This window comes from Eucalyptus grandis, chromosome 6 (genome assembly GCF_016545825.1).
Source record: "Eucalyptus grandis isolate ANBG69807.140 chromosome 6, ASM1654582v1, whole genome shotgun sequence".
Lineage (NCBI taxonomy): Eukaryota > Viridiplantae > Streptophyta > Magnoliopsida > Myrtales > Myrtaceae > Eucalyptus > Eucalyptus grandis.
In genome coordinates, this window is record NC_052617.1 from 44,680,039 (window position 1) to 44,751,008 (window position 70,970).

Sequence of the window (70,970 nt, forward strand, 5' to 3'; positions counted from 1 at the left end):
CCAAGACAGTAAGATTAAGCTATCAAACCTTCTTGTGTGAGCTCAATCCAAGATGGCCGTTGACGACGCTGGACCTAAGGAGCCAGCAGTGGACCCGTCCCGCTCTGCATCGGGTCTAACTTGTATACTCTTGCCTGCATATGTTGGGTCTAACAAGGATATTTGTGCAGAGGATGTTGTGAGTGCATATGAAGAACCGAAGTGCGAGTCAAAGAGCCTAAAATTTAAAGGAATGTGCATAAGCAGCCGCCACTGTGGCCTAGTCTACAAGGACGAGGGCTTCGAAGGCGGCAAGTGCAAAGGCCTCCGGCGCAGCTGCTTTTGCTTCAAGTCTTGTGGAGAGGAACCACCACCTGGAGAGGGACCACCATATAAAGAGCCACCGCCACCACATGGAGAGCAACTGAAGAAAATAAGAGGATTCAAGAAAACATCGATTCAAAAATAAATTTCCCAGGAGAAAAATGTTCTTCACTGAAAGTCATAATATATGCTATTATTCTACAATACATAATGCTATTTATGTTAAGAAGACAACTAGATTTCCTATTCTATATTCCGAAAATCTAATCTGATAAATTGACCGAAATCAAATCATATCTACCACTCTAATCTAATATTTTGATAGCATAATCAAATCATACTCTAATCTAATCTTCCGATGGCAAAATAAAATCATAATCAAATCATATTCTAATCTAATCTTCTGATGGTTTACCAATAATATTATCGATCTTATCAGCCTCTCTCAAACTGGGATTAGGTGGAAAACCTAGTCCCAGTTTGTATCGTAGCCTGCAATGATCAAAGCGCAGTAAAGCTTTTGTAAATATGTCAGCAAGTTGATGAGTAGCAGGAACATAGCAAACTTCAAGTAACTTGAGAGTGACTCTCTCTCGAATGAAATGAAAAATCAATCTCTACGTGCTTTGTCCTTGCATGAAGAACTGGATTCGCTATCAATGAAATGGCTTAGCGATTATCACTATAAAGCAAAGTCAGCCCCTTGAGCGGAATACCCAAATCTCTCAATACAAAAGAGACCCATGCAAGATCTAATGTGGCAAAAGCCAAGGCCTTATATTCAGCCTCCGTTGATAATCTTGACACTGTCACTTGCCTTTTTGCGGACCATGAAATGATATTTGATCCCAAGAAAGTGCAAAACCCGGTTGTTAACCTCCAAGTCTCAAAACAGCCAGCCCAATCAGAGTCCACATACCCGTATAAATTTAGTGCGCTTTTAGAGTGAAGATAAAGCCCTAGTTTCTGAGTTCCTTTTACATACCACAACATCCATTTTAACAGTTTGAAATCACCATTCGTAGGAGAATTCATTTTTTGACAGATTTGATTTACTGAATAAGAGATGTCCGTTTTTGTAATTGTGAGATATTGTAATCCACCCGCAAGACTTCAAAAAAAGTGAGGATCATAAAAAGGCTCCATGTCTTGTACTGTTAGATGAATTTTGATAGGCAATAGGGTCTCAATCGGCTTACTATCTTGCAATTCTACTTTCTGTAACAAATTACCAACATATTTAGATTGTGTTAAAAATAGATCCAGGCCAGTAAACTTGGCTTCAATACCGAGAAATAGTGAAGTCGTCCGAGATCTTTCATAGAAAAATTTATGCTTAAAGCTTCTTTTAATTCCCGAAGTAAAGATGATGAACTACCGATCAAAATATTATCATCAACGTATAATAATAATACCAAGGTGTGCTGACCCGTGTGAAGAACAAATAACAACGGATCGGTAGAGCTGCAATGAAATCCCCGTTCCAACAAAAAGTTGCTGAATTATTCAAACCAAGCTCGTGGAGCTTGTTTTAAGCCATATAATGCCTTCTTAAGTAAACAAATCGAGTTAGGCATTGTAGAACTCACAAAAGCCCGGTGGTTGATCCATAAACACTATCTCATTTAATGACCCATGAAGAAATGCGTTCTTCATATCTAGTTGATGGATAAACCATCATTTAACAATTGCCACGGAGAGAACAATTCTCATGGTTGCCTATTTAACCACAAGACTAAAAGTTTCGACGAAATCAACACCTTCCTCTTGATGGTACCCCTTCGCCACTATTCGTGCTTTTAGTTTATCAAGGTTTCCTTCCGCATCCAATTTGGCTTTGAACTCCCACTTACATCCAACGATATTCATATTTGAAGATCTTGGTACTAGCTCCCACGTTTGATTTAATTCGAGAGCCTCCAATTCATCTATCATAGCTTTCCTCCAACCCGGATGACTTAGTACTCCTTTAACTGTTTTTGGTCTTTTGGAATCTCACAGGATATGGAGAGAACATACTTCGGATTAGGCTTCCTTATTCCCAATTTCAACCCTGTTTGCATTGGGTGAGTAGATTGCTGTTGAGTAGATGGAACTAGTAAATCACTTGAGACAGAGATTGTTGCTTCTTCATGTGTTTCACAGTCTAAGCATGGTTCTTGTGAACCCAACTGTGGTTGCTGCACGTTTGTCTTATTAGGTGGCTCATAATTTTGTTGTCCATAGCTGTTATCATCAAATAGAAATCCCATGCTTGGGTGTTGTGATGTTTGCCCTTCACTCACTGATGTTCCAGATTGTCTAGTAAAGAATTTAATCCCCTGTAACCAAGTCTGATACAACTGTGAATGCCCAGGAAATTTGGTCCCCAATTTATCAAAAAATGGGAATCTCGCCTCATCAAATATCACGTGACAACTGACATATACCCTTCTTGTTGGCAGATAAAGACATCAATAACCTTTATGTCTCTTATTATACCCAAGAAAAACATAGGGTAATGAGCGTGGATCAAACTTTGTTGCACCATACAATCTAAGGTGTAAATAGCACTCGCACCCAAAGACTCGAAGAAACCCATAGTCAGGCTTTTTACCAAAGAGCTTACCAAACGGACTACTCATTCCCAGCACTAGTGATGGCAGCAGATTGATGAGAAATGTGGCAGTCAAAATCGCATTGACTCAATAAATCAACGGTACTCGTGCATGATAGAGCATAGAAAGACCCAACTCAACGATGTGCCGATGTTTCCTTTCGGCATTTCCATTCTATTCCGGCATATACAGGCAGGAGACCAGCATTTTAATTCCTTTCTCATTCAAAAGATTAATAAACTGGTTGCTATTAAATTCACTTCCACCATCACATTAGAAAGATTTAATTCGACTTTCAAATTGGTTCTCAACAAGATTTTGGAACATGATAAAGATGGAAAAGAACTTAGACTTTCTCTTCATTGGATACACCCATGAGAATCGTGAAAAAATGTCTATGAAGACTACATAGAATTTAAATTGCTGAAAAGATTCTACTGGGGCAGACCCCCGCACATCACAATAGATTTTTTCAAGTGGTTTACTAGCTAGAGACTCCGAGATATTGAAAGGCACCTTGCTACTTTTTCCAACCTGACAATTTTCACATATTCTCTTTGTCACCTTTGTAGATTTGATCTGATTGTTATTCTCCAGAAACTTTATTATCTAAAAGTTTGAGTGCCCAAGCCGAAGGTGTCAAACTTCACTACTGGCGATCTACTATCTTTGAGAGTATCACACCTATGTTTGTGCGTGATTTACCTTGTAAAGGCCCTCGCATTTCTTTCCTTGATTGATTACTGAATCCGTCAGATAGTCCTTAATAGATACACCAAGTTCATCAAAGATTAGTGAGCAGGGATAATCGTCAGTTAACTTAGACACCGAAATCAAGTTTTTCTTAATCTCCGAGACCACTAAAACCTCATTTAAAGGAAATGAATGTATTTTAGTAGATAAAGATGTTGAGCCAATATGGGTAATGGGCAAACAAACTCCATTCCCTACCATTACCTTATCTAAACCATAGTAAGGAGAGAAAGAATTAAGATTACCAGTCGATGATGTGATATAGGATGTTGCCCTAGAATCCGAGAACCAATCTCCTCCTTGATCATCCTCCAAGTGAAGAGCAACTAAGGCATTTGGTATCAACTCACTTTGATAAGTATTATTAAAGTGATACCAGCAACGTAAAGCATCATGTCCCGGCCTCTTGCATATCTGACATTGAAGCTTCGTATTATTCACATAAAACTGTTTGTCCGAAGCAGAATTACCACCCACAGGCAAATATTCCTTTAAATCAGCAACCTTGGTCGGAGTGTTTGTATAGGGTCAAAAGCCTTGATTCTAAGAAGGTGAATTTGGTCTATAATTTCCACCAGATTGATAACCACCAAATGAATCACCAAAAGTTACTGAGGGTCTATAGTTATGAGATCTGGGATAATTTCCAAACCTCATTCCACGAAAACCATAGCCTCTTCCTCTATTGTTAAACCTGGCATTCCTTCCTTCAAAACCTCTATTAAAATTTCTTTGGCCAGCAAAAGCAAATGTTGAATTAAATGAACCTGAATTAGCCTCACTACTCAGTTTTGAACGATCAATCTTTTCACTAGCAAATGCCAAATTAGGGTTTATTTTATTCGACAAATAATTTTGATGTCACACTTCATATCTCTCAAGCTGAGCAATAGCATCTTTGTAGCTCGGTTCGGGTTTGAGATAATACATAGTTGTCTTAAACATCTCATAGTCATTTCCGAGACCCTCTAAAACACCGAAGACCTTCGTGATTTCATCGACCGGTTTGCCGATCGCGTTTAACTGGCCACAGATCAATTTGAGCTCACGTAAATACTCAGTTAAGGCCCTATTACGCTTTTGACAAGATTGAAGCTTACCCCTTAATTCGAATTCTTTGGCCACAGATCTCTGAGTAAAATGATTACATAATGTATTCCATACCTCAAAAGCCGATTCAAGATCGATTATGAGTCCCAACACATCCTCAGACACGGATCCAATGATCCATGATTAAGGACATCTTCAGAATTTTCCCTTTCCGTTGGTCCGTGGAGGATGAATTTGACCATTGAAACCGATACTCTAGATTAAGGACATCTCAGAATTTTCCCCTTCCGCGCGTAAGATTCTTAATGGTGGAGGTTGAATTTGACCATTGATGAAACCCAATAGATCCTGGCTTCTAATGAAGCGAAGAAATTGCGTCTTGCCATGGAAGGAAATTTCCTTCAAAAAGTTTGATAGTCACAAAATTTGAGAGATTTACGTGTATCAGGTATGGGTATCTCAATTTTGGATTTTCCACATGATTGTGTAGATGAAGAATGGATGAACTCAAGGAAAATGATGAAGGCAAATATGATAAAACTGGCTCGTTCTGATACCATGAAGAAAATAAGAGGATTCAAGAAAACAATAATTCAAAGATAAATTTCCCAGGAGAAGAATGTTCTTCACTGAAAGCCATAATATATGTTATTATTTTACAATACATAATGCTATTTATATTAAGAAGACAACTAGATTTCCTATTCTATATTCCGAAAATCTAATCTGACAAATTGACCGAATCAAATCATACTCTACTCTAATCTTCCGATGGCAGAATCAAATCATAATAAAATTATATTCTAATCTAATCTTCCATGTTTTACCAATAATATTATCAATCTTATTAGTGACCACCACCATATGGAAAGCAACCACCACCACCACCATATGGAGAGCTACCACCTGGTGGGACAGCCCGGGTTCATTAGGAATCGATAACTGCAGTAGCTAGTAATCATGTAATAAGTCTGTAAAATCATATGCCGAACATGTTCGGATAGAAAATGTGCTATCACAAACGATATCTCAATATATTGACATGTTGGACGATGGTATCGGTAGAATCCATGACTTGTAAGAGTTTTTGTTTGGATCCCCTTCAAAGAATGAAGATAATGCCGATGTAATCAGGGACATTAATTATTTAGTGCATAGATAGCAAGCACCTGAAATAACTTATGGTAAGTCTAATTGCTAAAGAAAATAAAAGGTCAATTACTAGTAAGAGCCGACACTCAAGGCCGAGATGATTTCGTTGTTTTTAGTTCTACTTAAAAACACGAGTTTCATCGTTCCATAATTCGAGAGTGGAGATGTATCTGCAATATTTCGAAAGCACCTAAAACCTCTTGAGAATCAAAAAGGGCAAGAATGCCTACCCACTTTCTGATATTGTACGACGATGCTTGTGATTCTGTCTCCTTTTGAAACGACTCCTAAGACATAGGAGTAGTAATATTTTATGCACCGCAAATCTTTTAATCCGGCAAGAAAGATGACAATGTATTTAGGCCGAAATGCATTCAAATTATGAAAAAAGACGAATAACGATAAATATGACACGCCCTGCGAAAACATCATCAATTAAGGAAAGTTTACACCGAAGATAGTCCAAAGTTCACGCTTGATTTTCTTTTCCTTTGTTAGCATATTGCTAGAGATGCAAGAACCAGATTGAGCTCATGAGCAGCGCTCTTAAAGTCTAAAACTTTTGTTTACTAGTTGGGGCACTAATTTTTACCCCCTGGATTAGTTGAAGATAACAAAATGCAATTTGCTGCATTATCGAAAGAGTTCGTAAATTCTCCATTTTAAATGAATAAGAATGGGTGTTCCAAGAAAGATGACGATATTATTTGCTAGTTATTACCAGAGAATTGCTCAATCGAACCCACGTTTATGGAGCATATACCAATCACAATAGTCAAACGATGTGAAGTCCATTACTTTAATTGTGACATCCAGAATTTTCTACTTTAGTTGATAATACTTAGGATGTAAAGATCCATAAATAATTTACATGGATGATAATTTTAACAAATTATTTAACTAGATAAAATTGGACTTAATTGCATAATTAGTTTAAAAGTGGGCTGTTTTGGTAATTTTATGAAGTCCATGACATGTCCATAGCATAAATATTCATATGTTTTAGATAACAAATGAATGGCCTTCGATATTTAATTCTTTTTTTTTTTTGTTATGACCTAGGAAACCCCGAAAGCCGACAGCCGACGGGAAGAACCTAGGGCAATATGGGGAAACCACCACCCCATGTCACCGGATAAGTCACCAAGTAACTCCACCAGCCTCCTTGTGTTGCAAGGGCTTTGAACCTCTCACCTCTCTCGCAAAAGATCACTGAAGCCTACCTAGCGGAGCCACCACGGTCGGTGGTTTTGATATTTAATTCTTTGTTACGGTTTCCACAAGAAATGCCCAAAGATTGGTGTGTTATTTTTTGCACAATAATTACATGGTAATTGTTATGTAGTGATGTTGCTTGTGATGAGATGAATAAGAGTTTGTGGCTTTGTAAATGATGATAAATGGATATTTGGTTTCCATTGTCCATGCGAGAAATGCCAAGAGACTGTGATGATAAATTGTATATTGGAATTGTTATCTTATAACAATTTGCATGTTGGAGAGGCCATGTGAGGGATATCTTTGCCACGACCTATTCGCCAGAGAGTGATTCCCTTGTATGAGCGTGTGTATAAGGCTCTAGGAAAAAATAGATGTTCTACCATCTACGATAAGTCTTTACAAGATTGAGACATCGTGAAGTCCTGTGATTATACACGAGATAATATGGCATGTATGGTCTAATATGACTTGAGTAACCTGTTATGAGAATAAGTATGAAATTATTGTCATCATGCAATTGTATCATGGTATATTTATCCTCACTAATCTAGAGCACATTCATGATGGATGGGTTAAGACATTTATGATTCTACCCCCATAGATTGGTAATGACAATATCTCGTTAGTTGAGATGAGTCCTACTTAGAGACAAGAGGGCTAGGTACTCGCTTTGTATATTGGGAAGCTACTTGTGCATCGTGAAATAATACACCGTCTACTTGCACTTCAGTGAATAATTCTATGCCACATTGACCTGTAATTTTCATTTGCAAATCACGATAGAAAAGCGGGTGCATTTTACCATATTCATTTTGTATATAAAAATATTATGCACTCGTCTTGAGTTCATGTTGTTTTGTGTAATATCGAATCAAGTGGCAATATGATCTCCTACTTTAAGCCTCACTGAATTTAGTCTTCAGCCAAAATATATTTTAGACTGGTCCAATTCAGAATTCAGGGACATTCAAATGAGCAACTTCTTCAAGAGGATTAGATTAGAGTGCACAACAAAAGTAGGAGAATGTCTTCTATATTGGGAAGTTTTGATTCTGTATAGTAAAAGAAAAAGAATTGTGCACATCATTGTGAGGTCAAATTATTTGTTGCTTTTGATGTTCAAATGGTGTGGAAATTTCAGGTCACGGCATTAATTGTGGAGATCCACCTAGTGGATCGGGAGGATCAGATTTTCACGAAAATACGCCTCGAAATAGGGTTTATCGTACAAATGGATTAAGCATGCGGTTTCACTAGGCATCGAGGAAAGAGGTGTCACTACACTTGGAAAATTGACTAATCACGACGGTTACTCTTGTAATTAATTTCTGCTAAACAAACTTCTCGCTATCTCACTCCTTTAGAAGGTGGCAATCGGACCTCATTCGCTAATCCAGCCAGAGATTGTCATCATCAGGAGCATCGGTCGGTGTCGATTCTGGAAGGAGAAGTAGACATGGAGAAGAGATGCATGGCGCTGGTCCTGCTGTTGCTCCTCCTCCTTGCTCCTCGCAAGACCCTACCCACCATCCTCACTCTCCTGGTATTCATCTTGTGTTAATTTTTTTCCTTTTACTAAATAATCTCTACACCAGGAGAAACATAGGATGTAACATACAACTTGCGACTCTCCAATGTTCGATTTGTGCATGTGCCACTACAAATGAGTAAGCCCGTGGTTCATGTTACATGTATCTAAATGCATCTAAACCGTTAGGAGCACAACCCACATTGGATCTGGTAGTCCATCCAGGTACATTTTTTAATAGACTTAACACGCTAGCCAACTACAAAGAAAGAAATGTCAGCGAGTTATAACATACAACTCGTAACTATGTAATGATCAATTTGGACTTGTGTCATATAAAAAGGTAAGATCGCGATGTAAACTAGATTGAGTATGCTTTTTGTGACTCAAAGGATCCGACGGGCTACTCATTATATTGATGACCAAGTTAATCACTTTCCATCTATCAAGTCAACTTAAAACCCTTTTTTTTTTTCTTTTTAAATGGGTGAATTTAGATCAATAACTTCCTTCTTTTGATCGGTTATCCAAAAAGACCTAACGGATTGGCGAGTGGTAAAATGACCGAGTCTTATACCTCAAGATGTATAGGGCCTCAAGTTTCCTACTTAGGTCACAAGGCCGATTCAAAACGCCACACGATAATTAAAAAAGAAAAGAGATGGAGAAAATCAGTTCATCAAAGACATGTCAATTCTACAAAATAAAATGTAATAATCTTTTTTAATCTATAAGCGGGGATGAGTAGGGTTTTTCTATTTAACCCAACAAAAATTATATCTATAAACGTTATTTTAATCTTTTTGAAAAAGAACTTGTCTTCCTTAAATTCTAGGGCTGCTGTCGCCCCTTGATCGGGTTTTAACTCGAATACTCTTCTTTGCATATACATGTTGGTGCAGAAGAGGTGGTGTGGCGAGTTGAAGGAAGGATGTGCGAGTCGCAGAGCCACAAATTCCATGGACTGTGCATGAGCGACCGCACCTGTGTGGTGGTCTGCAAGGAAGAGGACTTCGACGACGGTAAGTGCAGAGGCTTCCGGCACCGCTGCTTCTGCCGCAAGCCTTGCTGATGCATCCCCCGGAAGGCAGCCTGGCCGGACTGATTAGGAGCCAATAACAGTAATAGCTAATTGTCGTGTAATAAGTCTACATAAAATCATAAGTCGAGAACATTCGGTCAGAATTTGTGCTCTCACGATATTATCTCAAACATTATGGAAATGTTGTTGCGACTCTTAGTATTATCTCACACCGGTTTGACTTTTTGGCTTGGATCCTCTTCTTTGAATGAAGGGGATCCAAGCTAAACATATGTTTAGGACTTTTTGACTGATGCAACTAGGATATTAATTTATAGATTTAGCACATAAATAACAAGCATCTCAAGTAGTATATGGTCAGTTTAAAAGCTATAGAAAATAAAAGAGTAAATTATCCAAAAAGGTCATAAATATATTGTTTTGCCAATTAAATCATAAACATTTTCATTTTTTGCCAAATGAGTCCATCCAACCAATTTTATCCTAAAATTGTCGATGCATATCCCAACCATCCTACCTGACACGATCAACACTAACTTGATTTTTTTATCTTTTTCTTTGTCTTCTCTTTTCTTTGTTTCTTTTATGTTACTGTGGTCGGGGACGGTCACCAAGCCGTCACCAAATCTAGGCAAGGGCGCGACCAATGAATACTTCATGGTCGCTGTCCAAATCATCATCACGACTGTGGGCAAGGCTGGCTTACTTGCAGCCACAATGGTCCCATCGAAGGCCAACAAGGGCCTGGCGACCCTTGTTCGTGAACAGTGAGGATCACTAAGTCCTCGTTAGCCACAAGTTGTTTTGGCTTTTTCTGAATTTTTGGCTTTTTCATGAATTTTTGGCTTTTTTGTTCGATTTTTGGCATTTTTGGAAAATATGGAATTTTTTTGAATTTTTTTTTCGGAAAATAAAATATTTTTGAAAATGAATTATTTTTTATTTTTTCTCATTTTTCGAGTTGTTAAAAAAAAAAAGAATAGGGAAGCAAAGGAAAAAATTCAAAAATTCAAAAAATTTATTAAATTTTTTTCACATTAATGCTAATTGCACCACTAGAAATGCTAGCATCTGTTTTAGCAATTTCAAGTTAAAATTGACTAAATTGACTAAATTGATAAAAATATAAATATATATATAATAAAATTGACAAAATTGTAATATATTTAAGAATTTTCGGATAACTTTCCCAAAATTAATGGGAGGTCACTGACTTATCCCAAAAAAAGAAAAGTGTTAAAAAGGGAGAAGCCTGTGTTGGCGAACGTTTTGAGTCAATATAGCCTTCGTTGTCAAGTATAAATGAAAATTTCTTATAAATGGTCAATCGCTCCTCCGAGTCCACATCCAATACTGGGCCACCGCATCGACAGGTGAAATTTATTCCAGCCACGAGGTACTGAAACCAGGACAAAATAATGCTCCAAAATAGGACAAATTCCCAATTAGGTCGCCCATAAAAAATGCCTCCTCGCCCTATGAGGAAAATTACAGTTTCTTTCTTCTTCTTTTTCTTTTGATTATCCTCTGAAATAAACATGAATCCCATACTTCATGTCCAAATCCTCGTCACCACGATTAACTTTTATTAGGATTACTGTCCATAAATACTATAATAATCTCTTGTGATTTTCGTTATGATACGCATGAATATCTTTATCAGTACTCAGGGCAATAAATTATCCTAACAATTTAGCCACTCTCTGTCATCATAAGTCCAATTGTCTCTTATTAAATATGGGGACGATCCTCGAAACAACCAGTTAATTTCTATCCGATGTTGAAAGGAAGGTTCAGCCGGGGAAAAGGATAATATGTTTGAAAAGAATATGCAGAAAAGGAAAGTAAAAAGAATCATAAATATGCGGAAAAGGAAAGTAAATAGAATCATTGTCGAGTTATATAAAAAAAAAAAAAAATGCTTCAGAAGCACCTTCCGATGTTGCATGTACAATTACGTCCCTTTTGATCGTGGGTCTCCGTCTCTCCTTCCCCGAAACGTCTTGCAAGTTGCTTTATTCGCAGGGAGTCTCGCCATGATTGACCTGGATTTTGCTCTCTTCCTTCTGCCTGGACCTCCATCGCTTTTTGTCTTCCCATGGCCTCCCTTTCTTGGAAACCCCCACTGACCCAGCTTATATATCCTCTCGCCCTCTGGCTTCCCCATCTCAAACCTCTCTGCTTTCTCCTCTGTTCTTGATACTTCTGCCGATGGGGTCTTCACCAGCGTCGCGCGGGCCAGCTCCTGCTCCGGCTCCGAGCTTCCACGACTACTTGCCGGGCATGGCTGAGAAGCTCGGCAGGGACGGCCTGATTGGGGAGCTGTGCAAAGGGTTCCGCCTCTTGATGGACGAGGACAAGGGGGTCATCACGTTCGACTCGCTCAAGAGGAACGCCGCCCTCCTGGGGCTGCACGGCCTGGGCGACGACGACCTGCTGTCCATGTTGAGGGAAGGCGACTTCGACGGCGACGGGGTGCTGAGCCAGATGGAGTTCTGCGTCCTGATGTTCAGGCTGAGCCCCGAGCTCATGGAGGACGCGGAGTCGTTCTTGGAAGATGCTCTTGAACAGGAACTCAAGGCCTTTAGACGATGATGTTCTCTATCTCTCTTCTTTCTCTTCTTCTTTTTTCCTTTTTCTGAGGTTAAGACTCGAGGGCTGATCATGGCTGCCCGGGGACAGAGCTTGCGCCCTTTGCATCAATGGTGGATTCTCCCCCTCTTTCTAAAATAATTTTTCTTTAGCTTTTGCTGTCCGAAGGCGACACAAAATATTTTCGAGCGAATCAAATCAAGAAATATGTACTCCGATGTTCGCATCAACAATTCGACGGTCCACGTTAGGAAAATCGGCCGGTAAAAGAAAAGGTAACGGAATGAGCGGAACATTTTAAAGAATACAAGTAATGTTTTGAAACTTAAAATAGTGAAGACGAAGATTCTAATCCTATGCAAAGAGTACTAAGTATGCTCTTTTAAGAGCTGCTAATTACATGGATCCGAGAAAATAAAACAAGGAGCGTGAATTATACCAAACGTAGTAATTTAATGGTAGATTGGTTTCATTATCTTCGGGGAAATTTCGAAGAAAAAAAAAACTCTAAACTTATTACGTTTATACCAACTCAATCCTAACTTTTTAATTTGAGCAATTTGATTTAAAGTCTTTTGACAATTTGCTAGTATATTCCTTTATGCCAAATATTAATTGGAAATCGATTGTCCTATACGACATCGTCAAAGCTGGCATAAACAATATTACAATTTTTAATAATTATTCTGAATATTTCCTTTTTCCATTCTTTTTTTTTTCCTTTTCTCTTATTTCCGTCTGCCAACCCACAGCCTCAATGGTGGCTGACGAGAGTCGCAATGCCCTCGCCCAAGAATCCATTGGAGACCTCATTTAAAAAATTAAAAAGAAAAGGACAAATGAGGAAAAAAATAAAAAAAATAAACAGATTATTTAAAAATTGTAAAAATTATCCAAATCAGTACTAACCATATCACGTAAGACAGCTAGCATACACATTAATGATTCACAATCAAAATTAACCGAATAAACTATATTTGCAAATTATTAAAAGATTTAAGAAAAAATCGATTAAATTAAAAAATTTAGAACTGGTAATTATCCCCATTACCTTTTATAAGATTATAAGTCAATTTCGAATTACGTTATGAGCGAATCTCTAAATAGCTTATGACTTAATAAGTATTTCCCAACTTCTAGCACACTTATAGAGGTATAATAATAGACTCGTAAACCTATGGATCGATGATTGGTGATGACTCAGAAACTGAAACTTGCATATGATGTGTGAAAACTTATGATAACACTAAGAGAAATAGCATCGGACACCTCTTCTCGCCATTTTTCACCGATTAAAAAAGGATACTTTGCTTTAGCCAAAAATAAAACCTACTATATATATAAATACATATTATGAGAGAATTCAAGAAAAATTTTAAAAGCATTGGATTCTGAAAATCCTTTTACTGTGAGTTTTGGAATTTGACAATCATTCTGAAACTTTCTATTCCAAACTCCAAAGCAGTCGCTCACCTATTCTCATCAAGAATCCAAAATCGCATTCCTAAATTTTATCGGGCTCATCATGAGGATCCAAGATTCAGTCCTTTGCAAACTCGGTTTTTGAATAAATAAATAAAAAAGCATACTCGGTTGTGACCGAAGGAGGAAATTACTTGGAGCAGAAAAAACCAAATGGAGATGGAGGACCTAAGTCCTTCTGCGAAATCATAGTCGCTTTTGGTCTTCTAAAGGTGACGTTATCGCTTGGGCAAAAAGAAAAGAAGACCAACAATAACTTAAAAGAGAGAGAGAGTCTTCGTTTTCGTCGAGGGCAGACAGAAGCTTCTAAGACCTATCGTTATCTTGTTAAGGAACCTGGCACGAACGTGTCAAGTACTCCTCGGACAACCATCCAGGGGGAACCATAGCTTAGACCAAACACGTTGCTCAGTAGAAGCATGTGTTGCTTACCGCTAATTCCACGTGGAGTGGAAATGTGTGCTGTGGAAGCATGTGCTGCTTACCGCTTAGCAAAACAGGCACTTTTTTCTTTTCTTTTTTAATCTCTTTGTCCTCAATCTTCTTGACTTATTTCATTTGGACACAGTCTGATAGCCTAGCAATCAAATAATTGACGATTTTGGTACCATATTGAAGTAGTCTTGACAAAATCATTTGAGAAGGTTCAAGATGAGGTTTAACCCCACACATTTTTAATTTAATCAATTTAGTCCAAAATCTTTTGACAATTTGTCAGTATATTCATTTTAGGTAATTTTAATCGAAAATCACATACATGTACGTTGTGGCACGATCGAAGTTGGCATAAACGATATTTGCGAATTTTAATAATTATTCTTAATATTTTCTTCTTTTTCGTTTTCCTTTTTTTTTATTTTCTCTTGTTTCCCTCCACCAACCCACAGCCTCAACAATGGCTAGTGAGAGCCGTGATCCCTCGCCCAGTGCCAGCGAGAATCCATTGGAAACCTCATTTAAAAAAATAAAAAGAAAAGGAAAAAATAGAAAGATTATTTAAAAATTGTAAAAAATATCTAAATCAGTATTAACCATACCATATAAAACAACTAGCATATACATCAATGATACCCAATCAAAATTGGCTGAATATATTATATTGGCAAATTATCAACAGATTTATGGCTAAATTGATTAAATTTAAAGATTTAGAACTATTAATTATCCCTATTATCCTTTAAAGATCACAACTCATAAGTTCGAGTAATGTTGTGAGCGAACTTCTAAATAGCTTGTGACTTAGGCATTTGCTGCCTCATGTTGAGAGGCTTCCCAACTTCTGACACGTGTATAGAGATTTGATAACGGACTCGTATACTTATGAATAAAATATGTAAGAACTTATGAGAACGCTGAGAGGAGGAGCTCCATTGGACGTCTTTCCTCGCCCTTTTTCACCAATTAAAAAAAGATACTTTGCTTTAGCCAGAAGTATAAAAAAGAAAAAAAAGGAAGAAAAGAAAAAAGAAAGCGACTATACACACATACATATTGTGAGAGAATTCAAGAAAATTTTAAAAAGCATTGGATTCTGAAAATCCTTTTACTGTGAGTTTTGGAATTTGACAATTATTCTGAAACATTTTGTTCCAAAGCCCTAAATTTTGTCGGGCTCATCATGAGGATACAAGATTTAGTCCTTTGCAAAGTATACTTGGTTTTTGAACCCAAAAAAAAAAGCATACTCGGTTGTGGCCGAAGGAGGAAATTACTTGGAGCAGAAATAACCAAATGGAAATTGTTACAGCCCATGAGGCAATGAGCGAGGAAAAGGGATGGTGGTGCATCCATGCCTCAATCCTCGGACATGTGCAGGGCGGGGGCGTCTCTTGTCCCACATTCTATAGGGAGGTAGTTTTGGGCTAACTTATAAAGTTTGGATCATTCTAACTGTATATACGCGTTTTCTTAAACTGGTAAGGATTATCCTAATAAGAATAAAACCGTGAGAACTTAATGTCCAAAGTGGACAATATATATACAATGTACAAAGCTTGAATCTCTCTAACTATATATATATATGCATTTTCTGAACAAAACCGTGAGGATTTAGTGTCCAGACAATATATGTATAGCCTAGTGTCCTTATAGAAATGGATGACCCAATTCCTTCCACGAAACCAAACTCGCTTTGTCTTCCAAAGGTGACGTTATTGGTTGGGCAAAACGAAAAGGAGACCAACAATAATAAAAATAAGAGTAATAATTAAAAATAAAAAATAGAGAGAGAGAGTCTTCGTTTTCGTCAAAGAGGACAGACGGAAGCTTCTAAGATCTATCGTTATCTTTGTAATGAACCAGGCACGAACTTGTCAAGAACTAAGTAGTACTTCTCGGACACCCATGGGGAACCATTGCTTGGATCAAACGTGTTGCTCAGTAGAGCACCGAGGTAAGTTTGAGCTTGTAAATGGCCATCGAAAAATCTGATACCGGAACAACCCCGGATCTCAGCCGAACATGTAGCTTAGGCCTTAGTCAAGCATAGCGAAGGGGGCCGCTCGTCACCGGGCTTCTGATTATAATCAACTCGGATGCGCAGCTAAGGTCGAACGAAAGGAAATCTGCATTAGTTTTACCTGAACGTGATGGACATGATCAATACGAAAATGCATGAAAAGGAAACACGTATCCTAAGTGACGAAGTAATTGTTGGCCGGCCGTTCAAATTTTAATGAACGTCATCTACCATCTTGGGGGTGTACTCTGCCCACAAACGAGGGTTCCTCGGTGAACCAGGGTCCCATGAGGTCCTGTCCTGGGATCTTGTGTCCAGACCTCTCTGGTCTACACAGGACGCATACAGGATGAAACTTTCGCTTCACGTGCTGAGGGGGGTGGACTTGGCGTTGATCTTGACCGGTTCCCCGGGATTATATGTCCAATTCAAGCAACAGAAAGATTGAAAAGTACTGATCATTATAATCGCCTTTTTGACAGCTGACACCATCTCGAATGCGATCGCCTAATTGATGTCCATTTCATGCCTTATCAAAGACTTCTTGATTGATCCTAGAGACCGAATAAAGAACTAAAAGGAGTCACACGCAAAAGGGGTAGAAAATTCTTGTCAAATGAAAAACTTCATGAGGACCAGCTCATGGCGCACGAACGACACGGCGTGGATGTGTGGACCGATTTTTGCCTTAATTTCACGTGGATTGAAAACGCGTGCTGTGGAAGCATGTGTTGCTTACCGCTAAGCAAAACAGGCACTTTTTTAATCTCTTTGTTCTCAATCGTCTTGACTTATTTCATCTGGACACGAGACATGAGGGCTGATGCCAAGTCAACTTTGGCTATTTGCGGAATCGGCTCATAAATGGACCGATCTCCTGAATGACTCTAAGTTCAAAGGAAGGACCAGACTGTTGATTGCATGACTGAATAGTTGGCCTTGTGCACTCTGCTGGTACAAAATACAAGGTGCTTGTGTCGTGGGCAAAAGATACATACCAAGGGAAGAATTGAAGATGCACTGTCTTTTTCGTTGCAGTACATGATGCCAGCAAAACCCACATCTGATGCAAATTTTGACACGGTTCCACTTGCAGTCCCGCTTTTAATTTGAACCTTGCATCCCCAACGGCTACCAGGATCAATCATATGGTTTCAATTAAAAGGTAGTTGGGAGTAGTTAATATGCCCAGCAAAAGTTTTCCAGTTCTCAATGTGAAATGCTTTTATGCCTTTTTCGACGAAACCAATATCGATGTTTCTTAACTTGAATGGGTTTGCATTCCTACAAATCCAGTCAGTGTCACTGTCACTGTCATCCACCTTTCCTTACGAGTCAATGTATGTTCTAGTCTCTCTGAAAAAAGTTTGCTGTGCCCTCGTATTATATGGCTTGTTGCAAGACCTTTCTTTTGGATTAGGTGACGGGTCATTTTCCACTGTATTAGCTTGGTCTTATTAGGTCTTCATCTTGGGTGCGTAATCTAATAACTAATTACCTCAATTCAGACAAGAGAATTAATCGATGGATGCTCCTTACCTGTTCCTGTTTTTCAGCATCATTACCCTTCTCCACCTCCCAGGTTTCTGCACTGCAGGGGACACAATCACCGCATCTCAGTCACTCAGAGATGTCAACGGAAGCACCTTATCTTCCCAAGATGGGACCTTTGAAATGGGCTTCTTCAGCCCAGGAAATTCCCAGAAACGTTTCTTGGGAATTTGGTACAAGAGCATCCCAGCGAAAAATGTTGTCTGGGTTGCAAATAGGCTCAATCCGATCAATGACTCGTCCGGGGTTCTGATGATTGATGACTCAGGAAAGCTTGTCATCCTCAGCAGCAAGAGCGCCGTCGTTTGGTCTGCAAACTCAACTGGGCCTGCACGAGATCCAGTAGTGCAGCTTCTTGATACTGGAAACCTTGTCCTGAGAGACGGGAATGACGGGGATTCAGGCACGACTTACTTGTGGCAGAGCTTTGACTATCCGACAGACACGGTCTTACCAGAAATGAAGATCGGATGGGACTTAAGAAGGGGCCTTGATCGCCGGTTAACAGCATGGAAGAGTCCGGATGACCCTTCTCCAGGTGACTTCTCGTGGGGATTGGAGCTCCACAACTACCCTGAAGCAGTTGCCTGGAAGGGAAATCAGGAATATTTCCGCAGCGGCCCATGGAATGGCCTGAGGTACAGTGGTGCGCCAGAGCAGAGGGCCAATCCCCTTTTCTCATTCGATTTTGTTAACGATGAGGATGAACTTTACCTCACTATCCACCTCAAGAACAAATCTGTCCTCACCAGGACTATCCTCAACCAATCAAATTACGCGTGGGAACGGTATGTTTGGAGCGAAGCCACTCTGGCGTGGAAGCTCTTCACGACGGTTCCAAAAGACTACTGCGACAAATATGGCCTTTGCGGTGCATATAGCAATTGCGATGTGACTGATCTGCCCATTTGTCAGTGCTTACCAGGGTTCAGCCCTAAGTCACCTGACAAATGGAACTCAATGGATTGGTCTGGGGGATGTACGAGGAATAAGCCCCTTGATTGTGGAGACGGAGATGGATTTATCAAATTTGGTGGATTGAAATTGCCGGACACCACATTCTCTTGGGTGAACAGGACTTTCGATCTGAAAGAATGCAGGGCTAAGTGCTTGCGCAACTGTTCTTGTATGGCCTACACGCATTCGGATATCAGCGGGCCTGGCAGCGGCTGTGCCATGTGGTTTGGTGATCTTGTGGATATTAGGCACTTTGAGGAAGGCGGGCAAGATCTCTACATCCGAATGCCCCGGTCCGCACTAGGTAATTCTCGCTTAATTTCCGAGGTTTTGCTATTTTTTGGGGACCTGTTGACGTAGAACAATACTTCTATAATCTAACTTGTCGGTTTCACTTGATTGACAATTTGAAGAGTTGAAAAGCAGACATTGGTTGGAAATAGCGGTCATAGTCATAGCTGTGATAGTCCCAGCTTCGGTGTTACTCCTAACCTGCTATTATATCCGCAGATGGAGGAAGAAACCCAAAGGTAAACTTGATGCCCCTGCACTGCCTAGTGGCTCTTTCTCGTCTATCATAATCAGAGAGACTTGGTTGATTGCTTAATTTGCTTAGACCAGGCATACTAGCAAGTTTGTCACTCAACCAAACTTCGAAAGTAAATTAAATCTCATTCAACTATGATATATGCAGTAGTTACAGTAATATATCCTTTGTTGCCACAAATAATTTACTTGGTGTAATTTCAGCTCTTTTCGAATTGCCTCAGCTCTTATGTTGCTGTGATGCTAGGTAGTAGAAAGCTCTTGAATTTAGAAAAATATCTCAAATTCTGACCTATATCTTGATCTCCAGCGTGAATTGGAAGTAGAAACCTTACAGAATTAGAAAGGCTAAGGAATAAAATTCACGCTAGACGTGGAGTTCCAGACAGAAAAATATGCATGCTGATAAATTCACCTTCTATTTTTGTCCTGCAGAATATAATTTAAGGTCTTGTTCAGAGTATATTTCAATCATGTGATTACCCACCAACCCTCACTTTCAATTACCGCAGAGGCAAAGATAGACGAAGGAGAAAAGGAACCCAAAAATGAAAGCTCCAAGGAGGACTTAGAGTTACCATCATTTGACCTGGCCACAATTACGGATGCGACCGACAATTTTTCATTTAACCAGAAGCTCGGAGAAGGAGGGTTTGGACCAGTATACAAGGTACATTTTTAATGTGCTAATTCCAGGACTGTAGAAGCAAAGTAGAGATTTCCCCGTAGTTCAGTTGCCATAAAAAGATGCCACTCAATATTCAGGGTACGCTACCAGATGGACGGCAAATCGCAGTGAAGAGGCTCTCAGCCATCTCTCGACAAGGAGCGAGGGAATTCAAGAACGAAGTGAAACTGATCGCCAAACTTCAGCACCGAAATCTTGTAAAACTTCTGGGCTGTTGTGAAGGAGAGGAGATGATGCTGATCTACGAATACCTGCCTAACCGAAGCCTGGACGCCTTCATTTTTGGTCTGATAAGTTTTCTTTTTTCTTTTTTTCCTCTTCCCTGAACCATTCTATAGCTTTCAAGTCTCGTCAAAATAAATTATGATCTATATATTTAATTGACCCGTAAGCAAATTTGCAGATGGCACGAGAGGTAAACTACTAGACTGGCAAAATAGATTCAACATTATTTGCGGGATTGCTCGGGGCCTTCTCTATCTTCATCAAGATTCAAGATTAAGGATAATACACAGAGATCTAAAAGCAAGCAATGTCCTGCTTGATGAGAAAATGAACCCGAAAATATCAGACTTTGGCATGGCCAGGACTTTTGGAGGAGATCAGAGTGAAGGGAATACAAACAGAGTGGTTGGAACTTAGTAAGTATCCAGCCCGATTACTTTTGACAAGTTTGACTTGAGACATGAGTGCCTGATTGAAATGATGCTTTGCAGTGGCTACATGGCACCAGAATACGCCATTGATGGCCTATTTTCAGTGAAGTCCGATGTCTTTAGTTTCGGAATACTAGTCCTGGAAATCATCAGTGGAAAGAGAAACCGGGGTCTATTTCATTCAAACCAGAATCTCATCGGACATGTAAGTTTCAATTCGAGCACAAATTTCACATGGCATTTGATCCATACTTCTGTGAGCGCCTTCCATGGTGGTCTCATCCGTTTCAAATTGTGATCAACGGAGTTTTGCTAGGATCAGCAATCCACGTAATAATAATCTCTTGAATTTGATGATGTAATTGCAATGGTGCAGGCCTGGAGATTATATGCAGAAGGGAGGCCTCTAGATCTCATTGATCCATGCTTAGACGGATCGTGCATCCTCTCAGAAGTACTGCGATGCATCCACCTGAGTTTCCTTTGTCTACAACATCATCCCGAGAACAGACCGAGCATGGCGTCAGTGGTCGTGATGCTGGGAAGCGAAGGCCCTCTGCCTCCGCCCAAACAGCCGGGCTTCCTGATAGACAAGAACCCTTTCGAAGGAGACTCTTCGTCAAGCAAGCAAGAGCTAAACTCGGTCAATGAAATCACCGTCACACTGGTGGAAGCAAGATAGAATACTCCCCATTGAATTCTGCAATTGTTCATTTTTTTTTTTTCCTTTTTTTTGTGTAACTCTTCATCGTTAGGATGCCAATGAAATTAACCTTTCTGAGCAACTAACTTGCTGAGAGATCAATTAGCATTTGAGCTTAATCAGAAACCATACAATCGGTAACGGTTTGTCCTAGAGGCTTTGCATTGATCAATGGTGATGGGAAGGCTTTCAAATTTTTTGCGGGCCACAATGATCAAATGTCCTCTTCTCAAAATCAGTAGGATCTGATTATGTCGCCAGTGAGGATGACAGGAAGGTACTGTGGAGCCATGATTGTAAGTTCCCTCCAAGAAAATTTGGCTACACTACCCAAACTGTGCGCCTCTTCTTTTCTCATGATGCTTGTGGAATCAATTAGAAGTGAAGTTAAGGCTAGTGAAGATCTGGTCAGGAAAATGCTAATCTTTCCAAGCAAGCAAAAAAAAAAGGGGATTGGAAATGATGAAATGGAATGATAGGATGTTGGACTCAGTGAAGCAAAAGCTTCTTTCAACTTCTCATGCATTTGTTCGGGTCTTGTTCAAGGAAATCTTGATGTGGGGTGATGATGATGATGATGATGATGATGATGATGCTTCTCTCTCCTGATTACTGATGAGAAAGAGAAAAGCAAACCTCCTAAGTTTGCATTCCATTCCCCTCTTAAGCAATAGATTATAGACATGGGAAAAGGTAAGATCTTCTAAGAATCGAGATTAATGGGAATTAGTGAGGACTTCGAGAAAACGTCAGATCTGAGATCCATCTTTAGATCTCGAATGGGGCTGTTACTGATGGCTTGGTGTTAGGTGGAAAGGGGAGATTGGGAACAATTGCAAGAGTTGTGTCAAATCATGATCGAGGAACGCTTAAAACATGGGACCTTCCTGCTCCTAATGCGCCCATTTTCTAGTTTGTACCACCAAAAGGAGACGTGGACCGTTGGATCTTTTGGACCCAGAAGAAAGTTATCTTATTATGGAGAGTGGGCACATTGATTTAGCCGAAAACTTTAAAAGTTTACGTCAAATTTAAGGCACCTTTTTTTTTTTTATAATCTTCGTAGGATCTGTTTGAATTCGGACATAAACCAAGATTGACACTTTGACAGTACTAGCATCACAAGCAAACCGGAAAACTTGGTCCATATAGAATATAATCTCATGTTGCCTTCGATTGGTTCTAACAAACCAAAAACTTGAAATGCCATCATGTGTGGGCATGCACGGCTAGGGATGCTCGATTTCCCTGTGGATGGGTTCCGGATGGAAGATTTTGGAAGATTTTGGAACTGGGAACTGGCCAAGCTTTTTTTCTTTTTGTTTGATTTCAATATATATGCAAAGTGCATATGTCAAGTATAAATACAATTTTTTTCTGCTGAAGAATAATACGTCAAACATATTTAATTTCACCAAATATTTCTATTTTTAAAAAAAAAAGGCAAAAGAACTTATGATATCGATTCCAAATTCTACCTTGGAACTGACCTTGTTTTTAGAATGGGAAACCAAACTAGCTTCCTTGTGAACTAGCTGATAAAGTCAATTCCTAGATTAAACTAGCCCAGTTGCTCACCTCTAGGCCTCATCATAGATTGTTGTATTTTTTAACTTAAGCGAAAAGTACAATACATGATAATCATTGATAAAATGACACTCATATTTAAACATATCAAAAGGGGTCTCAAGCCCATTCACTAACCCAAAGTTATTAAGATATGTCATAAATGGGGCACCTCAAATCTGAGATGTCTAGTTATAATAGGTTATAAAATAAAAAGTCCAAAGGGTCAAAATGGGTAATGTCATGCCAAGATGCATTCGACCCTATCGGTGAAGTTTTTCTTTTTCTTTTTTTTTTTTTTTTTTTTTGGGAGGTGGGACTGGAGAGTCTAGGTCCGACATTCAATCCCTATAAGCACTGTATACATATAATATATATATATATAGAAGAATGGAACAAGACCAGGAAAAAGGGTAATGTTATGAACCCATTTCCAATCCACGTGATAAACCAGGTCAGAGGACGACCTTCTTCGCTGTCAAAACTCTCCTCTCTCTTTCCCTCTCCGACGTGGTTTGACAGCTGCCACTGTACGAAGGACAAAGCTCTCAGCTTCACGGGGGTCGCGGTGGAGTGGGAGGGAGGGACTCGAGGAAGGGGACGACCAAATCGTGCCATTACCCAATCGGCATCCTTTGACTTCAAAACCGTTGTCCTACTCAGGTCCCGAAACGTGGCGGCTCTATTGTACAGGGAAAAAGGGACCATCACATGCCCCGAACTTTCTCAGTGCACCAAATCCGATCCACAACTGCTGACCACATTTATTGACCCGTGGGACATCAAATCCCAAAAGACCTCAGTAGGCCTCCCCAAAAAAGACAAAAATTTGTGATAACAATTTCAAGAACTTCGGGCGGTTCGATCAGCATGGCGTCGGCAATACGTCATTGACGAGGCGCTGGATCCCCACCAAACCGCAAAACACGTCGAAAGCTGATTAGATTCCGCCCAGTCGATTAGACCCTAAGAAGGAAGGTGCCCTCATTTGGCGTTTTGGCGATCGACCACTCGGCCCACCCCCGTTTTGGCGTAACTCGCTCGGAAGGATCGGACGGTGGTGATAAGAGCGTGAGGATTCCACGTGGATCCACCGCCCTCGCGCGCCGTCGATTCGCCCTCCACCATCCCCAGATTTTTGACCCACCGAGCGTCAACGCCGTGTCCACGTGTCCCATACTATCGTTGTCGATCGAAAGAAGAGGGATCGGACGTGTTATCAGGATCGAAACTTTCGTGCTTAAGCTAAACACCCCGGGCCCCGACTTTGTGCATCGTCCTCATTGCTTTGAAGTGGTTCCTTGCGCAACAGATCGTAAATTTAGGGTCCGGTGCCCGCAAGAAATTCCGCATGTTTAGTTTGCTGAAAATAGCGAGTAAACATAAACACATTTATAGTCAAAAAAATTCCCACACTTAAAAATTAGGGAAATGAATTCCCTTGAAATAGATGAAACCATTCTCCTAAGCAAACCATGTCTCATGATATACGTTCACTTCTTATCTTCTTCAATACTCATTATTTCAAACGAGATTCAAATCGCCGAAACTTTTTTAGCTATATATCTTTATAATACCATCAAAACAAATTAAAATTTCACAAATAAATATTTTCCCTTATTATGAAAATTTGACGCAAAGCAAACACATCCTTAAATTCATTTGTTCATTTGTAAGTTAATAGACATCTCTTTGAATTCAAAATATACAGCAAGAATCAATGGGGCTCCGGATCGTTTTCTGACTCGCTTGTCGTGAATATTTTCTCAGGTCCATCAAATGCCGTGTACGAAAAGCACAAGAATAAAGGCAGCAAAACCTCAGTGACTAAACGGGGGTAATCGCTTAGGACAGCATCTTTTAAGACGTGAAAAGAACATCACGCCTGGCTCATCATCAGTCATCACATTCGTACCATTTGGAAAAATTCCTTTCCGGCAGCCCCTTTTTGTACTTCTTTGAACTTGCGATTCAATATCCAGCGCAAGAAAAATATAAAGTACGGAAAGAAGAAGAGAGAAAGAGATTAAAAAAAAAAAAAGAAAGGAGAAGAAAAGAGGGAAAATGAATAAAAGAAAAGGTGGGCATCTTCTAGAGGAATGAAGGAGGAGCTCGCAAGCCGCAACATGATGATGATGATGAGGGGCGTGACAACAACACACCATCATTAATCCACCCCATTCCCATTCCCATTCCCATCCCATCCCGCCCAATCCCCAAGCCCCCAAAACGACGCCGGGCCTGATCCCGTCGCGATTAGCTGACTAATTAATCCCACTTAATTAATTTAATTAATTAATTAATTAATTGAAACCCCGCATTAAGAGTAGTCCCCCCACCAGGGCCACCACCTTGCCTTGGCTTTTTTTTTTCCCTCTTTTTAAGTGGATCGCCAACTATAAAATGGAGGCTCCTCCCCTCCCCAGTTTTTGTCAACGTGCTCGCATCGACCCCTTCCCACGCCCCCACAGCCCCCGCCCAGCGACAGCGCAGAAGCGAAGCGGTTAAGCGGAGGGGGAGCGACTCTCTGAGAACTCATTTCAATGGCGGCGATCACCAAAGTCTACATCGTGTACGTTTTCCCCCCCTCTCTCATTTCTCTCCTTCGCCGATCCATTCGATTGCCGATCGTTTTCCCACTGTTCGATGTCCTCTCTCTCTCTTTTTTTCTTTTTCTTTTTCTTTTTTTTTCCGGCGGCTCTCGTGGCCTCTCCGAGTCGCGTGCGCTCGCGTCCGGCATTTTGGATTCGATCGGACGGACCGGTTGACCGGTTTTGGCGATCGCTTCGCCGTTCGATCGTTTCGACGCGATGCCGTCCGGGCTCGATTCGTGGCCGTGGAAGTCGTTTTCCGGTTCTGTGGTGTCCGGTTTAGAGTGCTTCGCATCGGCGGTTGCGTCCTCGTGTGCGTGATTTGCTTCGTCCAGTCTGTTCGCGTGGCGTTGGATACCGGTCAGTGGATTTGATTGCTGGAACGATGAGGGGGCGCTTTGGTTCGGGTTGAGTGCGATTGTGCAGAGATCTGTTGGTTAGACCCCTTATTTGCTAGATATCATCCGTTTCCATGAGATGCGATGCGATGCGATGCGCAGGGGTTGCGTTTTTCATTTGTGATGATCTTACTCTGTTTGCTGTGTGATGAAACATAGGCCACGCTTCGTTACTGTTGGTTTGACTTTTTTTTAATGAATTCGCGGTATTTGACGAGTTAATACAGATGGTGGAAGTGATAATTTCGCCAACGTTTGAGGCTAGGGTTCTGATGTTGCTCGACTCTAAGTGCTATGTTGGGCTTCTACTGGATGATCTTTGCTGAAATTAATGGTGTCGGATTATTCTGGTTTTGGATCGCATCATCGCATTCCCTAGCTCACGTTTTGTTAGTGTGCGTCTTCCATTTTAAGATGATATAGATCCTCTGTCTAATACTGATATTTGAGTTTAGCCAGAAGTTTGGGGGTATATGTTGTTGTCGGTTCTACTAAATTAGACGCCTGATCTACAAGAAAGCTCAGAAATCATGTTCATAGACATACAGTCGAGTTGTTCATACTCCCACATTTAGAAATTGACTTTTGAAGATCCAAATTAAAAATGTTAAATGTAAAAGCCTTTTTCAAAGTAAAATATTAAAAGATCGTTTGACTTGTAGTAATCAACAATTTATTTTTTAATGCTAAGGAGGTTTAATAGTTCAGGAGTAAATTATTTTGATTGGATGCTAAGCCACATTGGTGATCATCGATCATTTTGGCATTCACTTGGATGTGCAATTAATTGATAGAGATACTTTTTAAATCCCATCCATCAATTTGTTCAGATTAGCCTTCTGAAAACACATATGATGAACGTAGATTAATGTTTTCATGTTGTTGACTGCATCCATCATTTTTCTTTGATGGAAGAAGTGATTTTGTTTTGGTTGCAAATTCAACCAACTGTGATGCCCATGAAGAACTGGGCAGAGTTCATGGAGTTCAGGGGCACCAACCATGAGTGGAACTGTCTTTCATATAGAGGCTGTGTTACTTGTATAAGTGGCTGCTATATTAGGATAGTTTTGGGTATACGATGCTAGTCTTTTTGTGAGCCATGTATACCTAGTTTCATGCTTATTGATTGGATCCCTAACTTCTGCATGAGTTGAAACCTGCATTGCCTAATTCGGGGAGGGCTATCTGGTAGACACTATCCTATCCATATGATTGAAGGGCCTAGGTGTTGGTAGTGGTGCTTTTTAAGCCAGTCCTGTGTACGTGTTATAATCTTTGGGTAAATTTTGTCTTAGGGTGTGTTTGTTTGAGTGAAAGCAACTTCCGCGAATTGATTTTCCAGACTTCACATGTTTGGTTTGTTGAAAATGATTGGTCAGCAGAAACCATTTACGGTCAAAGAAAATATGCATTTATAAATTAAGAAAATGAATTTCCTAATCTGAAACCAGAAAGCATTTTCTTTATCATGAAATTTTCCCTAAAACAAACACACTCTTAATCTAGTTTGTATTTTTAACTTCACCCCCTGTTGCCAAGATTAATTTTTATATCCAAGTTCAATGCAGTCAAAGTCCTATCAAATTGAACTTTGTATTTATTGGTCTCATTCCAATGATTCAGGGTGAAACATTCACGTGTTGAACATTTAGCCAGAAGCAAGCAAACTAAGTAGACTGAGTATCTCTACTACTCTCCCTCTTGTGTAGGCTCTTATAATTCTAAAATGCTGACTTGGCAATTATGCAATGGACTCTAATTGTCTTGAAACAGATAGATGATTGAGTGCGATTCTCACATGTGATTTAATCTGATGTTTTTCTGAAGTCATCACAAGTGTCATGTTACTGGAATTTTAGTCCAGAAAATGGGGAGACAGGACATTTGGATCTTTTTCTTTGGCTTGTGAATTGATTTTCACTAGGTGGTATGTGGTTCTCGTGTGTGAATTGGTCTGATGATTTTATAGGTACTATTCCATGTATGGACATGTGGAGAGGCTGGCTGAAGAGATAAAGAAGGGGGCTGCCTCTGTTGAAGGAGTTGAAGCACAATTATGGCAGGTAATTTCGTTTTACTTTCTATTTCTTCATGTTTCTTATTATATATCGCTCGATTCTTACTTTTTTTTATGAATTTAGCCAATAACTTTAGGTAGGCTCCTGCCTGAAAATTTATATTAAAAAAAAAAAAAGAAAAAAAACTTGTGCCATCTCCTGAATCATGGCTTATTCTAGGTTTCACATTTTAGAGCTTTTTGTTGACGGTTTTGTATGCATGTGCTTCAACCATGTTACCATGCTTGGTTATGATGAGTTTAGAGACTGGCTGAAATGCCATTGTTTTTTCCATTCCGCGTATGCATCAATTAGCTGTTGACAGAATAAGTTTTTGAGTTACAAAACATATTGTAAATTTGGCTTAACTGCTTCATGATACATCAAAAATTAACAATGTGCTTAAACTTCCAGTATCATTAACTGTCATTAGTTGGAAAGATTCTTGTATATAATATGCTCGCTTATTGATAGAGCACTTTCATTTCCGTGTGAAATGAGGCAATTTGCTGATGTATTGATTTGGGGGTGGAGAATAGGTGGCTGAGACGCTGCCAGAGGAGGTGCTTGCAAAGATGAGTGCACCTCCCAAGAGTGATGTACCAATCATTACACCAAACGATCTTGCTGAGGCCGATGGATTCGTTTTTGGTTTCCCAACAAGATTTGGTATGATGGCTGCTCAATTTAAAGCCTTCCTCGATGCAACTGGAGGTTTGTGGAGGACACAAAAGCTTGCAGGCAAGCCCGCTGGAATATTCTATAGCACCGGATCTCAAGGAGGTGGGCAGGAGACCACAGCGTAAGCAGCCAGCATCTTTTCTAGTGAAAAAATTGACTTTCAGGTGGGAGAATGTTGTGTTCTGAAAACTTGAAATCGTGCCGCAGGTTGACTGCCATCACACAGTTGGTCCACCATGGGATGATTTTTGTCCCCATAGGATACACCTTTGGGGCCGGCATGTTTGAGATGGAGAAGGTAAAAGGTGGTAGTCCATATGGCGCAGGGACTTTTGCCGGTGATGGCTCAAGACAACCCTCTGAGCTGGAGCTGGAGCAAGCTTTTCATCAAGGGAAGTACATCGCTGCCATCACAAAGAAGCTCAAGGGAGCTGCCTAAAGTGACCCGAATGATTTGCCAAATCATTGTGCTTATCCTATATCTCGATTCTTTTTACAAACGATTTCAGATCCTACCTTAAAACTCAGTCCAGTCAATAATTCTGTTGTGTGAAGTATATTCTTCGTACTCATATCGCGAAGTACAGTGTTTGTTTTTCCATTCTTGATGTTGAAGTTTTTAGTTGCTTGATCTGTCGACACTCTTCAAGTTAATTACACCATATCATCCGGAGTCACGTTGTTCTTCGTTCGAGTTGTCGGGCGTCTGTCCTACTTGAGGAATCAAATATTGAACTTTGGACCATTGTGCTGGTCAAATGATTTGCTTATTAAACTTTACAGAGATGAATTGCTTCGAAAGCATCACTGCAAATGAACACCCTTGATCTCTCGTCCCTTGCATGCCTGCACGTATAATTCAATATGGCACAGGCCCATGATTCTTTTCCCTCTTTCCTAATTGTTGAGGAGGTCTCTCTAAGGTTGATAGGCTTGCTCATGAAATAGCTCATCTCAACGATTTAAGGAACCCCATGAGATGCGAGACTTGAGCTCGAGCCCGAGCCCGGAGCCCGAGCCCAAATGAGCGCTTTGAAAAAGGCTCTTGATGTTGAAACTGCTCACTGGACTGAAGTCACAAAGCGGCAGCATTGGGGGCGAAGTACACCCGCCTATCAGAAAGCAACGTAATAGTAGTACCTGTGCGGAAAAGAATCACAATACTCCATTCTTGCTGATAAAGTAGATGCCGTTACTTTCAGTTATTATTCTTGATGGGTAGAGCTTTGGTCAAAGGTCCTTGTTGCTTGATAACGCAGGGAAAATTCCTGGGGTGAGGTCACCGAGAGGACCGATGAGCGCGAGGGTTCTGATTCTCTCATCTTTTCCAGGGCCCGTCTGGGGTTACATATTACATAGCACGTACGCTTTGCTTTTCCACGGATTGGAACCGTACAGAAGGGGACGAGAACAAGAGCTCAAATCCATCCCCCCCCCATAAATATACAAATCGACTAGGATTTCTCCTATAAAAAAAAAAAGACCTTCAGCTTTTAGGATTGTTCTTTTCCTCGATTCTTTCATAGCTTTTTGGTTTTATATTTGTTGCCCTCTTTATCTTGGTATACATATATTCAGAGGCGTAGAATCGCATAAAGTTGATCATGTTCAGTCAATTCTCTCCTGTTATTTTTCAAGAATTAAGTATTGCTTTATACTTACATTGCGTGCAAATTTAGCTAAAATGTTTCAAAGGAGGAATCAAACCAGATCCACTTGATGTACACCTCCTCCTTATTTTTGTTCATGATTGGTAAAATAAAAGTGGAGAAGGGTGACAAGTATTGTTATTCTTCTAGGTTTTATCCTTACCAAATGTTCAATTTAAGCCATAATTACTAACCCATTCATTGGTGTGTGAACCCATTACCATAACCCTACTGGTGTGATAGAATTCAAAAAGTCGCTTTAAATAAGGTAGCCAATACCCATGTCACGAGATTTCAAATGGCAAGAGTAGAAGCTGGTCAGAATTTTAATCACGATATTACTTGAACTCATCACCTCATGAAAATTAATGTGACATCTTTATTATTGGGCTATCACACTCGATGATCAGTTGATATCTAATTATTGCTTTTTCCATTCAATTGAATACCTACAAGTCTTAAACTGACTAATCATGATGTTACGATCAAGAGGTGAGAAATTTTCTGAAATCATGCAAAGATGTTCTAAGTTTATGAATACATGATTTTATGAATACATTATTTCATGGTAGTGATTACGGAACACCATTGTTCAAGTTGCGTCCAACAAAATAAAAGCAGAATTCAAGGCAAGGAATACCGAGTTCCGAGTTTGGGAAGATGGGGATCGTCCATGACCACCGCTTTTAATTGCGGTTGCCGACGCCACCGCTACCTCCCTCCATTGCCACTACCATCACCTCCCCGCCATCATTCTTTCCTTTAAAGTTTATTTTCCCCTCCTCTTTCGTTGGTGTTAAGGTTGCAATGATGATGATGATGAAGATGACTATGATACGATGGTTGCATTTTTGTCAGGTAATGGTTCCTAATGATTGTGAAAATAATGATGACCAGAGTCGGAAGATAAAGAAAAGGAGAATCGACGACAAATCTATGGCAGCAGCGACATCGATAGTTAGTGTAATGATAATTTGGAGAAATGAAGAGCGGACTAATCGGGGTTTGTCCTCACAGTTTATGCCTACTGGTCAAGTTGGCCCTTGAACCTCCTGTGAAACTCTAGTTTCAGTCTCTTGGTCTGAACCGGGGATGTGATCAATTTTCAAATGCGAGTGGGGTTTAGTTCGAGTGGATACTACGGACTGCACGTTGCAGGTTAAAGCATAATTTAGCGTCGGTATGCCGTAGGCTAGCTACTTTACATAGGGTTGATTTTCAGGATTCTTATGTCACGATCATTAGCCAATTTATTATAATGAGAAATCTGCCATGATCCGATGTGAATAATAGATGGGAGCTCTTACAGGTCTGTATATGGTCGTCTTCAACCAAAAAAAAATTGAATGTGCGTAATTCAACTGACATTCTTTTGTATCTTTAAATCTTGATGTCAATTGTTAGGTTTATATCATAATCCTAACCTTTAAGCCAATAGAAAATTTACTTGAGAACCAAGTGCATCATTATTTTTTTCTCTTTTACTGAGTAAAGCCTGTTTTAAATGAGTAAAAAATCAGATCACATTAGCTATCGCGTCAATCTCACGATCCGAGTAAGGAGCGAACGGCCACATGAATTAAGAGACGGAATCAGAGTAAACAACCTGAAATGCACGCTATACATGACACGATGAGAATACATCCGAAACCCACATGTGCTCTTGATCTTCAATCACTAAACCAACTCTAGCTTTAGTATATTCCTAGAGGTGTTCTCTCTGCCCTACTTTTTCCTCTTGAATTCGGTATGTATATCGATTTCTCTCCACCTCCCAAACGTTACCAACCGATGTGACCACTGGGGCCTCTCTCCCGTTAAAAACTCGTTAGCAAAAAGAGAGGAGGGGAAGGATAATCGAGTGCTGAAATCCGAAAGGAAGAGCGGGGGTGGGGTAGGCTCTGACCTCCACTATCATATTCCAAAAACGTAAACAAATGAAAAGTGAGATTTTCCGATCGAACGACATCTCCACCACGATCACTCATCTTCTTTTGTATTGCGAGACTTCAATTATTCCTTCCATGTCTTTTCTCCCTTCATCTCTCTCTCTCTCTCTCTCTCTCTCTCACACACACACACACACACACACACACACATTGTGATAAAATAAAGGTAATGCCAGCTCTATTCACTGTATAGTGCAAGGAAGCAACAGGAATAATTAAAAGAAGCTCCTTTCCTTGCTCTCTTTTTCTTGTACTAAACTCGGCTATGACAACAAAATGTTCCTATAAAGGTAACCCCTGCCCTACAAATTAGCACCTGTTCTCATCCCCTACTAAACCAACCCCCAAATCATAATAATTCCTCAATTATTAGTACAAATGTTGCTTTTCTTCTTTTGTTTCTTATGCCCTCGGCTGGCCCAACGATGGCCTCTCCTTTGGATTGCCATTCCTTTTCATCCCTCTTTCCTCCATTCTTGTTCTGGGTTATTTCTTTACATTTCAAACTATATAAAAATTACACAACCGGGGGCCACATCCGGGTCTTCTGATTCTCCTCTTTCGCATCGCCATCGTCATCAACACCGTCCTCAGCTGTGGTGTGGAAAACAACTAGCCCCTCTCATCGAGCGGGTGTCGGAATGGTGTCTTTCTTTTGGGGGAGGAGCTGTCGATTTGAATTATCTGAATGTTCCTCCAAATGTAGGAGTCCAAAAATCAACGGTCGTCTCGTGCGTGACTGGGTAAGTGCTTGAGACCGGTACGAGACATAGACCGCGGCTTCTAAGATCTGGTCTAGGCCCATCTGGGTCTTCAGATTTATCGGGAGTCTGCATCATTCAGTGTTTTTTCGCTATTCAATACACTCTCGAATCAGATTATTAAACAATGCATTTATCAGATGTAGTGACATAAGGCGAATTTTCACTTAATGTTCCTATAAGCAACCCTTTTTTCGTGGCAACTATATGAGTTTCAATATGTGCAACAGCATATGAGTAGAGTAGATTGTGAACCGTGCTCTTTCATTTTCTTTTCCATTTCAGATTGCATGCCATGTATCAACCTAAATGAAATTTGGCATACCAAAGCATGGTTACGACTAAGCCCACGGTGGTTTTTAAATAATGTCGTCTCTAGCAGAGAATTCCACATAGATTAAGACTTAGGAATTCGTATTCCAAGAAAAATCATAGAAATTCTAATCCATAGACCATAGAGACTGTCCAATTAATCACATCTAAGATATATAGCTGAAACAATAAATAGATCTTTTAGAGAAGGGTTAAAAAGGTGCATACCTGCTGATGTTGCATGGCACCTCCATTTTTCATGTATGGGGTACTTAGAACCTGACAAGGCAAAAACATGTTTTTCTCAGAAGAGGCTTCAATTGAGTTCTCCATAAGTATGGTCCCACATGGTAATAAAAGGCTTGGGTTAGGTTACATTAATCTCAAATGGCCTTGTTCTTCTAAGCAATGTATGTTGGGACTTACACTGATTTGGTCGTGGAGGAACTTGATGTACTCAATGGCTTCAGTGAGCACCGAGGCTGTATCGGTCTGACGACAAAAGAAAGGAAAAATTAGCAACAAAATCTCCATTGCAATCTTCAATGGTCTCTTCAATAATGTTTCAAAATAGAGAATGATACCATATCTTTGGGTACTCATATGTGAAGGCAAAAGAGAGATCTCGTCGAAATGAACTCATTTACCTTTCCGAAAGGCGAAACCAATTGTTGGAGCGCAGTGATTCTGTCCCCCATCTTCTCTTTCCTCACCTATATTTAGTTCACAACCCTCTCTTTTTCATTGTCTATGCAAGTTATAAAGCTTAGAGGCAAAGAGAAAGGAATAAAGAAAAAGCTAAAGACGTCTCTTTCTTATCTTCCAAAAGATTTGTTAAATCTATTCACTGGAAATTCAAGTACCTTAAAAGCTGGCAATGGCGAGGGAGTCTCGCTCCGCGGCCTTTTCCCCGCAGGCTCGCCGCCGCTTTTCTTCATCGCAGCGCCCGGATTGGCAACATCCGTTAAATTCTGTACCACACAATCAATGATACGAAAATCGGATATTTCCGCAACAAACGCTCGAAACCCTAATCATGACCATGCATAGCAATTGGACACGCCTGTGCAATGATGTCTCTCTCTCTCTCGTTTTCTCTTTTTGTATGCTCTCGATTAAAGATGTCTTGATTACCTTCGGTTTCTCGTCAAAGGCCGGAGGCCCGAATTGGGCTTGGGACTGTGGGAAGTAGGTGGTGGTTGTCGTGGACCTGACGTCGTTCATCGCCGTAGCGGACGCAGTCCAGAACGGCGCGTTGTTGGAGAAGTGCAACTGGCTATGGTGGTGAGGAGGCGGCGGCGGCGGCGGCTGGTGGTGCTTAGGCGGTGAGATTTTCAAGAACTGAGGCACTTTGCTGGACCAATTAGAAGTCAAGAGCTCACTAGAGCTCGGAGCATTGTAGCTCGTTGGGTTATAGCCAGGATAATTCACATTTTGCTGTTGCTGTTGACTGTTTTCTGATGATCCAGTCAAAATTCCTTGCAAGAAAGTGGCAGGACTACCGTACAAGGAGGAGGATGATGAATCAGCAATCTGGTGATGAAAACCTTGGCATGTCACTGTACTACCGTGATCACCTGTGTTTGTGCTCTGAAAGCTTGCGTTCATATTCAAGTTCTCCTGAAGCATCGACCTAAAGCTGTTCTCAGTCCCCTTATGATCTCCTCTTCTAGATAAAATCCCAAAAAGAGCACACTTGTAAGTGAGAGAATCTTTTGTCTTAAGACCAAACCATGTGCCAAAAGTTGCTGAAATTCATGCTAATTCATAAGCTCGAGCTATGATAAAATTCGACTAGCAGAAGAAATGTTTTCCTGAGAATCACTCCTACTTTAAAGATTGAAAGCACGATAAATGATATCGAGATTAAGGGAAAAAATTTCTACTTTCTGGAAAAGAAGGGAAAAGTTGGGGACTTCAGAGACTTAGAGACTTACAATAAGTTTTGGTTGTTCCAATCCATGGCTTGAGAAGAGAGGCCCAAATTCATCATATGCAAATTGGGGTCAACCAAAGATCCACCAGAGTCGCCCAAGACAGCAGAGTTGTGGGGTTGCAGCTTCTGGGTATCATGAAAAACTACCGAGGAACCGCCTGGAGACTCCATTGAAGACCTTGCAGCTTTCATGTCGCCGCCCAAATCTGTGAGCCACCCGCCAAAGCTCCCCAGAGAGCTCAGCCCCGACGACGAGGACGACGAGGTCCCGCTCTCATACCGATTCCTCGATGCGTCCCACCAGTTCCCACTTGCATGGAATTGATCATCCGCCATGTCTAATATAGCTTCGATGGCAAGAGGATAGAAAAGCCTCTTGCTGCCTTTCTTTTTGTTGCTATCTGTATGGTTACTTCCTCACCGAAATGAATCTTGACCTTCTCTCGATGGCTTGGCTTTGTCTTCCAGTGGATTGTTTTGGTCGCATAAAATGATAAAAAGCGATGGCAGATTTCAGTATTTATATATAATTCAGCAAGAGACTGTGTGCGTGTGCGTGAGGGTGTGCGTATGCGCGTGTGTGGAGCATCAGCATCAGTGGTGATGGAGGAGGAGCTCAAAGGTGAGAAAAATGCGGTTGACATTTGAGGGGCTGATTAGACATTGAGGCAAAGGTCAATTTGAAATTGAATTTCTCTTTTGTTTGATGCTGCGTGTTATTCCCTTCCCTGTCCATCCTTTTTTTTTTTGTCCTTTCGAAGAATTTGTTTTTCTCCGGTAATTTTTTTTTTTCTTGCTAATGATGAGTTTTTGGATTCTTCTGTTTCCTTCTTAAAATAATTCATGCTTTGCGCCGCTCTGCGAAGGGGGGAATCATTAACAGCTGCATAAGGAAGGACATCTGCGCCACTTGCAGGTACAAAAGCGGGAGAGAAAGGTGAGGCTCCTCTCAACATTTCCTTACTCGATTTCTTGAACTTTACAGATTAACATGCTAGTTGTCTCGAGAAAGCTCGAAAATCTCAAGCCAGATTAGAGAGTGGACATTGGCTACATGCAAACCTATTTTGCTTTCATTCAGAAGGGTGGGTGATAACTAGCTGCAATATGATCATCGAAGTACTTGCTTGATAGATGGAAGCGGAATTATATGAGAAAGTTTGAAGTTTCAGTTAGGAAGGAAAGAAAACCTGGTGATGAGATCCAATAAAGATCATTTCTACCGCCTTTCATGCATAAGTTATCTAAAAACTATCGAGATAAGACCGTCATGGAATACAAAGATGAGGATAATTGGTAGGCAATTAATGAGTATCTATAAGGATAACTTCACCAGAAGCACAGCAAATGTGAGTCGGAACTCCTGGGCAATTGAATCTCCACCTTTGCATGATGTGGAACTCGTGAAATTCGAAACCGAAAAATCATTAATCTCCGGCACTTGTATAAATGTATGATTCATCGAACCTCCCTCTCTCAACCTACCGAGATCATAGAACCCCGGTAACTCTAGATTCTCTAGCGACAAGTTTCGCAACTTGGAGAAATTTCAAAGATTTTTCTTTTATTTTAAGATCTAATTAGATCAATAAAGAATAAATCAACGCCCTCAACCTTCTTCATGCATAGGCAGCTTATGCACCCTCATCTTTCTTCATCCATACCCAAGAGCTCCAAACCCTTCTAACTAGATGGAAAAAAAAAAAAGAATCACGTTGCTACATATTAAAAATGTGATCCCACAGAACAAAATTAGACCAAAACAAAAAACAAAAAACAAAAAGAAAATCGAAGGTATATTTTCCGGCCTGCTTTAGACCGCCTAGTTGACTGCGATTAAAATTCAAGAAATTCTACACCATGGTTCATGCAAGATTGACTAAGGGAGTGGACAAACTGACCTCATATCATCGAGTGAGAAGTGGAATTTGACAAAAGCGAGGTTGACTGGGGGGATGAATCAGCTATTCGAGAGTCAAAAGGTGTATCGATGGCGTGAGGGGATTAAACAACAAAAACAAAAGGAAAAAAACGATTTTTTAGTTGTCCTAGATTCACTTCGATTAATTATGTTAAACTTGACCGGCTGCGTATGGTTTAAGTTAATCAAACCCCCTTCTCGAGGATAAGCCCCCGTTGACATTCGGCATAAGTCAAGAAAAATCAGATGTTATTGGAAGACACATTGAAACTCACTTACTACATCATATACGTAAAGAAACTTTGTTGATGAAGGCGCCGTAGAGAGATTGCCCATTTTCTCTTCTTAGCAAGAGAAGTTAATAGCATTTCTAATTTGAAGTGTCGCTAATCATATAAGATCATTTGACTTTTAAAAAAATCACGTGATTTTCTTATTTTGAGTAATCCAAAAAAATATAAAGACCCTCGAAAAAGTGTAGATGGGGACGAGTCCATAGGAATGGAAAGAGCATATTGAAAGGCCGAATAGAAATTCCCTATAAAGTAAAATAGGGAATTACGTATTCAGATAAATCGATAAATGATCGAATTCACATATATGTTTTTTTTTTTTTTTTTTTAAATCGAATATTAGTTGGTAACATAAAAATTTTCCTTAGTCGGTAATATGAGATTTTTCAGCATCCCCTTTGTTTTCTTGGGCTTTCTTGTTTCAATATTATTTTTTTTTTTACTTATAATATAAGGACAATTTGGGTGGACAAAAGAAGAAATGAAGAAAAAGAAGAAGAAGAAAAGGATGGAGGGCAATTAGGTTTTGACTTATAGGAGAGGGAGAGGAGGCGGCAGAAGGAAGAGTGAGGAAGGGAGGGAGGGTGACAAATCGGACTTTGGAGGTGGCGTCATGCTTAGAGAGAGAGAGAAAGAGAAAGCTTTGACAGGAGTCAAACGGGTGGGGTCCACGCGGCGTGCACGCGTGGGAAGACATGTGGAGCCCACCCTCTTCTTCTCTCTCTCTCTCTCTCTCTCTCTCCTCAGAGTCAGAACCCAGAAAACGACCTCAGCTTTGGGGATTTGATGGATTTGATAATTACGAAGTTTCCCCTCCCTCCCCTCCTCTCCTTCTATAATAAATAATAATAATGATAATGACAATAATATCATCCGTCCAATTCCGATGTTTTCCCCCATCTCCCATTCTTTCAAATGCGCTCATCATTCTGGCCTACCCCCACACGCGAGACGTCTTTAGCTTTGTCCCGGATCCAGCGAGCCCCGTCTGCGCATCCACCCTTTCCGTCTCTTACATCAATTGACAGGCTCCCGCGCTCCCCGCTTCGTCAACGCGGCTTTTCGATGGTTGATTGCCGTATATGCCGGCGGCCGCGTTACATTGACGACCGTGTGTATTTGACGCCTTCACTTTAAAAAATATCGTTAAGGGAGAACCCAAATTCAAACCCGTCGGCATTTCCCTATTGAATCTAATATTCACTCGAAAGTTTAAAATAATAAATTATAGGCCAAAAAGAATATATTTATTACTCCACACCACGTCAATTCTCTGATGTTGGGCTTTTCCTAACGTACAATTCAACAATCTCCCAATTACGTGTAAGCTCGACATCTTTTTAATTCAAGTACCCTTCTCCAACGACACATCTCGACTTGAATCTCCATTAACGTCCATATTTATCGTGGTCTTTTTTCTCAATTTGAACCATGAAGTCTGTCATTGGACTCGCATTGCTACACCACAACACTCATTGTCTAAAAATTGCATTGGTCATCAAATTCATTCCTTGAGATATTCACCAAAAATCGAAACAAATTGAGCCATCAACACTAATACCAATTATTAGAAACGTGCAATAGGAGTTTTGTACCTTTACTTGATAAAATCGTCAAGAAAAAGCCCAATTCCAAGCCCGTCTACATATTCGAGTGGACCCACTTTCATTCAAAAGTTTAAGTCAATAAGTTACAAGCCAGTTAAGATATATTTACTAATCCACAATACATCAATTCTCTAATATGAGACTTTTCTCACAAAACTCACACATGCAACTCAATAGCCATCACACCATAATGTCTATCGCTCCGCCTCTCTTTGAAGCAAGTCCCGCTTGTGGTGATTAAGATCGTATAGATCGCTTCCATTGCGCCTACTGTCATACTAACTTCGCTCACTTGAGGTATTGTTAGCATTTGGTTACTTCCACACCAAATCTCATGGTTTTATTTTTCTTTTATCATACATGTAATAAAGATTGTTTAGAAGGCCATCCATCTCTATAGTGCTCTCACATGTACCCCAAAGGATAAAATCATCAGGATTATTATAAATTGGGTCAAAGCACACAATACCCCAAATAACTTAAATTATAATGTCATGCTTTGGCATCAAAGCAAAATGCCCTCTAAAAAATGTGTGATTCGAAGTTGATGGACATGTAACAACCCCGGTCCAACAAGGACAAAGAGCGATATTGGAGTTAGGTGGCCCGAATAAGGTGTTGCTCCTAACTGGCTTATTTTAGAGTAAATAATGAACTGAATCATAAACTGAATATGGGGGAGGGCATTCCTGCATTATATGCATAAAACTTCAATTATCTCAACAGCACGAAAGGGTGAAACTCGATATTGGATGGACTAAAGCAGACCATACATCAAGTACACTACGTCGAGATGTTGTGCCCAGCCTCAACCTACATCGGATCCCAAATCACCTGCGGCTAGGCACCTTGAATTTGAGGCGGTAGCCTCAGATCTCAGGCGGCTGCCGTCGAAGAGAGAGAAGGAAAAGGGGGGAGGGGGGAGGAGAAATTAATAGGAAGCAAAAGGGGATCTGAGATCAATTTACCCTTAAATCTATTCCAAGGATCTCAATTCAGAAAGCATAAAACCAGACCTCAAAATCAACAAGGTACAACGATTTTTGCTCATGGTATCGAAAACATAATCGCAACCCCACTTAGCTTACGTCCATAATAAGATCTTAGCCTTAAAGTATCCAACAAGGCTCTCGTTCCTGTAGATTTTCCACATCTTCTCCCCATGTCTCAATTCATGTGTTCTCATCATGAAATCATGGACGAAGGGAGCGACATTTGGTGGGACTCATCCATCAATGATTAGGGTTCACATGTAGTATAGATTAGATTGACGAGAGCACTGAGACATCTAATTCACTCCCTCCATTTATTGCCCGTGAGAAATAATTCGTGCATGATTATCGCCTGAGATTGTTTGTATAGACATTCGTACCTCATACAGCACTGAAACTACTAGTTACTCCTTTTTTTTTTCTTTTCAACCCTATTATTGACATGTTGAAAACCATGAATAAATATCCAAGGATGCCACATATGGACCTGGAATTGGACGAAACCCAAGTACAAAAAATGCACTAAATCAAATGTGGATCATCTAGGTAGCATGCATACATAAAAGCATGTGTAGTCATCGGCTGATAAATCGGCGATTTGATGAGGTCACATCTAATGTTCAAAGCAATCATCTATTATTCTGAATTTTTTTGTTTTTTTATTACATAGAGTATCCAAATTTTCTACCCGATCAAATGTATCATCAATTGTTAATTGATAACTTCTCCCCATTTTTCGCTCTCTCCTTTATGTGGCACTTTTACAACATATTAATGCCCTGATCATAAGCAATGTTTAGCAACCTAATAAAGGTTAAATTGTGTTGAAATTTGATCGAGATCATCTTATTATTTTAATAATTTCAACGAGATTAAACTTGCAAATTTGAGCTTGAAGATCATTAATGTATCATATGCTTCTCGTTTACAAACCCGATCTTCTATATACAACTGACATTCCAGTGTGCAACTACAGGTCTCATTTTTAAAATGAGATGGTGGTGAGAGCCTGCGAGAAAAGAATGAAGAAGTTGATGTCATGATAATGTTAGCATGTTGTAAGCAAGCTAAAACAGAATAAACCCCGTCCTTTTCTCCGCACAACACGTGTGAAAGTGTGCGTGAAAGTGTGTGAGTGTGTGTGTGTGTGTGTGTGTGTGTGTGTGTGTGTGTGTGTGTGTGAGAGAGAGAGAGAGAGAGAGAGAGAGAGATTTCATTCTTTGGGCAGAATGAAGGACAAGCTGACCCCCTGAAAGGGAATGAGGTCATGGGATAGAGAGCAGCCCCCACGTGTTCCTGGTCATTTCGAATTGGAAAATAACGTGTATATTTTATGCTTTTTTTTTATTGAAAAAATAGAATGGGGTCAACCCAAATTGATTCGCATGTATACTATCAAAACCCCGTGTATAGTGCTAGCGCTTGTGGTCAATTGGTTGGTCTAAAGTACCATGAATTTGATATATACATCTTAAGCAATTATCCTGATCATTAGATGATAAATACACCACTGCTACTTTCTCTCATGTAAATCTCTCCTTACATGCATTATAAATGAGTGTTGCAAGAGACACAAAAACACACAAGATCGTAGGTGACGAACGAGACTTATTAGGGTTTGTATTATCAAGCTTAGAAACCCAAGTTTTTGAACCAAACTGACTCGAGACCCCTTATCAAACTTAGAGACCCAAGTTTTTGAACCAAACTGACTCGAGACCCTAACAATGCTAAGGCTTTAGCAATGCATGCAGCTGTAGCAAAACGAAGTCAGTGGCTATAGACAACACTGACAACACGACAGGACTTAGCGGAGGGTGTTTCAATCGTATGAAGTTAGTCTTAGGGAGACTACCCCAATTCTTTTTCTTTTCTTTTTTTCTTGCCAGGCGAATGAAACCTCGTTGACCCACCTGAGGGTTGATTTGAAAGATTGATCTGCCGAGGGATGATGTGTTCTCCCCTCCCCCAAAAGTCAAAACATCCTCACCATTAATTTGAGAGAAGTCGACTCACATGATTTGGGAGATTGACTTTGAGCAGGGGATGAGCCAGCATCGCGAGCACTTTCAGTGGCTCAAAGCGATCCTTCTCTCGGGTCCAAATTGAGATTTTAACCAATTGGATCTTGGGAGTACTCATTCGACTTCCCCATTTTGTCGCTTGGATTTTCGACAAGTTGAGTGCTTTGGTCATTCTAATTGCCCATCTTTGTCTATGCTGACACGGTATGGCGAGCTTCTCGAGCCTTGAAACCTTGCGAATTCGATATGGGTAAAACTTTCAATTCCAGAAGGTGAGATTTGTAAGATTAATTGACCGTTATCTTGACTAAGAATAATTTGCTAAGAATTAAGAGATCAAGAGAAATGCCCAGGATCACCTCCTGTTAGATAATCAACTGGTGCCTAGAATGTTATTGTGACGTGCACACGCGCTCGTACTGTATTCAGCTAGTAAAATAAAGTATAATATCTACATCAAGCTACTTGATGATGAGTAGAATATCGCCGCTCATTCATCAGAAAAACAAAAAATTGCTATTATTATTTGCCCTACCGCCCCACTTTCTGGTAGATTATATATAGTCCATATAGGTTAGCAATGAAACCCAGCTAAGACTTCCACTTTGTTCAGCTGGACCAAGCTATTATTTTTATTATAGATGAGTCAAGAAATAATATTTTCAAAAAAAAAAAAAGCAATAAACCAGTTGTTACTTAGCTTTCCAAAAAGTGGGCTGCAAGAGGGACAGACAATGGAGTGTATGAACGAAATTTTGAGGTTTCATATGCGGTGTCAATTGAAATGGCATAAAAGAGGAGACATTTTGGTGATAAGACATTATCGTCAAGAACGCAAAACCCTGGTATGTACACGTTCTATTGGGGATTAACTCAAATGCAAGAAAATAGAGTAATTACCATGATATGATCTATTATTCATATCATGGTATACGCTATCAATTTCTTTCCGATTCATCTCAGCGATAATGAAGCATCGAGTATAAACTATCACAAGGACATGATAATTTAATATAAAGGTCCTCACCTTTACATCCATTTGGATCCGGTTAAAGACTAAAACATGGAAAATCAAGAATGAGTAGAGAGGTAGATCTTTAGTAAGGAGATTCGAACACGTGCATGATCAAACTTCGTTGCTTCAATACCGTGTGAAATTGATATTATTGTCATCTAAAATTTCAACCTTTCATATGCTCTAATGATTACAACCCCTTGACTTTCATGAATATGGAAAACGCACGCATCACGACTCTCTGCAACTTTAATAAACCAGATATTTAACCCAGACAATCTATATCAAGTAGGAACCAGGATCCGTCACTCCTTTCATTGACTTCTGTCTGAATCCTCCTCTCTTTCCTAGAAATAATTTATATTAATCTCTGACAAAGAGAGAAACCCTTCTTCCAATGGATGATTAGATTGAATAAACAAGTTGACTAGTGCGTTCATATGCTGTGTCACCAAATTAGTCATCCGACCTTAGTGGGTTGACATGAATTTTGACTCTCGTTGATGCAACATTCCTGTGGTCATCGTTTGGCCCCCACTCTCATCACCCCCCTTCGTTACTAAATCCCACACGCATGCTGCAGACCTTGGTCGCGGTTGAAAATTCGAAAGCTGTTCCTATCGCTTGTCCCCATCTGCCTGCTTGCTGTTTTGCACAAAACGAGCAGAAAGCCCGCTTAATAGATAAAAATTCTGAGCTCTTGAAATATTCAAAAGCATGTTCGTGTCACTGATCCGATTCTACAGGGTTACAGGCTCCTCCTCCTTCTTCTGCTTTGTTTTTCTTTTAACGTTGACCTCCTCTATTTTGATCTCTCCAGCAACGTCAAGCTGTCAGTACGATTTTTAGGACTTATACAAATCAGTAGGGTTGAATCTGCTTCGTGCACTTGTTGGGGTTTCGTCTCCTCCTCTTTTTCAGCATCAGGAATTGGAAGGTGACGCAAACTTCCACTACGCGCCCACGCACGCTCGAGAATGTTGTGATAATATTCTCAAAAAAGGTGTACAATTTGGCTACATAGGAGGGGTTTCTTTCTCTCCGTCTCTTTCTCCTCAAACGTCGAGACGTGTGGCTGCTGAGTTTGCATGTGCGAGAAGCGTGCCGAGCCGGTCGGCGATGGAATGAGATCATGTACATACATCTATAATCTATACGTCGAGGGCACGTGATGGTTCATAGACAAGAAGACGTGACCTAAGACCTGCATCATCATTGAGTATGTGCGTACCCACGCATAGTCCAGGGTTTATATTATTTGAAGGTTGAAGAAGAATTTGGGGACGGTGACCCTACGGTATCGTGCCTGCGAGAGATAGTTTAGGGTTTCATCATTGTAGCAAGAACAATGGAAAGAGAAAGGGAAGGGGCCTACTTGGATATATATGAGCTTCGTTTCCACATTTATCATGATTCACTCTTCATATTTCTAAATGAGAAAATACCTTTAGCTGAGTTTAGTAAAGCTTTACCTTACAAAGTGAAGGCGATAAGATATCGTATATTTGGTGATTGTCAACCACTTTTCCTATTGTGGTATGATGAAAAGAAAAATTAATCTGTTTCGTCTAATAGGACTTACCCATCTTAAACTTTCATAACTCAACCACACTTTAACTTCATGCCATCGTACAAGATATTTTCTCCTTGATTGATCTGGTTGATTTCTAGTTTAATGGCGGCATGAACCCTGGACCAAATATATGATCTTGCTTCCGCTTTGTGATCGAGTCTTGCTTGAGTTGGGGAAAGTTGAGGAAAATTTTGCATGACTTGATGATTGGGAGTTAGCACCGACTGAAGGCAACTTTGATCTGTTTCCTTTTCTAAAATAGGTGAGCAACCTGTTGCAAGCTCGAGCTATTACGAATGAGATAAGTCCCTAATCAATTGTTGACAAGTTTCTAATCAACTGGGAAATTAGATAACAAGAAGAAAAGAGTATCTTTTGAATCCCTTGGTGGCTCTTTTGTCTTGGCCCTTTGCTTTTAGGAATTAGAAATTCATTCTTGAAATGTGGGTTAAGTGTTGATTTTCGTTTCTGTTGAGTTTGGACAAGAAAATGAAAACTGAAGATGTAAATGTTTTCTAAGATACGACACTAAAAAAGTATCCGATTGACAACGTAATTGAATCGTATGATTTTAGTTGGGGATCAAATAATTAGAGCTGGAAAAAACAAAAGTGAGTGTTTGGAATTGCAACGCGAGGCAATTTCGATCCAACGAATGGCTCTCTTAAGGAAAAACAAAGAGCGACCTCAAGAAAGACTGAAAGATGGGGGAATGAGAGGAAGTGGAACATATTATTTTCTGGGCTTGGGCTTGAAATGATGTCGAGATGGGCCTTTACTCATTTCTTGTTGTTGGGCCCAAAAGAAGCACTCGTTGTTGAAGTGCATTATCGCTCGACTTTGCAGCATCTTTACGCATGCCTAACCAGTATTACATGAGAGAGAGAGAGAGAGAGAGAGTTATATACTTGACCATGGTAAATATCATTTAGTGGGAATGCCCAAAACAATGACCAAGCTATTCAGATGTGTGCGTGCGAGATAGAGATTGCTGCTCATGGAGTTGATGAAATATGCAATCAATTTATGTCAAATGGAATATGCCGAACCAAAATTCTTTTAAGTAAAAATGGTTCAATTTTATGAAACCATTAAGTATCTAGAAAGAACATGTATTATAAAAAGTTTAGAAAGAACGTGTATTATAAAAAGTTTATACGAATTTAATGGACACTCGAGTACCCATATATATAATGGAAGTTTAGAACCGATTGGCATGAAAATGGAAAATCATGGGCCCTTCATTTTCCAAACTGGCAACTTTACATTCCTCATTAAATAGAGAAGCACTAATACAGTTTTGTTTAATGTAGTCTTCAGCTGAAAAACTCATCATCATCGTGATTGACCAAAACGTATTTACCATGAACCTAAAAACCCACTTACTTATATATGTGCGTATGATTAGACCATTTTCATAACTGTTATGTTCAATAATTGAGGGAAACTTTATATCTTGTTAATATATTGGGGAAAAAAGATTCTTAACTGATGAATTTACATTTATTAACTTATTTATTAAATTACCTCGAGATTGATAAATAAAGCAAATTGACGCGGTTACATTGTCCAAAAAGCATTAAATTAGATTCAATGAGATGGGTACCACTCTTTTTGATTCATCACTCTTTGATGATGTGATTTGATGTACATGTGCTTCTATATTATAATTACCAAGAAAAAAGGGGATAAAATTTATGAGATAATTTATTGATCACAGTCAATAATTCGCAACAACTAATGGAAATAAATTACTTGAAAATCATCATAAAATACGGCAAAAAAAAGAAAGAAAAGAAAAAAGGAACCTAGAAATAAATTACTCTGTCAAGCGTGCGGACGCGAAACATTGCGATCTCTCAAGGTGACCGAACCCGAACGAAACCGACCGGCGGCGACGACGACAGGCTCAGGCGATGGACCTGCTGCGCAGCGCCTACTCAAATTCCTCCGACGAAGAACCCGAACCCGCACCCGAACCCGCACCCGCGCCCGCGCCCGCGCCCGCGCCCGCGCGTCCCTTCGGCTTCCACCCTCCTCCTCCGAAGCGACCCAGACCCGAAAACCGTACGATCTCCATCCCCGCCAAATCCAATCGCTCGCGTCCTCCTCCGACCGAAGCTCCCGTCCATGGCAGGTACGTGTCCAAGAGGGAGCGAGCCCTCCTGGGTTCGGGTTCGCCATCCGCTGCGGTTCCCGACCACCCAGACACCACTGCTCCTTCAGCTTCGACTTCCGCCGCCGGTAAATGTCGTGACTTTGTCTCCGCGCCTCCCCTGTTCTTGGTTATTCTCGTGATAGTGTCTGTCTGGTAGAGAGTGTTTGGGAACGACGTTTTAGTTGTTTAAGCGCTGGGGGAATGACGGTGGATTGTTTGAGTAATTGGATAATTCCCGTTTCCAGTGATTTAATGAGCAAAACCCGGGTTCGGTCTGCATTGTCCAGCTATCAAAACTTCACATTTGAAGATGATGTTTGTGCAGAAGGCTTAAGCTCCTCTGTCATGCCATGAAGCTATCCCAACGAGTAACTGAGCCTAGGTTAAAGGGAAGAGGCTCATTTCGCTGAGAGTCAATTTGGTTTCGTAGTTGTCAATGTCCTATTTGTTTATCGGAATTAAGTAAAGAGATACGGTTAATTATAGATTTGAAGAGAGCATGCTACGGGCTTCCTTGGAAATGTTTGTAGAGGACTTTGGATCAGAAAGGCATATGAGATACACATATCCAAGAAATAAAGGACATCTGTAAATGCTTTCACACGGAATGTGCTTGGCAAACTTCACATGCTGTTCATTTTGATAGATTGCTGATTTTACAAAAGTCAAGCTTTAAAATTATCTATAAGATGATTTTTCAGTGTTCATCTTATGTGTGGATTTTTCGAAATTACTCCCCTTGAATGGCAACATGGAGGTTTGAGATGAATGTAAACCAATTCTCGATGTGTTGTTCTTTCTTTGGCAGTAATTCCGCATCGTATCTGCATACATGAATATCACTTTCTGATGTTGCATCTCTAGTTTGTGCGAATCTTATCTATCTCACTAATGGAAATATGAGATCCTGACATTATGCTTTTCTGCCGTTAGTTTCATGTATGGGAAGTTTATTGGATTCAGACCTTCCATCTGATGTTCTATCACTGTTGAGGCATCAAACAAAAGGTCATGGGCATCTTGCTCACATACAAGAAAGGCTATCTGTAGCTCTGAAGGGCCATACAAAGGCTGTCAACACGATCCAATGGTCAGAAAGTCATGGTAAGATCTGGCTATGTCAGTGTTTCTGCCTCACGTGCTTCTATTGTGGTTGCTACCTGTCCTATATTTTGTTGCTTCAATCATTACATCGTAGGATTCAATCTTTGTTATTTCTCTAGAAGATGGTTGGTCTGGGCACTATAATATTTTGAGCTTACTTCAGGATGCACTTATCAATTAACCATGCTTCACGAGCTGACTTGTGGGGACGCGTTACCTGAACTCAATCCCAGAAGCATCTTCAATTGTGATTCCTTCAGCCACGGCTTGGACGTATATCAAAAAATAGGAAACTTCTGATTTGCTTATCCTATTTTGTCCACTATTTCCTTGAGCTGTTGTGTTAGTGACTCCAAGGATCAGCTGTTGAACCTGAAATACAAACTTAGAGTTAGCATGTGAATAGCGTGAAGAACAAAATGCAATTGAGGAAATTTGGTTCTCTGATGATGACCTTATCCTTGTTTTCTCTTGACATTCCCTATGATCAACTGTGGTTTCAATCTGGGACAATTGATTCATGTCTAAATTTCTGTGTGAATACGGCAAATTAGAGGGAATTTGCAAATACAGGATCCATGTGGTGCGTGTTGGCAAACCAAAAAAAAATTCAAGAGACTTGCTCTGCCCTATTAAAAGAATCTGTCGTAATTATTGCATGATGAAATTTGCATTATTTCTTTTTAAGGTCAATGCATGATTTTAAGTTTGTAACTTGCATTCTTAGGTGGTCTCAATATCATAAAACCAAACGTGAAACACCTGCATATTGATGGACCCTCTCATCTCATGTGTATGCACCAAATGATTTATTTATTCCTGTTCTGTTTTGCCTCCATTTATATGATGGCAATTGCTTTGTACTCATGATCTCCCAATTAATCTGTTTACTAGAGTTAGTTTACAGCTCATCTTCTTGCATCGGCTAGCATGGACCATAAGGTCTTCATATGGAATGTGTGGAGTAAAAATCACAAGAAAGCACGCATTCTGAGCCACCACAATGCTGCGGTGAAGGATGTGAAGTGGTCAAAGCTTGGTTGGCATGTACTTTCTTGTGGATATGACTGCACATCAAGGTTGGTTGATATTGAAAAGGGGATAGAGACTCAGGTATTCAAGGAGGACCAAGTTGTTAGTGTTGTGAAATTCCACCCAGACAACTTCAACCTTTTCCTTTCGGGAGGAGCAAAAGGCCAGCTTAGGTTATGGGATGTCAGAACTGGCAAAGCAACACATCAGTATATACGTCAACTTGGTCCGATCCTTGATTTGGAGTTTTCCCTAGATGGCAAGCAATTCATCTCTTCCAGCGATGTCTCCTTTAGCAATATCAGTGAAAATGCAGTAATAGTTTGGGATGTTTCCCGGCAGGTTCCTCTTTCCAATCAGGTCAGCATTCACTAATTATGACCGATTTGCCATAGTTGTTTCAGTTTCTTATAGAGAGCAAGTCTTATTTGGATGTGCAACTTGCTTGCAATGCTGTCATAAGTTTGGGCTTTTGAAGTGGTATGCGCATTTAATGAGTATTTATAGTGTTTAACTTAAGCATTTGCAAGCCAGAGCAGAGCATGCCGAAGATTGTTGTCAAGAATCAAACCTGAAACTTGTCTTTTGGCATTGGGATACAATCATTTATGTATATGGCAAGCCAGATCTATTGTCACTTTAAATGATGAATATTGCATATTAGAAAACCAGACTATGATATTTTGGGCAAATGATAATACGTCAATAAAATGATACTGAACATGTTAAGATTCTTCTACTATGTTTGCTTACTAAGTGATGTGTCAGATTCCTGTTGGATGCTTAAATGGATTTAAATAGTCACTACAGAAATAGTTTAGTAACCATTTTGTTCCCAGGAATAATTTTTGTGTAGCAATGGTTTTTTCCGATTCTATTCCTAGATGAGTTTCTAAGCATTCGAACATATTTGATAATTGCACAAAATTTATATTCCCAAATAGAAAAAGAACAGGAATGCGTTTAACACGAACCTCAAATTTTTTATGACATAGAAATTATTTTAATTTTTTAATAATTTTATGAGAGTTCTATTCTTCTTTTCTTTTCTTTTTTCCTTTATCTTCTTGTTCCTCCTCTAGCCCTGGTCGTCAGGCCTAGGCGATGGCCCAACCGGCTAGAGACAAGAGCCGGTGACCTCGCCGACCTTGGAGGCGGGGGACCTCATTGGCCCCTGGCGAGGTCGATCTCACCCGGCCACCGATGAGGCTCAACCTCACCAAATCTAGGCAAGGCTCCAATGAGGTCACTTAACCTAGTCTTTGGCTGGTTGTCGACCATCACCGAGCCCGGCAACTGAGTAGAGGAGAAAGAAGAAGAAAAGAAAAAAAAGAATATGGCTTTATTTCAGAAATTGTTCCTAGGAATAAAAAAGTAACTTTTTTCTATTTTTTTATTCTGTTCTAAATCTATTCTCTAGCTACTTTGTTCTATTCTCAAGAATAGAAAAAGTAGTAAACATTACCAAATGGATTTTTGTTCTTTTTTTGTTCTTTGGAACAAAAAAAAAACATAAATAGTCAAGAATTGGCTGGTTACCAAAAGGGATTTAGGTGTGTTTGTTTTATATTTCTTTTTGTGTTTTTAAACACTTTTTTCTGTTTTTTTGTTCCTGGGAACAAAAAAAAAAAACAAGAAACACAAATTTTGTGTTTCTTGTTTCAAACACTTTTGAGAAACACTTTTTTTTTTTTCTTTTTTCTCTTATTTTCTTGTTCTTTTTCTTTTGGCCGGTCGCCGGCCCTCGGCCATGGCCGGCGACCGGCCGACGAGGGCCGGCGGCCTCGCCCGGCCACGGCGAGGCTCGCCGGCCCCGCGGAGGCCGAGGCTCGCGAGGTCGGCCTCGCCGGATCCGGGCGAGCTCGAGCTCGCCCGCCATGGCGAGCCGACCTCGCGCGGCTGGGCGACCTCGATCTCGCCCGGATCCGGCGAGGCCGAGCTCGCCCGGCGGCGCGAGCCTCGGCCGCCCGACCGGCGAGGCCGCGCCGCCCGCCCGCTAAGCGGGGCGAGGCGAGCTCGCCCGGGGCGAGCTCGATCTCGCTAGATCCGCGGTGAGGCTCGGCGGCGCGGCCTCGGCCTCGCCGGATCCGGGGCGAGCGGCGTCGCTGGCGGTGGCGGGCGAGGCGTGGCCTCGCCGATCAAGGCGAGGCCGACCCTCGCCGGCCAAGGCCTTGGCCGGCGACCGGCCAAAAGAAGAAAATGAAAAAGAAAAAAAGGAAAAATAAGAAAAAATAAAAGAAATAAAAAAATTATCCAAATTTACCAAACATGTTTCTGTTTATTTTTTATTCCCGGAATAAGTTTACTAAACGCGTTGTTTTGTTCAAAAATTGTTCCCCGGAATGCAAACACTTTTTTATTTCTCATTCACTGGAACAATTTTTAAACAGAAACGCAAATAAACGCACCCTTAGTGTCCAAAGCATTGCCCAGTTCAATGTCATTTCCTGGACAATAGTGATAGATGCGGCCTCTAATATCCATTAAATTAGACTGTTTGAGGGGACTCTGCATCATAATCGTCATGCAGTCCTTGGCCACATGAGTCAATAAGTTCATTCTAGAACTCAGTCTCTCATGGTCTCTTTGCTAGTCTTAGAGAAATCTATCTAGAGCCTCTGTACTTTATGCCCCCAGAGGTCTCTTTCCTCAAGTCAAGTTCTTGGGAGTCATGACACATAGACAAATATTTTAGGACTGCCTGAGTAGATGTTTTTCTTAATCCAGGACCAACATAATTACCAACCCATTCTTATGCTGGCCCCACTTGGCTCCTGGTCCTGAAGTACCTACAACATTTGCTCCTGGAGGACCTAATACTTGCTTACTCATGTTGAAGCCCTAAGTTTTTCCCCCTTTATTAAGCATAGATGTATTGATAAAAGAAGCAGGTAGAGTTAGGTCTAAGGAAATTAATTACAACCAAGCAAAGAAGAGGGAAATAATAGGAAGGAAAATAGTGAAAACTCTTGCAAAGTTTACCTTCAGGTCAATCCCAAGAAAAATGACCAGACAGATTTGTATGTGGAATTGATTGAAGGGATGTTCCCAATTAACTAGAGAGAGGTTGATTTATAACCTATCTTCTAATTAGGAAACAAGATTTGTCACGCCAACATTAGAAGATGGCATAAAATATTGGAATTGCTTTTTACCTAAGAAAATATTCTGGTCATCTCATGCTTCGAGCATTAGCTACATGTTAACTTGACCGATAATAATATTGGTTTAAATGGTGGATCTTATTGACAATAGTTCTACGAAGTTCTTTATGCATATCTACTTATCTAGAACGGTAAATCCCTGTGTCTCTCTCACAGGTTTATGGAGAGGCCTATACCTGCACCTGTATTAGGCATCATCCAACTGAGCCTTGTTTTGTTGCCCAGTCAAATGGAAATTATATTGCCCTTTTCTCTTCAAACCCCCCTTTCCGGCTTGACAAGTATAAAAGGTACGAGGGTCATGGAGTCTCTGGGTTCCCCATCAAGTGCAACTTCAGCTTAGATGGTGAGATGCTTGCGACGGGCTCCTCAGAGGGTTCCATATACTTTTACAAGTATGGGTCATCCGAACTTCTCGGGAAAACTAAGGCGTACACATCACCATGTGTGGACGTGGCTTTCCACCCTACTATGTCAAATTTTATTGCAGTCTGCAGTTGGGCTGGAGATATATCAGTGTTCGAGTAGCTTTGCTGTAATTCAGACTCACACAAGTTCATAGACAATGTGTTTTTTCCCCCATTTTCAGCAGTAAAAGGGGAAGGTACCGCTACTAACCGCATGTGGTTGCTAATAGACGCGCAAAATTATTGATTTTGGTTTTTCCCTCATTTATCATGTAATTCTCAACATCCAATCTGGAATTCTTTGAAATTTGTGGGAAGAAGTTTGTTTTCTCTCTTAAGGAACTATTACGACGACTTGCTTGCTTGCCACAAAAATGCAGATATTTCATCAAGCTGTTGCCTTTCCCATTTTTTTTATATTTTTTTGTCAAAGCCTTTCCAAATTTAAGAAGCATAATGTCGAGTGCAGTTGTGAAGTTTGCCACATATGGATCTGATATGATATGATCTGAGATTATGTGGACTACACTAATGAGGTTTGCCACATTCGGATCTGACATGATATGGTCTGAGGCAGGAGGCAAAATGACTAATGAGTTGCCATCTGAAATATAGTCAAGTTGCACCCGTGTACCATGTTGGTGATTAATAGTGGAGACGAACAGTCAGTGTCAAGGGTCACCTTTTTCATATGATAGGTGGTAAATCCATTTTATCGGTCTCCGAGAGCAAGGACATCCACTGAAAGTGGAGATCAAATGGCAGAATCAAATTGAGATTTTTCCCCGTGCAGGTGTACCAGTTCTATATTAAAGTAATTTCTGGGTATTCGAACCGGAGTAATTGGACTGGCCGTTGGCCTGTTATTGGTGAAGAATTTTCGATTTTGTGGATCCATTTTTCGATATTTTAAAATACATGGAACGCAAAGATAGGAAAATCTCACCTGGTGTAGGGCCGGGCCCAAGATGAAGTCTCTTCTTCTGGTCAGTGGGCTTTAATATCCCTCACGTTTTGCTTGTTAAATGGGTGCTTCACATGCAAACCAGAGCTACCGATCCTATTCTCTGACCCAAATCTTCATGAGAAAGACCCATGGAGAAAAGAATAATGTTTGGCAATTTCCTTTAAACCTACATCGCGAGAACTGGAGATAAAGGAATTGAATAACTGGAAAGGCCAAGTGAAGTGATGGAAAGATGCGGAGACAGTTGGTTCCATAATCGACACCATGAGAAAGGTCTACGCAAGCCGAAAACAAAGAGGACTTCAAGTAATATGGACTGTGGAAAAAGTTCATATGAAACTAGACAATAGCATGTACATGTCATTGCCATTGCCATCTGTGAGACATAAACAGGCCGAATCCTATGTTTCTGCGAAAGTTCATTGTCTTCCCCCTCGCATCTCATGAATTCGACGTGGTGTCACTTTCTTTTTCCTTGTAAACATGTAGGAGACACGGAAAAAAAGAAAGAGAGCATCCCAAAGGTTCAAATAATGGAAATAACATGTGTCTTCTAAAGGTAGGTACTCCTAACTCGTACCTACCATAACGAGACACATGTAGGATTGATTGAAGAGCTTTCATGTGGGGCAAAGGCCCCGCCGGGGGGGGGAGGGTTGAGGGAATAACCAAAGGGAGCATGAACTGAGTCCATCCCACTTCCCTTTCATGTGAATGAAGGCAAGGCAAAGAGAGGGGGGGCCATAACAGAGAGAGAGGACTTCAAAGCAAGACACAATCATGAATTTCACTTTCCATTCTTCATGGGGGTCGATTTCAATTTGTATTAGGAGACAAGACACACCACCGCTAGAAAAAAGAAAAACCTCTTGCGTTTAGTTGCATTTTGTCATTGGGACCATCTCTCTTCACTAAATCGATGACCCCCCCTATCTTTCAGCACCACTTTACCAGCAAGAACAAGGCCAGTCAAAGAAATTGAATTATTCGAGAGGAAAATTAGACATAGATTAATAAAAAAGTGATTATATTTCCATCTTGCAATAGCACTATCTAGACAAGCTAGCAATTATCAGCAACAATCATGGGTCCACAATGCCCCTCTTAAAGCTATTTTCATTGGATAACAGTATTATCCCTACTCTATTTAAAGCAACAAACACTGTTATAATACCTATGTGCCTATTGTAAATTTTCTTTCTCTTTTCAACTTTGACATAAATCTGTTCCCCACCTTAGTTGGTCTCAAACATCCCTTTCCAAATACTCACTGAATCTAAATCTCTTATCTCTTTGTCACCCCATTTGTAAAATATTCACACACAATTTCTTTTCAAGAACACATGGAAAGCTATCAAAAGCCAAGAAAGAGAAACATAAAAAGTTGAGCTCCCTCTCTCTTCCTCCCTCCCTCTCTCTCTCTCTCTCTCTCTCTCTCTCTCTCTCTCTGAGTATGCCCCTTGTTCCTCTCGCCATATGACTTCAATCATCAGCTAAAAGAGAGATATATACAGTTGTTATGTTGGCTACTTCTTGTGGTCAAGCGGGTGTTGGTGAGTTAGTGACCCACTTACATAGGCAGAAGGGGACATGAAAAGATGGGTCTTAAAGTGCTAACCTATGCAAATCAAGTCAATGAGGATTGGTCATGAACTCCACGCCCTAGATCAGCCCCACTTGATGCAGAAAATTTGGTTTCTTCTCGATTAATATGAATGAGCATTCATTATTAAAAAGAATACCAAAAAGACAAAACATAAACCAGCTCAAGGGAATCTGAATTCATCCCCGTGCAAACCCACCGCTTGTGGGTGTTGGGCTCATATTCTAAATGTTATGTCTTGTTCCTCTTCCTTTTCTATCCATCTTGTCATCTTTTCCTTTTCCTTGCATCAAATCTTGTCATCTCCAATTCAACGTACTTGTGATACATAATCGCATATACATGTTTATCTTCATCTACATGCTCGACCATATTCAATGTCCGTGCCTCAACACAAAACACATCTCTCAATCCTGGCCTTGAAAAGTGAGCCGACAAACTCATTCTATGGGTACTGCCACGTGATCTATGGCCAACACCAAAGAGCCGTCCATTTGGGTTGGTCATTAAATTCTATGATTTCCCCTCTTTCCTCTCTACAGTGATCAAAAACTATTGTTTAGGCATGGAATGATACTGCTCAAAACAGTTCCCTTCTCCCATTTTAGGAAGCATTTCCTTATAAGGAATCCAAAATGGGCCATGGAGGCATTTGGCACTCCTATTTTGTGTAATGAGAAGTCGTACATGAATCATGCTGTAGCTTGCTACAAACCTGAAACAGATGATTATTAACCTAGACTTAGTTTTGTTCGTAATGATGTTGCTCAGTACAGACACATTTGGCAACATGTTTGATTGTTGTCACTAGTTGAAGACAACATCTAGAAGAAGCAAGCTGAGTCCAGCTTCTCTTTTTTTTTTCTTTTTTTTTCCCTCCCTTTCTTGCAAATCTCTCTTTGGATTCTGATTTGCGATAAGTAGTGGTGCCCTGAATAGTAAGACAAATTTGATTTTTAGTTTTTTCATGGGGCGTGCGAAAGACTTTTTTCTTATACTATGATTGATTTGTTACGTCATAGTATAAGAACTCATCTTATGATGGGAAAACATATAAATTTCGCGTTTATTTATTCTTGTTTTCTTTTCAAGTAACCATTTTACTTTATGTAAAATTCCACTAACTAGAACGAAAATATAGCTACAGTTTACATTGACACATAGATAGATCACATATTATCTGCACAACAACATGGTTTCTAATATATATTTCGATAAGCAAGCGATCCAAAGTAATTATTTGGAGGCGGACTTTGTCCACCAAAATTAAATTTATATTTTAGTAAGAGTCTTCGCCTCTTGGATGATGCATGGCGATATATTATTGCTTTGGTTCTATAACAAATATTATTCCGGGAAAGGGTAGATAAGAACAGACGAAAGATGCTTGAAATCTTTAGGAAACATGTCGAATTTTGTCAACAGCATCTATACACCCTAGTCACATCCACCATGAATGCAACCGATATCAAGTTACATATCTCTTCATTAATTTATCATGATTTAATGCAGCATGAAAACGACGTCATGCTAGCACGCGTAATTTTGTATGGATTGACTTTAGGGTCCCGATCACATGCAAAACCTAAGGGTTCTAATTCTTCTTGTTCTACAATAGTGACCATACTGTTCAAGGAAACATCATCTACTTCTCCAACACATGGTAAAAGATAAAGCCGGATATTTTTTGTTGTTGTTTGGTATGGATTGCAATCATGGAATGTGACACAATAATGAGGAAACTCGAATTGTTAGCCGTCGGCACATACATAGATACATGTAACTTCTCTAGATTCTTCCAAAAGATGTGTGCAAAATTGACTTTCACGACTATTGTCGAGAGCATGAATAGTGTCCCTAGGTCATGCATTCTAGAGAGAGAGAGAAGAGAGTGCTAATTAAACCAGCAGGATGGAGACCTTAGAACAGCAAGCTCCATCACAAGACATAAGAAGAAGAAAAGGAGAATTATAATGGCCGCGAAAGTGTCGAATGCGGGTGAGATCGCTACCCATGAAAGCTGAGAGGATAGAAGGAAAAGGAGAGAAAGCACCTCCAAAAGGCCAAAGTTAACGGAAACATCCACATCCGTCACAGATTTTGAGGGATGTTCGGGGGAACAAGTTTTTACATTCTGTAGATTGATGGATCGATGGAACTAATCGGAAAATCGTGGGGAAGACATGGACCCTTTAGTGGCACTCGGTGTTCGTTGAATACGTCCTGCCGGGGGCATCCAATTATTTATGAAGTTAGTTTAGGATATTATGAGTGTTTAGCTTGATAAATCAGTCAATATCCAGCTCCAAGGAAAGTTTGTGTTGTCACTTATCAAACCAGTGTCTTTTGAATCCTTAGCATTACCATCCTATGATATATGATTTACTTTATCTAATAGAATGAGTATTAACAAATATCAATAATTCCGAGCGTTTGGCATGTATGCTCTAACATTTGGCTGAGTAGTGATTTGTTTTTCGACTTTTGGCTTCATCTAGCAAGGTCAATATATCTTCTTAATCATAAGGGAATATAACCTAACTTTGACTAAATATGTTTTTCATGACACAAAAAGGTAAGCCCTAGGCACATGATACATATCCTTAACCTCATCGATCAAGAAAAGCGCGAACCTAAATGTGGCTCAGAGATACATAAGATTTTCTTGGCAATTAGTATGGTGGGAAATCATATATGCGTCATAACCTTATTCGACCGCACATTTTCAGCCACTGTACACTACTCTCATGGGATTAAATGAATTCGATATTTAGAATTTTGTCTCATCTAACTTTTAGTTTCAGCTATTCTAAGGATACCCGTAGTTGAGCTAATTAATCTTAAAAATTTCTCGAGAATTCTACTCTAAATATATTTTGTTAAGAAAGTGTTGCACAATATTATAATAACATGGCTAATGTATAAGCACGCATCGTTTACGTGCTCCTCGTGATCTTAGGAGATTATATCATCTATAAAGACAAACATTACACCTTCCGCATTTCGTCTTGTTTACTCGCCCCTCTTCTTGAGGGTTCTGTCTTCAATAATATTGTCCACTTTGACAGTGATAAGTCTTATTCATCTGGACAAGAGTTTGGCGATGCATTTTCCTTTCTTTGCCGACAGGATGTCCACTACAACTTGTCAGAGATTTATGAACCGAAATGACACATACTGTTCAAAGGTCTCAAGAACCTCCCACCCAAAAAAGAAGACAAACAGAGGGAAAAAAAAAAGAACCAAGTACTCGGTCTGTACCGTCTCCTGGTACGTGTCCTTACACATGCTTCCGATAAAGAACCCTAAACAATTATCTTTTACGAAGAGACGACCGCGTTATACTTTTCCTTTTCACTGCAAACGCATAATGCATTGCTCTCCATTTCATGCACACAGTATGCGCTGTCAAGTTCTGGATAACGCACAGTGCTGCACCGTTATATCGCTGCCATGGAAAAGAGGGAATGCATATGCAGGAAAAAGCAAAATACTGCAGAATATTTCTGGCCTTTTCTTTTGTACACCCTTTGGAGGAACAAAAGCTGAATCGGATATCGGATGGTCGATCTTTACTGTCGTGCTAGGGCATTCGTTGAAGGAGATGTTATGGTGGGATGAGGCCGTAATAATGCAACGAGGTGCTCCCGATCTTTCAATCTTGATTTTCAATAACAAAATCATAAAAAGGATGTGGATTTTCCTATGCCTAAGATGGTGGAAGATCCTCTTAGTGAAAGCAAAGATTTTTAAAGAAATGCCATGACATACATACGTCATAAACACACTGTTTTCAGCACGTCAAGACCCCGTAACTAAAATGTAAATAAAAACAAAAAATATACTAAGAGTTTCTTTGGCATGTGTGGAACTTATCTTAACCATCGGCATGGACTCTTACAGAGTTTTGATTACAAGTTTAAAGTTAGAAATGTCTTAGTAAGATTGTTTTATGTATAATAGAGACACGGCCACATGCAAAAATAATTGCCTACGCTACATGAGATTATCTCCCGGAGAAATATTGTGTGCCCAAGGGCCACAGAAGGAAACATATTGCGCACACAAACTTTTTCACAACCAATGCGCAAGCGAATCAGTCCGGTCTATAAGTAAGAATATTTTTCGCATTTTGTGTATTTTAATGTATGAGAACTAGATGCGTGCATTAAGGGAAAATGCCTAAAACACGCCTCACTACTTATACATTTCTATTTTTAAAAATACCACTTACATACCTCTAAACAAAATTCCATATTCAAAAAGCCAGATCACCGCTCCTTACAAATCCATTTTAATATCTTGCTTATTATATGGGTTGGGTGTGTACGGATTTCAGGTTTGGGGATAAGCTGTTTTTTAATAAAGAAAATGGTGTTTTTATAGATACAAGAGTAATTGAGAAGTGAGAGCAAACTAGTCTCTAAAGATCAAACTCATGTAGGTATTCGATATTTTCAAAAGTAGAGATACCTAAGTGGTCATTGGATGAAAAAATGATGTATGTTTTCAGTACTTTTACTTATTATTTAAACGGAGGGACATGATCAAACTAACTATTTATATAAATATATGGACGAAAAACCACGTGCCCTTAAGATACCCCATTAGTTTGACATGCTTCATACAGATGATACTTTTCGACTCGTTGCTTTTTTATTTTATTTTCTTTTTCACTAGAGGAGGATGAAAAATCCAGCAATAATAATGAAGCGAGGTTACTTTTACTGATCAAAAAGGTGAATACATATGTTGCCGCACAGTTGCATGCACCCAGTTGTTACTGTTATTTGCATGGAAAGACATGTAAAAAGCGAGGTAGCTTTTCCCTTCCTGTGGGCAGTAAAGTATCTACTGCCTAAGAAAAGGGCATGAAAAACCATGATATTGCACCCCAAGGGAGCGACGACTCCTCGACATAACACAAGATCCAAAGACCCTTTTGAAGTGTCAATTCAGCTCATTAGTGCATTAATTTCAATGTCATTATTAAAGAAAGAATGACCTTTAATTATCATGTCCAGTGTCGATACAGAAAACCGTTTATGCACATGTCAACAAAACGATGATTCAGTTGTATATTCATATGGTGAATTGGTATATTAGTCGCACACGTAATAATATCCTGATAATTTCATGTGAAATCAAAAGTTCCCATTGGCGATGGTGGACAGAGCAATTATTCCGAAAACTTCAAAATGAAAAAAGGAGTTGGTATGTGTTTTGCGCCAAGTTGTACTTTACTTTTAACGAATGTGTACATCAGATCTTCTAATTAGCCAATAGGGTTCCGGTGACGCCGTTTAGTCAATGGTAATAATGACCCTAATGTCACATTAAGCAAGATCCTGGCTTAACGATCTCATGAAGATTCTTCCTTTTATGAATTCGATAAAGGTCATCATATTACTTGCACACATCTCTCTCTTCCCTCCTAAAACCCGAAGTTCCCATGTGATTCGGGACCACACCATGGGTGTTCACTGTTCTTAAATAAATTCGTGTGAAAAAGGAAAAGAAAATCTTGTTTCTTTGACTGTGGTTGAATTAATTATCTTCCATAAACTATTTAAATGTGAAAAAATAAAGAAGAAGAAAAAAGGAGGCAGAGGAAAATTCTCCGAGGCAAGTTGGCAAAGCCAGGATCTACTTCCTAAAGATGTAATCTCACACGTTGTAGTATCATGATGTTACGGAATCCTGAGCAACGTGAAGGAGAACCAGTGTCTTTTTAACTCATAAACCGATCTATTTTGCTGACCTTTCCTCGTGCATTAATTTTCTTTACGTAGATTCATATCTGCATGGAGTAGTTTAATAATAACCCTAATATAAAGGTTATTATTAAAACGGAAGAAAAAGCTCTCGACTCACAGAAGTCACTGTGCCATCATTACTGCCCCGGTCTCTGGTAAAAAGGAGATAAAAAGAATCGGCACTTGGCTCAGATTTTGTAGATCTTCGAGGATTGAATACTGGTGTTTCTGTCGAATGGTCCTAGGCCACCACCACATAATGCTGTCGAAGTGCACAGTTCTTGAGAAATTGTCTCCCCTAATTAATGTCGTTTCACTTCTCTTTCCCAGAAATCTGATGCGGAGGACATTTATTCTGACAGGCACAGCTGTTAATATATCGCCGGGGAAAAGGGGTATCTCCCATTCTCCAGTTTTATTATCGTCTAGCTGAATCTGATTTTGCAAAAAAGATTTCCCTTCTTTAACGGCTATGAGTTTGATTCAAACAGTGTTTGTACATTCTTGACAACTGAACGCATACAAAAAGGAATGTGCATGTAAAGTGAAGAACACGCCGCTAAAAAGGGCAGCCATAGCTGTCACATTGGTCTTCTTGCCTTCTTCAAGTTGGAAAAAAATAATTACGAGTTGGGTTAACCATATATGTCCTCATGAAGATAAATGATTTTATAAGCAATCTTACTATTACTCTTTCGACATAATCGATTGTACATTCAAATTAGCAAACAATGTTGAAGCATAGGAATTCATCAATTCCTCGTGTTTTAGAGCCATTCACAATTGTGATAGAAAAGACCCTATTGATTTTGATATTTATAAAAATTACTTGCTTCCCCCTCCCCCTCTAAACACGATTTTCCCCGTGAAGGTATTCCTTCACCCTTGGTTTCAAAGGTTTTAACTAGCTTCTTTCTATTGAGTGAAGTTTACTTCTTCATTTGTTAAAGCTCCATGGCATTACAACCATAGTTTTATTCATAATTTCGATGCACCCGGGACGCATGTGTATCATTTGCCGAGACTTATCTCACATTACTCTTATCTCATTCGCCTATCATTTTGAGCTTATCCATCAGTTGAACCTTAATTCTAGGCAGCTAGTAATAAGTCTACATCGGGGTCGCGCACAGATATTGATGTCGCAAGGTCAAAAAGCTTATCATCATCCCATGAAGAAAGCGAACCCTCTTCGGTCCCATCAGTTAAAATAACAGCACCAACAACCCATAATTTGACGAGCCAATCTTCCTCCCGTAATCCCCCATTATGCACCAATCGCTTCCTCTCCTAGGAAATACAAAAAAAATTAACGTTGTCCAGGCGCTTAGGAGAAAGATATCCACCACCACCACCCCCACCCCCACTCCCACCCCCGCGATCCTGCATTAGAAGCAGGACCAAAACTAAGGACCTCGGAATACTTCACGGGCTCGATCGAACCTTGTCACTGACGTTAATCATGGAGTCTCGTTCTAGGCTCGAAGAACCACGCACGCTTGTTATGTTCATTGGTTCGCCCACCGTAGTCCTTCGCAACATGTCCAAGAAGGGAGCAGAAAAGAAAGCGGGGGACGAAGAAAGGGACAAGAGAAGCTGGAGTAACGGGGGACAAAGGAAAGTATAGTAGCGATTCGAGGGGGTCTTTTTTTTCTCGTGTATTCTTTTAACCTAATGGAAGGCGTTTCGGATATGTTTATTTGCCCCCCTTGCACGTACACTCACACACCATTTTCCTCGAGATGTTAAATGAAACGGGAATGGGGAATAGAATAGAATATCTGCGACCTGCAAGTCAGCGGTCAAAGATTTGCATTACTGTCTCTGTCTCCCACGGACACCACACCCTCCCTCGTCCATATGCGCCCTCTTTCCCTTCGAGGCCCGCACGAAGTAATTTTCTTTTGCCAGAATGAAAAAGAATTGTCTGCAGACGCTCGATACGGCTCCTATATCGTATCCTCCATGATGCAATTAGAAATATCACAAGAGATATGTTGGAATGTTTGCGTGTGTTCTCATTGCAACATCTTCAGAGTTTCGGGAATAATTCTGAAATAATCCGATTTCTTTAAAAAAAAAAAAAAACTTTAAGATCCAATTGATTTAGAATCAAATGCATTGATTCTCGTGAAGTAAACTAGAAATATGTTGTCAACGCCATTCCTTAGCAGAGAACCCACCATGTGAGAAGGTGTTCTCTTTAGTGCGCTACGTGAATGAATACGACGATGCTCTTTCAAAGTTTCTATAGAGAACTTTAAGATCCAATTGATCTAGAATCAAATGCCTTTGTTCTCGTGAAGTAAACTGGAAATATGTTATCAACGCCGTTTCTTAATAGAGAACCCACCGTGTGAGAAGGTGCTTTCTTTAGTACGCTACATGAATGAATATGACAATGCCCTTCAAAGTTTCATCATGTCAACCAAATAACACTTCGATCGATGTGTCACACCCAAGAATAATCTAGATAATTAGGTTCGGGCTTACTCAACGGTTGAGCAAGACTAACAATTCTTATCACCATATCACGTTAGATCCTAAGTTTTTCTTTTTATTTACGTTCATTACTTGCATTACATATCCTGCCAAATTCGTCGATTTTCTATAAGTCCGTTACAATGATATCAAAAATATCGCGAAATTTGTGGCATGAGATATTTTGAATGCTAGAGACACTAATATTCGTGAGATTCAAAACTGGTCAACGCTCTCTTATGCTTTTCTTATTATTGTTTTTTGGGTATCTATTTCGGGGTCTCTCGTTAATTAAAAATCATTCTCCATGGCCCCTCTCTCTCTCTCTCTCTCTCTCTCTCTCTCTCTCAAGCCACCCCAAGCACGACGCGCGCTCAACTTGGGTGCGGGCCTACCTGCGGCCTCGGTGCACCCGCCCTCACCAAAGCAAATGGGGAGGGGTGGGGCCCACCTCCCCCTCTTATTTTTCGAAAATTATCAATAATAAAAATAATTTCTTACCGGGGGGTGTCAGTCAACTGTTGCTGGGGCTCTTGACCATCCAATCATGCTACCGGTCGGCTCGTTGACAGGTCAACCGGCCCTCGTGCGCGACACGTGACTCCCTTTCCCCTACCTGTGGGGCCCTCCGATCGGGCAAAAAGCGGGAGACAAGGGGCGACATGTGCGGGGTGCGGACACGTGGCAGAGCACGGAGGCGTCCTCAGAGGAGGGTCGGGCTTTGACGTGGCGATGACGTTGCACCAGCTGGCCTAGTGTTTTTTTATTTTTTTTTCTTCTTGCTTTTTCGCTTTGGGTGATTACTGATTGATGACATTGACAAGAGAGCATAGTCTGTATTGATCGGCTATTTTCTCGCTGATTTTCACTTTTATGGGGATTATCAATCATTTTGTAAAATCATAATTAGAGACTAATAGGTGAGGTTTTATGTAGTATTAATTATCATGGTTCAGTGAATTCACACAACATTCATCAGGATGAAAAAAAATAAGAATAATGCAGAAAATAGAATTGAGGAATTTTTTTGTGTATTTTCATATATATTAATGAAGAATGCGTCAACTTATTGTAGACTTTCTTAGATAACTATTTTAAGATAATATCTCAATCAATATATACACAATCAAATGGAGATATACATACAATCTTTAAAATACGAAAAATTAACATTAATATCATAGTTATCTCTAATATAGGATAATATCCTATTGAGAGTAAAACATCTGAGAAGATATGATTAGATAAATCTTTGAGTATTTGGATGTTCGGCATGTGAGTGTGGGGAAACAACCTAGAGCAAAGAAATGTATCTTTCTTAGTTATGCTTATGGTGTAATGCGTAATAAACTTTGGTGTGCTAATTCATCTAAGATTATCATTAGTAAAAATATTACTTTTGATGAGTTTGCTATCCTTCGTCCTAACAATAAATCGTCTGTTACTTGTCATGAAATCTAGAAATTCCTACAAAGTAAGTGGAATTTGATGTAATTTCTTCACAACTAGTTGCAGTCATCTACCAATAATATTAAGATTGAATAACCAAAAGGGGAATAGTATTCTATTGCTAGACATGGACCAAGAATGACAGTGAAGCCTCTGTAGAAATATGAGTCGGTAGAGTATAATGAGCCTAAAATCTACAAGGAAGCTTTCTCTTCAAAAGATTAAGCAAAGTAGTTGGTTGTTAGGAATGAAGAGATGGAATCTCTTAAAAAAAAATTAGACTTGGGAGCTTGTCAAGCCACCAAAAGGGAAGAAAATTGTGCAAACTTCCAAATGACTCTTTCATTTCTCTATTATTATATGTTGATTGCAGCAAAATATAATTCAAATATACAAAATTTGAAAGCATGGTTAAGCGCTAATTTTGAAATGAAGAATTTAGATACGGCGAAGAAAATTCTAGGTATGGAACTTCGCCGAGATTGAAAAAGAGAAAAATTGTATCTCTCTCATAAAAGCTACATGGAGAAGGTGTTAAATCATTTTAGCATGAAAGATTTAAACCGGCAAGGATTCATCTTGCTGCTCATTTTCGATTATTAGCTAGTTTTTTGTCCACATACAAATGAGGAGATAAAATATATGTCACATGTTCCATACTCAAGTGGCATGAAAGATGTCAAACTAGCAATGATTCATCTTGCTATTCATTTTAGATTATTAGCTAGTTTTTTGTCTACTTACAACTGAGGAGATAAAATATATATCACGTGTTCCATATTGTAGTGCAATTTTGTAGCCTTATGTATGTCATAGTTTGCAGTCAACCCGAAATTTCACACTCTGTGAATATGGAAAACATGCCCAAGTAGAGTTCATTGGCAAGCTATGAAGTGGATTTTGAAATATTTGAAAAGTACTTCTAATTTTAGTTTAGATTTGGAAAAGTCAGTGACACTCTTATAGAATATGTTGATTCTGAATATATTGGTGACCTTAACAACATAAAGCCTTTGACTTGATATATTTTTACCATTAGAGGTTGTGAAATTAGTTGAAAAGCTACTTTACAACATATGGTTGTTTTGTCTACTACAAAGGCAGAGTATATGACTATTACATAAACAATTAAAGAGGCCATATATTTAAGAGGCTTATATGGATAGCTCAGTATGAATCATGATTTGACTGTTGTCTATTGTAATAGTCAGAGCGTTATACACCTTATTAAAAATTAGATGTATCATAAGAGGACAAAGCACAATTTACTTTGGTATTATTTTATTTGAAGCATTCTTACTAATGGCTATATTAAGATTTTGAAGATTGGTATAGAAAACAATCCAGCCGATATGTTGACGAGACCTTTGCTTATTGCCATATTCAAGCAGTGCTTGGATTTGGCTAGTGTTCGCTGCAGCTAAGTTTTACTCTAATGGGAGGAAAAGCTTGTTTGTTACTTATATCTATTTAAAGAATTCAAGCCAAGGTAGAGATTTGTTGAATATGTCTTGAAATCTTTTGATGTATTCAACCTAAATAGAAATTTGTGACAACTTGATTTAAGAAAAATTGGAGGTTTAGTGTTAGTAGCGGAGGGTTTGGACTGTTTGGCCCAAGCCCATAATCCAACAATATAAATATTGTTTTTCTCAAGTTATTACGTTTAAGAAGTAGAGACAGAAAATGTCTTAAGATTTTCTAGAGCCACCATTTGTAATCTTTGAATTTCCATAGTGAATTTTGTTTCTCAATCTCTCAGTGGTTTTTCTTGCTAGAATTTTTTTCATAAATTTGTGCATGTGTTTTTTTCCTCTCAGTTTTAATTTCATCGTAGTGTCAGCACTGGTCATAACACACATAGATAAAGTAAGATGTTCAATTCTCAATTGAGTTCAAGACATCGATTATGCGAATCAACTAGCTTTAGCGCAAACGTTATCAACTCGTGAGCCATGAGTCATGATTTGACTATCTTGAGATAGTCGTAGAAATACACGAAAGCGGCTTCTATTGCCGTTCGCGCTTCATATGCCAAACGCCTCCATGTTTCATTTGCTTATTCAAATAAAAGTGCTACGGCGAAAGTTAAGTTTTCAACTAAATCAGCAGACCCAAAAGCAAGTCTAAAAGTCATAGGAGATAAGCTAATCTCCTCCTCTTCTTCTTCTTCTCGTTTTGCGGTTGAAAGGGAAGTGGTATGAGCGAGAAAGATTGAAAACCCGAGAAAGTCAATTTCCACGCCATGCACACATGGAAAAAGATGTCACCAAGCCTTGTCACAAGACATTAGAAAGTCTTCTAGCTTGCCTCAACACGCCAAAGGGGTAGAATCATCCCTAGATATATGCGCTTTTAAAGCATAATTTAAATCAAAGTCAGAACTGTAATTATCAAGTCCGATTTTCATTCGAGGGGCTTCAATAATTGAACACTATTGGCCATTTATTAGGGCTCGAATGATAATCATTCTAACCAAAAATATTTTTTTCTATTTCTATTCTTGAATGAGTTTTAAGCAAAACTACACATTTAATAATGATACAAAATTTTTATTTTCGAAATAAAAATTTATTTGATAACAACACAAAATTTCTCACTTCCTGGGTATTGACAGACGGCTAGTGAGAGGCAGGCGAGCAATGGGTGAGCAAATGGCCGTGGGACGACCGGCGGGTTAGTGGCGAGTGAGTAGAGGATGGTGGGTGGGCAACGAATGGCGAGCGAGCGGGCGGATGGTGGGCGAATGGCAAGTGACGACGGGTGGGGGTGAGCAAGCGGGCAACATGCCGCGACAGCTGGCCTGCAAGCGATGGAGGTAGACAACTGGCTAATAGCGAGAGCAAGCGATAAGAAGAGTTTTTACTTCTCATTTTTATTCCAAAAATAGATAAATAAAAAAATTTACTTCTTATTTCTATTCCAAACCTATTTCTGAAATATATATATTATATGAATAGAATAATGACATTGTATTATCAAATAGATTTCTATTCTAGATTTATTTTTGGCATAGAAAGAACAGTTTTGAAATAAAAACAGAATGATTATTGTGCACACCCTTAGTTAGGTTATCTATTTCTTCAATCTAATTCTTTAATGGCCATCCCACGTTCACATGTTGCAACAAAGAAATCGAACTTGTTCCTTTTCAACCAATGTGGACTCCATATTGGGATAGATCATTATGTTGAAATATTGTCTTGCATCGTTTGACAACATGTCTTATATATTCTTTATTTTCATGTGATCTTCCTTAACCTAAAAATTCACATTATTTAACAACAGGTCTTATATGCTTTTTATATCTAAAAGTTTAAGTTTTTAGGTTGGATTTTCCAGCTTGTTAATACAATCACATTTCAATGTGCATGTATATATGGATAATGGGTAACTTTGCAACTACTTCACGCCAGAGGATCAACCCAATTCAAGATGAGACCATTCAAGTTCTAGAGTTCGGTCACTTATGGTAGGACATGCGTAGATGGCCTTTATTTTTCTAGATTAAGTGAGTCATGCGTCCTGGAGTAAGGCACGGGCCCCATTTTATAAATGGTACGAACAAAACCCATGTCAAAGGTGCGTCAAGTCATTTGAACAATGACTAATCTCCGCCCGATTAGAATCATGGTCAGTCGGAGCAAAGCATTTTGACTACCATGCGCATTGGAAAAAGTGAGATACCGTATCTTGACTACAACTCCCACGAGCGATTGAATGACACAACCAATGGGCTGCATCATGTCGACTCGGCGTCGGACACCTCAAATGACGTGCACGAATTCAATTATACAGCTGACCAAGGCGTAATTCAATGCATAGCCCAAATTTTCCTTTTCGAATTGCTCGAATAAGGAAAATCCCTCCCCGGAAGGCGTTCTTCTGCGTCATAGACTCCTTATGCGAAACCTCTATTGTTTGTTAAAATGTGAACGCTCGAGAACCTCGCGGATTTCATGAGCCACATACATACTCACACTCACACACATATGTATATATGGTTACAATTTTTAGCAAGGTACGTGAAGGCAGGGAACACTCCCATTTGCACACGTGTCGACCTAGTGATTAGGTAGCCAGCTGTCGGGGCCCCACTTGGATGCTCCAACAAGGAAACCCCTCTTCCCTCTTCTCCCGTCCCGACCCCTACTCTCCCTCCTCCTCCTTCTCTCTCCCAAAGTTGTTTACCGTACTGGAACACAACTTCACGGTGTCGCCTCGCGAGATGTTGACTCGAATTCTCGGAGCGCGAGACGAGATTTTCTTCTTTTTTTTTTTTTTTTTCTTTCTCTTTTATTTATCAAAAGATCTTTCGGACAGGCGCCGTGTTTCTGTTCCCGGGAAATGCAAGCGACCTCCGAAGGCCAATTCGGAGGGGTGGCTGCCGGTATATCGTGGGACACCCGCGGTACAAGCGCGCATGTAACCGGTGTACTTGCTGCGCATTTACTGCGGGTTGCCGGTCAACCCCGCTAACCTGAACCGGGCATAGCCGGTCGCGGGCGCTGCCTTGCGCCTCTCGGACACCTCCACTGGAGGGCGGATTCCGAGTGGGTTCCCGGTTTGTCCCTTGTACGGCAAGCACCTCTGATCGCTTCTCAAGAGAGCTGTGAAAACGGGGGGGTTTTTCTTTTCTTTTTTAGCATGTGCGAAAGTGCCGAAAAGGATTGAAATTGAGGCTGAGGTTGGTTCTCGTAAGTAGCGAGATGAGCTATCATAGGCTAGAAAGATAAGGAAAAGAAATGCGTGATGCATTTTCTCCCGAAAAGAAAGAATCAAGTAATCCTCATTTAAGTACGTTTGCAATATCAGATAGAGCCAAAGCACTTTTTAAGTACATTCAATAGAGAATTGTCGAATTTTTTTCACATGGGAAAATTTAAAATAAAGATACGAGTTAATGACTTCTGATTGACCGATACAAATCAGACTTTTTAAGATGAATATCATTCAAAAGTGAAGCTTACCTATTGCATCCTAATTAAAAAAATGGGCACAATCCCAACTTTTTTTTTTTAACCCCTCCTCATAGGCCAACTCATCATGGGGGGTGAAATAGCTGATGTGCCCCGCCAAATTGGGTCAGATGACAAATGATAGTAAGTCAAATCATTGTGGACTTTGCAAATTGCATGTATTGCATGTCATTGTTTTTCTATGCCTACATGACCATGAACACCCCACTATTTCAAAAAACTTGACCTCACAATGCATGGCGGAAGGAGAAAACGAAAAAGGTGGGGGAGGGGGGTGGAAAAAGGGCAAAAGAGAAAAAAAAAGAATGGGGAGGGGAAGGCGAGGATACGCGATTTGACGAGAATGCCCTCGGCCTCGCCGGGGCTTCACCGAGCGTGAAGCGTTGCCACCTTCTGTATATATTGATCCTCTCTCTTCTTTGTTCCCGCACACACGAAAGCCATTTCCCCTCTCTCATTCCTCTTCGACTCTCCATCTGCGTACTCCTCCCTTCTCTCTCTCTCTCTCTCTCTCTCTCTCCTCCCATCTCTCTCTCTCTCTCTCTCTCTTTCTAGCGCACGCATATTCCCCAGCCAAATCTCTCCCTCTCCTCTCCCGTAGCCATGCCTGAAGCACCGAAGCAAGCGCCGAAACCGGCCGACGACAACCTCCACGACAAGAACAGGAAGGCCCTCCAGTTCATCGAGGACGTCACGGCCAACGCCGACGAGGTCCAGAGGCGGGTCCTCGCCGAGATCCTCTCCCGCAATGCCCACGTCGAGTACCTGCGCCGCCACGGCCTCGACGGCCAGACCGACCGCGAGTCCTTCAAGAAGACCCTGCCCGTGATCACCTACGAGGACCTCCAGCCGGACGTCACTCGCATCGCCAATGGCGACAAGTCCCCCATCCTCTGCTCCCACCCCATTTCGGAGTTCCTCACCAGGTAAGCGAACGCGGCGGTCTCCCTCCTTGTTCTTGAATTTTTTTATGTTTTTTTTTTTTTTCTTTGGGGGTGGGGGGGGGTCGACTTCTCGGGTCAAATGGGTAAAGTGGGTGGTTCTTGATTTTTGCTGGGTCTTGCTAAATCGGGTCGGTTCTTGATTTTCGGTGCAGCTCAGGGACGTCCGGAGGGGAGAGGAAGCTGATGCCCACCATTGAAGAGGAGCTGAACAGGAGGTCACTGCTCTATAGCCTGCTGATGCCCGTGATGAGCCAGTATGTGCCTAATCTGGAGAAGGGCAAAGGCATGTACTTTTTGTTCATAAAGTCAGAGGCTAAGA

At 40.2% G+C, this 70,970-nt stretch overlaps 6 protein-coding genes across 7 annotated transcripts in view; 5 read left to right on the forward strand and 1 right to left on the reverse strand.

Annotated features, from left to right (window-relative positions):
- Window positions 1-11,603: 11,603 nt before the first annotated feature.
- LOC104450178 (calcium-binding protein KRP1) lies at window positions 11,604-12,468 on the forward strand. Its single transcript, XM_010064623.3, has one exon. It carries the CDS (start codon window positions 11,858-11,860, stop codon window positions 12,239-12,241), a length of 384 nt encoding a protein of 127 aa, XP_010062925.1. The 5' UTR covers window positions 11,604-11,857; the 3' UTR covers window positions 12,242-12,468.
- A 5,029-nt stretch (window positions 12,469-17,497) lies between these two features.
- On the forward strand, window positions 17,498-21,361 carry LOC104450179 (G-type lectin S-receptor-like serine/threonine-protein kinase At4g27290). The gene is made up of 7 exons (XM_010064624.3): window positions 17,498-18,990; window positions 19,100-19,216; window positions 19,745-19,902; window positions 19,998-20,205; window positions 20,324-20,561; window positions 20,637-20,781; window positions 20,953-21,361. Exons 1-7 carry the CDS (start codon window positions 17,703-17,705, stop codon window positions 21,256-21,258), a joined length of 2,460 nt encoding a protein of 819 aa, XP_010062926.2. The 5' UTR covers window positions 17,498-17,702; the 3' UTR covers window positions 21,259-21,361.
- A 3,901-nt stretch (window positions 21,362-25,262) lies between these two features.
- LOC104450180 (probable NAD(P)H dehydrogenase (quinone) FQR1-like 1) lies at window positions 25,263-29,140 on the forward strand. The gene is made up of 4 exons (XM_010064626.3): window positions 25,263-25,417; window positions 27,807-27,900; window positions 28,434-28,696; window positions 28,783-29,140. Exons 1-4 carry the CDS (start codon window positions 25,389-25,391, stop codon window positions 29,012-29,014), a joined length of 618 nt encoding a protein of 205 aa, XP_010062928.1. The 5' UTR covers window positions 25,263-25,388; the 3' UTR covers window positions 29,015-29,140.
- A 3,189-nt stretch (window positions 29,141-32,329) lies between these two features.
- LOC104450181 (transcription factor bHLH123) lies at window positions 32,330-35,683 on the reverse strand. The gene is made up of 7 exons (XM_010064627.3): window positions 35,184-35,683; window positions 34,381-34,915; window positions 34,110-34,217; window positions 33,894-33,959; window positions 33,673-33,738; window positions 33,475-33,525; window positions 32,330-33,003 (listed from the first exon to the last, which is right to left on the reverse strand). The coding sequence occupies exons 1-7, from the start codon at window positions 35,516-35,518 to the stop codon at window positions 32,854-32,856; spliced, it is 1,311 nt and encodes a 436-aa protein (XP_010062929.1). The 5' UTR covers window positions 35,519-35,683; the 3' UTR covers window positions 32,330-32,853.
- Window positions 35,684-46,446: 10,763 nt separating this feature from the next.
- On the forward strand, window positions 46,447-52,847 carry LOC104450182 (WD repeat-containing protein 25). Of its 2 annotated transcripts, XM_039315949.1 has the most exons (5): window positions 46,454-46,580; window positions 46,617-46,851; window positions 47,699-47,869; window positions 48,777-49,261; window positions 52,222-52,847. In XM_039315949.1, exons 1-5 carry the CDS (start codon window positions 46,524-46,526, stop codon window positions 52,591-52,593), a joined length of 1,320 nt encoding a protein of 439 aa, XP_039171883.1. In that variant the 5' UTR covers window positions 46,454-46,523; the 3' UTR covers window positions 52,594-52,847. The 2 variants fall into 2 exon arrangements, with proteins under 2 accessions (XP_010062930.2, XP_039171883.1); XM_010064628.3 differs by having other exon boundaries at window positions 46,447-46,851.
- A 17,314-nt stretch (window positions 52,848-70,161) lies between these two features.
- Window positions 70,162-70,970, forward strand: part of LOC104450183 (indole-3-acetic acid-amido synthetase GH3.6) — a 2,734-nt gene continuing 1,925 nt past the window's right edge. Inside the window, exons 1-2 of the mRNA XM_010064629.3 lie at window positions 70,162-70,633; window positions 70,804-70,970. The exon at window positions 70,804-70,970 is cut by the window's right edge and continues 765 nt beyond it. Of these exons, the coding sequence (XP_010062931.2) occupies window positions 70,311-70,633; window positions 70,804-70,970 (490 nt within the window). The 5' untranslated portion in view covers window positions 70,162-70,310. The remainder of the gene's footprint in view (window positions 70,634-70,803) is intronic.

What these genes read in the sequence shown, in the direction of transcription:
- LOC104450178 (XM_010064623.3), top strand. Translation starts at nt 11,858, where the DNA reads ATGGGGTCTTCACCAGCGTCGCGCGGGCCAGCTCCTGCTCCGGCTCCG.
- LOC104450179 (XM_010064624.3), top strand. Translation starts at nt 17,703, where the DNA reads ATGGATGCTCCTTACCTGTTCCTGTTTTTCAGCATCATTACCCTTCTC. An exon ending in AATGCCCCGGTCCGCACTAG is followed by an intron (nt 18,991 to 19,099) that starts GTAATTCTCGCT and finishes GACAATTTGAAG; the next exon opens with AGTTGAAAAGCAGACATTGG. An exon ending in GGTTTGGACCAGTATACAAG is followed by an intron (nt 19,903 to 19,997) that starts GTACATTTTTAA and finishes CTCAATATTCAG; the next exon opens with GGTACGCTACCAGATGGACG.
- LOC104450180 (XM_010064626.3), top strand. Translation starts at nt 25,389, where the DNA reads ATGGCGGCGATCACCAAAGTCTACATCGT. An exon ending in ATCACCAAAGTCTACATCGT is followed by an intron (nt 25,418 to 27,806) that starts GTACGTTTTCCC and finishes ATGATTTTATAG; the next exon opens with GTACTATTCCATGTATGGAC. An exon ending in GGTGGGCAGGAGACCACAGC is followed by an intron (nt 28,697 to 28,782) that starts GTAAGCAGCCAG and finishes ATCGTGCCGCAG; the next exon opens with GTTGACTGCCATCACACAGT.
- LOC104450181 (XM_010064627.3), bottom strand. Translation starts at nt 35,518, where the DNA reads ATGGCGGATGATCAATTCCATGCAAGTGGGAACTGGTGGGACGCATCG. An exon ending in TGGAACAACCAAAACTTATT is followed by an intron (nt 34,916 to 35,183) that starts GTAAGTCTCTAA and finishes GATTTTATCTAG; the next exon opens with AAGAGGAGATCATAAGGGGA. An exon ending in TGGTTTCGCCTTTCGGAAAG is followed by an intron (nt 33,739 to 33,893) that starts GTAAATGAGTTC and finishes TTTTGTCGTCAG; the next exon opens with ACCGATACAGCCTCGGTGCT.
- LOC104450182 (XM_010064628.3), top strand. Translation starts at nt 46,524, where the DNA reads ATGGACCTGCTGCGCAGCGCCTACTCAAATTCCTCCGACGAAGAACCC. An exon ending in CCAATGGTCAGAAAGTCATG is followed by an intron (nt 47,870 to 48,776) that starts GTAAGATCTGGC and finishes GTTAGTTTACAG; the next exon opens with CTCATCTTCTTGCATCGGCT. An exon ending in AGGTTCCTCTTTCCAATCAG is followed by an intron (nt 49,262 to 52,221) that starts GTCAGCATTCAC and finishes TCTCTCTCACAG; the next exon opens with GTTTATGGAGAGGCCTATAC.